Genomic DNA, 72,089 nt, shown 5'->3' with positions numbered 1-72,089 from the left:
AGATGGTGTCCGGGGCAGAGATTGTTCTCAGCAAACCACTCCAGTGGCTAACCCAATATTTCTCTTTTAAAAAAATATAAAAGTGCCCTAGCTGGTATGGCTCAGTGGAGAGAATTCTGGCCTGTGAGCCAGAGGGTCACCAGTTCGATTCCCAATCAGGTCCCATGCCTGGGTTGCAGGCCAGGTCTCCAGTGGGGGATGTGTGAGAGGCAACCACACATTGATGTTTCTTTCCCTCTCTTTCTCCCTCCCCCTCTCTCTAAAGATAAATGAATAAAATATTTTTAAAAATGTAAAAGTAAGTTTATCGATTTTAAAGACAGAGGAAGGTGGGGTGGGGGGAAAGAGAGAGAAACACTGACTGATTGCCTCCCATACACTATGACCAGGGATGGAACCCAAAACCTAGGTATGTTCCCTGACCAGGAATTGAGCCCCCAACCCTTTGATTTATGGAACCACCTCCAACCAACTGAGCCACACCAGGCAGGGCTAAACCAGTATTTCTCTTTTCCCAACCCATCTTCTCTCCCCAGGGGCCAAGTGCAGGCATACTAAGCTCTCAAAGTGAAAGAAGAGGGAAAATACATGGGGATTTAAAGCATGAGATGTTAAAGTAATCCAGTGGGTTGCCACCAGATATATTTTGAATCCATTTGCCTCTCTCCAGGTTCCTCTGTCCTTTTTCATCACAGCCCCATCCCCCCACCCCAGTCTGGAAACCACCACTTCCTGCTGTTCTCCCAGCTTCCACTGAACTAATAAGAGCAACATTTTTATTACGGAAAATTTCCAAAAATATTCAAAAGGAGGGAAAACAGAATATTAACACAATGTTAACAATTCATCAGCTCATGGCACAATTTCACCTACTCCCAGCCTCCTGGAATTTAAAATTTTTTCTCCCCAGGTTTTTTCTTTTATTTTGAATTTTTTTTCAGCCTCAGGGACAGGATAATCCAACTTTTCACCAGTTTACCCAGGAGATGTATTGCCTGTTGTGGCATAAACTTTATTACAAGATTCCTTCAGGAATATGCTTTGGAATAAAACATTTTGGTACTCAAAACCAATGTTTAGAGACCTTAAAAAAAAAAAGCCTTTCCTTTGCAAATCTCCCAATTCAAAAGCCTTGGCTTCCAAGATTATTATTTCTGCCACAAATTTCAAAAGACTGCTTAGAAACTCTTAAAAGCCAACAATTTGGCTCTTTGGTGCTCTTTTTCTTTGAGTTAGTTTGGGTCAGCACTCTAAGGGTTGTATCCAGACACATTCAGGACTCAGCCTCAGTAGTTTTGTGGAGAGAGGGGTCACAAGATTTCTTTTAGAAAGAGAACAAACATAATGTTGCTATATGTGCAAAAAAATATTACTCATTGTTATTTTTATTGTTGTTAAAGTATAATGTTTGTGAATTTAATGATTTCTTAGAATGTTCATAGGTATGATGTTCACTAGCCTGTTTTCCCACATTTTAAGCTCTTCAACTACAATTCCATTCAAACTTTCATATGACCCTAACTCCCAAGTTTGGGATGGTTATTTTTTTATTTAATGTGTCACTTGCCTAGGTGTTTCTTCAAGAGCAGCTTCTCAGGGCTGTGGACCAATTGTGCACACTTGCAAACCAGTGTCCTGGATTTCACTTCAAGTCCCATGGCATTTGACGGTCTGAGGCTTCTGCTTAGCCTTGCATCCTCTGATTTCCTTGGTCACAGGCATTGGCGTTCATGCTGAAGTTAGTCATCTGTTTTTGACAAAGACAGTTCCATTGAAATCTCCCAATATTTCTCAACAGCAAAAGTCTCTCAGACTCAGGACTTAGCCAGATGGGACAATTCAGGCTCAGACATGATACAGACAAACCGAAGGGGAAGGAAGGATGGTTAGTGGTGAGGGTCACTTACTGAGAATAGAAGCACTGGTGTTTATCCTCACCTCAGCCAGCAGCTTCCCTGGTGACCTGACATGCCACAGATGGGCTTGGTTTCCAAATGGGCAGTTTTCCTGGCGACAAAATCAGAATAGCCTCTGTGTCCTTACAGCCAAAGGCAAGAGCCCTTGTGCTTTTTGTAAGGGGCTCAAATGATCACAATGAGGTATACACAGATTGCTTTTGCAATCAACTTTTTATTTTAGAATAATATTTTAGAGTTACAAAAGAGTTGCAAAGACAGTATGTAGAGAGATTTCCTACATACCCACACCCACTTTCCCCTGTGATTTTCTGGTATAATAAACATCTTACCTTATTATTACATTTGTCACATTTAATTAACCAGTATCGATCTATCATTATTAACAGTCTATACTTTGCTCAGATTTCCTTATGTGTTACTGAATATGCACCTTTTCTGTCCCAGGATCCTGTCCAGGATATCACATTAAATTTAGGTGTCACGGCTCTTTAAACTCCTGGTGGTTGTGACGGTTTCTGGGACTTTCCTTTGTTTTTTTTTTTTAAATTTAACTTTATTTCTGCTATCACCTAATGCTAACAAAATTTTTAAAATTTATTGATTTAAGAGAGAGAGAGAAGCAGCAATGTCTTGTCCCATTTATTTATGCCTTCATTGTTTGATTCCTGAATATGCCCCAAGTGGGGGTCCAAGTGAAGCCCTAGTGTATTAGGACACTGCTCTAACCAACTGAGCAACCTGGCCAGGGCAGGTTTTTGTTGTTAAATTGAGATATAATTTACATATCATAATATCTACCATTTTAAAGTGTACACTTCAGTGGATTTTAGTACATTCAAGAATTGTGGTATCTAAATCCATAACATTTTTTTCACTTCTATAAGAAACCACATAGTCATGTAGCAGTCACTCCCCATTCTCCCCTCCCCCCAGCTCCAGGCAACTACTAATCTACTTTCTGTTTTTATGGACTTGTCTATTCTAGACATTTCATGAAATGGAATCACACATCTTGTGGCCTTTTATATCTCACTTCTTTCCCTGAGAATATTGTTCTTGAGCTTCATCCACATTGCAGTATCTGTAAGAACCTCGTTCTTTTTTATGGTTGAATAATAGTCTACTGAGTGAATAGACAATTTCATTTATTCATTCATTAGTTGATGGACATAACCACTTTTGGCTATTAAGACTTTATGGTTTCAAGGAGCATGGGCTTAGGTATTTTGTGGAGAGTCCTTCAACTGAGATCTGTCTGATGTGTTTCTCATGATTAAACTCAGGTTATGGGTTTGGGGAGGAAGACTATGGAGGTAAAATACCCTTCTCATCATTCACACAGAAAGTTTCTCTACTAAAATGATTTCTCTCTCTCCTTTTTTTAATCCTCACTTGAGGACATGCTTATTGACTTTAGAGAGAAGGGAAAGGAAGAAGAAAGAGAGAGAGAGAAGCATTGATCAGTTACCTTTTATACACGCATCCACTGGAGACTGAACCTGGAACCAAGGCTTGCACCCTGACCAGGAATCCAATGCTTGACCGACCTTTCGGTTTTCTGGACAACACCCAGTTGGGAGCTACACTGGTGAGGGCAAATTCTCACCATTGCTGTGAAATTTGATCACCTGGCAGAGGTAGCGTCTGTCAGGTTTCTCCGCTGTTAAATTACCCTGATTTCAATAGACAGTCACATCAATTTCCTCTTTCCTTTGACTGTATGGTTATAACTCTAATATTAATTTTTCTGCATAGATCTATTTAAAGGGGAGCTTAGTTTGAACTTATTTGATTTAGATTCATACTTTTTTTAAAAAAAGATTTTATTTGTTTACTTTCAGGCAGAGGGGAAGGAAGAGAGAAAGAGAGGGAGAGAAACGTTGATGTGAGAGAGATATATGGATCTCCCACAACCCAAGCATGTGCCTTGACTGAAAATCGAACCAGTGAACTTTTGGTTCACAGGCCAGTGCTCAGTCCACTGAGCCATACCACCCAGGACTGGACTCATACTTTAAATAAAGACCTTTTATTTTCTCAGATAAAATAACATTTAATTACATAAAAAGTGTCACAGTGCAGTGATTTGCAGAGATTTTTAAACAAATATTTAGTATCCAGTGTTGGTGAGGACATAGACAAACAGATGTTTCCCAGGCTGTCTGGGGTAAGGGTGAAGATGGAAGGAAATTTTGCAGTTCACACCCAAAGCCCTGAAATGTGCCACCCAATTCCATCAATTCTACATTTAGAACTTCATATGAAGTAAATAAATATGTACAAAAAGATTTGGCCCCCAAAATCCATTTTATTATAGAATTATTTATAGAAAATAAAAATTGAAAATAACCTAAAAGTCCAAATAAGAATTAGCTTCAAAACTGACACAATCCATTGCTAAACAACCATTTAAAAGCATATAAAGACAGGAAAAGAGTATCACAATTTATGAAGCAGAGAAATATGATTAAAAATGTATACAAGAATTCATAAATCTTTTGTTTTTTCAATTCAAATTTTTTAGAGCAATCAGATATATATGTATTTGCATAGAAGAAATAGTGGAAGGATATTTATGAAAATGTTACATTTGTTTTTCAGGTGAGAGGCCAATAGTTTGATTGCTTCTTTCTATTTATTTATATTTCCTTACAATTAATGTGTTTTGATTTTGTGATAAGAAAAATTATTGTCAATTTTAAAAGTTATTTTTATTTACTATATTATAGGAAGTGATTTCTGTGTGTTTAGCCATTAACATGAACTTTAGAAAGAAATCTAACAAATAATTGTCTCATTATATTAGGCCAAGCCCAGCTCTAATCTTTATTATTTGTAACAGCCATCGTCCCTACACCAAAGAAATGGACACTCAAATTGGGTACTTCACAGAGAGTGCAGTGCAAGGGGTCATGTTGTACACTGAGGTCGATGGTCTCTGAGTTACCACTCCTGTATTGGGAAGGGTGAGGACAGAGGGTGTGGTCAGTAGATCTCAGAAAGGGTAGCCTTATAAAGGGAGGGCTTAACTTAGACCCTGACACAGACCAATCTGCTGCAACCCCACAGGTAAGGAGCTGGGGCAATAAATACCCTAGCTTATGTCCCTTCTTCCCCTTGTTCTCCTTCTTGGGCTACCCATTGTCTGAAGCTACCAGAAATGACAGTGCATCACAGTCTGTTGATATGGGCTGTACTGGTCAGCTTCCTGGGGCTGACAGCAGAGAGGGGACGATGCAGAGTGGGTCTGGAGGAATGGTCAGAAGACCGCCAGCACATGACCTTGGATGAGTTGTTTAACCTCTGTAGTATAGTAGTCCCTACTCATCCCTGGGGGATACTTTCCAAGACCTCCAGTGGATGCCTAAAACCACGGATAGTACTGAACCCTATATATACTGTTTTTTTTTCTGTACATGCATCCCTATAATAAAGCTTAATTTATAAATTAGGCACAGTAAGAGATTTACAACAATAATAATAAAATATAAAAGTAATAAAAATATACTGTAATAAAAGTTATGTGAATATGCTCTTTCTCAAAATATGTTGTATTGTACTCACCCTTCTTGTGATGATATGAGATGAAGAGAGGTACCCAGAATCGTGTGCAATTTAAAATTTATGAATTGCTTATTTCTGAAATTTTCCTTTTCATATTTTTGGACTGCAGTTGACAGCAAGTAACTGAAACCAAAGAAAGTGAAACCATGGAAAAAGGGCACTACTGTATAATAAGAAATATATTTAATCTTTATCCTTGGTTTTTGGTACAGACCTCCAAAAACCTTTGGAATTTCCTGAGTGAAGGAGGGTTTTCCGTCTTTCATAACAATTACACCTGAGTTTATACTAGTGAGATAACTTGGGATAGGGCCCCTAGATAGCTTCAAGATGGAACTGGTCACCATGAAGACCAAATGGTTAGAACTTTTAGCCCCAAGCATAGACCTCTGGGGAGCAGGAGAGGGGGCTGGGGATTAAGTTCTATACTATAGAATGGATAGCAACTCTTGAAGAACATTTAATGAGCTTCTGGGTTAGTCAACACACGGAAGTGCTGGGAAGGTGCACCACGCCTGGCTAGGCAAGCTTGGAGCCCACCCTCCTCTGTACCATATCCTATGCATCTCTTCCATCCAGCTGTTCCTGCATGGTTTCCTTTGTAATAAAATGGTAACAGTAGGTAAATTGTTTCCTGAGTTCTTTGAGCCCAGTGCAACATGAGGAAGGGGGCATGGGAGCCCCTGATTTATAGCTGGTCAGTCAGAAGTACAGGAGGCCTGGACTTGGAATTGGCATCTGAAGTGGGAGTAGTCTTGTGGGGCTGAGCTTTTAACCTGTGGGGTCTGAATTGAATTGCTGTTGGTGTCCAGTGAGTTGGGGAATTGGTTGGTATGGAAAAAACCTTCACACATTTGGTGTCAGAAGTGTTCTGTGGGTAGAAACAGACGTTAGGAAACTCTTTGTGTCTCAAATTTTCATCTTTAAAATAAGAATTAAAATACTGACCTTACTGGGGAATTGTCAGGATCAAATGAATCAATACACACAAAGGATTTACCATAAACATTAAAACATATGGAATTGTATATGTGGCAGGGGGACCTTTTATTAAAATGTTATTAATTTTGAGGAGCTTGGCTCTGCAACATTAACATGTAGGTAAAGATGCTTAACTCCTAATATAACTCCTCCTTGCCATATGTAATCAAGATTCATACTTTCCTTTAATGTCTAGTTCTCTTTTTCCTCTTGGCTATGTGGAGATGCTCATTTGAATACTCTTGAGTTAGGCAGGGTCTTATGATTAGCTCTGGCCAATGGAATGTGATCAGAAGGGATGGTCGCTTCCTTTCTGATGCAGCAAAAAGCCTCTGCAGGGTTCCCTGGCCTCATCTTCCCTTTTGTGGAGGAGGCCTGGTATAGAGAGAGTTGAGTCACAAGACAGAAGCTGAATGGATCCCTGAGTCACCATGCATCATCCTGTGGTAGACAGCTGCCCTGGAGGGTCACCTAGACTCAGAGCTGGCTTTGCCTGAGCAAGAAAGAAACTTCTGTGTGTTTAGCCAGTTAGATGTGTCTGTTACCGTTTTCATTGCTTGCTCATTCACAGCAGCATAGACCTATCCTGACAAGTACAACATATTGATGAATGTTTCGATAAAATAACCAGACGGTTTATTCTGAGGATCTAGGGCTCCACCTCTCACATCTTTCATCCCAGGCTCTTTTATAACAAGCTGCTGCTGCAGCTGCTGGGGGAAAAAACCATAGAAGCACCCTCTGCCAACTGCATCAGCATCACCAGTTCTTATGGCCTCTGCAGAGGAAGCAATGGTGCTAATTTTTTCAATAAGAAAAGTAAATGGCCTTATAAAATGGTTCTGATCTGCTAGGCACGGTTCATGTGCCCTGTTTTGGCCAGAGCGGTAGAAACAGCATGTATTTGCATTCCCATCATGTTTGTGTCCTTTAAATGCAGTGGGCAGCCTCAAAGGGGGTCCCTGAAATCCACGTCTCTTCTTATTCACGTCTTTGTGCGTGAGCTGGATTTGCTGACTTACCTCAAATGAACAGAATTCAGCAAAGGATGGACCCCACATCCCAGAGTAAGTTAAAAAAAACAGTGGCTTCTGTCTTGGGTGCCCTCTTTTTCTCTCTCCCTCTGCTGAAAGAAGCCAGCTGCCAGGTTGTGAACTACCCCAGGGAGAATTAATTAACATAACTATTACCCAAACTGTTTCCTTTCCCAAAGGGGATTACAACAGCCAGCCCCCCTTATAATTCCCACTCTCCCCCTCACCCCAGGCAACATTTGATCTATTTTCTGTGACTATAGATTAGTTTGCATTTTCTATCATTTTAGGTAAAGGGAATGAATTAGAAAGTACTTTTTTTGGGGGGTGGGGTCTGGCTTCTTTCACTCAACATAATTATATTGAGATTCACCCATCCATGCTCTGTTGTGTACCACTAGTCCATCTGACTGTCTTATTGATGTACAACAAGCTGTCTGTTCACCTGTGTTCAGGTTGCTTCCAGTTTTGGACCACTACAGGTAGAGCTGATATGAACATTCATGCATAAGTATGGCTTTCTTTTCTCTTTGGTAATTACATGGGAATGAAATGCCTGTGTCTTAACCTAAGTGTATGTGGAATTTTAACTTCTGGGTGTTTATCCCCAGAACACTAATTCAAAAGATATATGCAGGACTTGCACGAAGATGGAGGCGTGGGTGGAAGCACTGTGCCTTCTCACACAACCAAGTTTAAAAACAACAAAGTTTTAGCAACAAAAATGCAGCCAAACCACAGAAAATTGAAACATATGGAAGTCTGACAACAATGTACCCTTCAGCCAAACCGGTAAGAGGGGCAGAGCCAGCAGCAGAGTGGGGTCGGGCAGGAAAGATCCACCAGACTGACCCGGGCGCTTGATCCAGGCACGCAGGCAGCCGTGAGCTGATCCCAGGTGTGAAGTAGCAATGGGTGGACCCACTGAGGGTGCAAGGTGGTGGACCCACTGAGGGCTGACAGCGGTTACACATTCACGCGCAGATAAACTGGTGAAGGAGCTAGCAGTGAGACGAACAGTGCAGGCCCCAGTGGCGGGAAGTGGCAGAGGGGACTGCTATCATCCCTCTCTAACCATGCTGCCACATATCGCGTCACAAACCAGCGACCTGGGTGGTCCCGCCTTGGTGAACACCTAAGGCTCCGCTCCTCATACATAACAGGCACAAACAGATCAAAACATGGCTCAAGAACAACTCAGAGCCCCAAAGCCAATAAATCTAAGCAAAGAAGAAATAGCCAAACTTTCAGATGCACAGTTCAGAGCACTGGTGATCAGGATCCTCACAGAACTGGTTGATTTTAGTCACAAATTAGAGGAACATATGAAGGCTAAACTAATTGAAATGAAGGGAAATGCACAGGAAACCAATAGTAATGGAAAGGAAACTGGGACTCAAATCAAAGGAGTGGACCAGAAGGAGGAAAAAAATGACCAAACAGAAAAAGATGAAGAAACAAGAATTCAAGAAAAGGAGGAGAGGCTGAGGAACCTCCAGGACATCTTTAAACTTTCCAACATCCAAATTATAGGGGTACCAGAAGGGGAAGAGGAAGAGCCACAAGTGGAAAACTTATTTGAACAAATAATAAAGAAGAACTTCCCCAAGCTGGCAAAGGAAATAGACTTCCAGGAAATCCAGGAAGCTCAGAGAGTCCCAAAGAAGTTGGACCCAAGAAGGAACACACCAAGGCACATCGTAATTACATTAGCCAAGATTAAAATGAAGAAAAAAATCCTAGAAGCAGCAAGAGATAAGGGGACAGTCACCTACAAAGGAGTTCCCATCAGACTGTCAGTGGATTTCTCAAAAGAGACCTTACAGACAAGAAGGGGCTGGAAAGAAGTATTCCAAGTCATGAAATCCAAAGACCTACATCCAAGATTGCTCTATCCAGCAAAGCTTTCATTTAGAATGAAAGGACAGATAAAGTGCTTCTCAGATAAGATCAAATTCAAGGAGTTCATCATCACCAAGCCCTTATTATATGAAATGTTAAAGGGACTTACCTAAGAAAAAGAAGATAAACAATATGAACAGTGAAAGGACAGCAAACTCACAGTTATTAAGAACTACACCTAAAACAAAAGCAAACTAAGAGGACAGCTAGATGAGGAGTGGAACCATAGAAATGAAGATCACATGGAGGGTTAGCAATAGGGGAGTGGGAGGAGGAGAAGGGGGGAGAAGATACAGAAAATAAGTAGCATAGATGGTAGGTAGAAAATAGATAGGGGGAGGGCAAGAATAGAATAGGAAATATAGAATCTAAAGACCTTGAGACACGTGGTCATAAACTAAAAGGGAGAATGGTGGGGGAGGGGGTGTGCAGGGTAGAGGGGAATAAAGGGGGGAATAGAACAACTGTAATGGCATAATCAATAAAATATATTAAAAAAGAATATATGTATTTGTACGATCATTGCAGTATTATTAACAACAGCCATAGTATGAAAGCAACCTAAGTGTCCATCAGTGGGTGAATGGGTAAAGATGGACAGGTGAATGAATGGGTGTTATATGTATTAATATACAATGAAATAATACCTAGCTACAAAAAAAATGAAATCGTATCATTACTGACAGCATGAATGGACCATGAGGGTATTTTGCTATGTGAAATAAGTGAAGTGGAGAAAGATAATGCCATGTGATTTCATTCATATGGGAAATATAAACAAAACAAATAAAAAACAAAACAAAAACAAATTTGCAGATACAGAGAACAAATTGGTGGTTACCACAGGGAAACAACAGTTGGGGGCAGTGGGCCAAAGGGGTTCAGGGAGACAATTGTGTTGTGACTGATGGTAACTAGACTTTAGGGGGTGACTACTTTGAAATGTATACAGAGGTCAAATTATCATATTGTATAGCTGAAACTTATATTACATTATATATCAATTTTACCTTAATAAAAAGAAAAAGCTCTTGCGTTATTTTTCAAAGTGAGTGTACCATTTTAAATTCCCACAAGCATCCTATAGGACATTTTAGAACCCTGGCAGTGACCCACTAAATAAATACCAGTTACTGTGACAACTTAGCCCCCAACTCCCTCTACAAAGCCCCAGGGATGGAGTGGTGCTGCCACAGTTGAGAACCACTAGATCAGAAGCTCTTTTGTTCCAGTGGTAGGCAAAGATAAGCCCCTATTTAGGAACCAAGGAAGAGAAACGTGTGAACCCATATCTGTGAATGAAATTTATGGTAACCTGAAGTACAAGATGGTTGTGAGAACCAGAGGTAACTGCCAGTGGTACATCTTGGCTGCACCATGGATTTTGTGGTTCTTCAGTCTCTGAAAAGACAAAAATGTTCTTATTTAAAGAACTGAAGTCTATGTGCAATGGTGGTTAGAGCCTGGAGTCAGATGATCCATTTACTTTCTATTTTTAACTTTGTCTCTGGCCCTCTAGCCTCCCAGAGTGTCCCTGGGGTAAAAATAAGTGGTGTTTGGTAATCCTGAGCTGAAAGGTGGCACTTAAGTCAAAAGTACACCTGAACTCAGCTAATTTGCACTAATCACCTACCCCAGTCATGGTTCAGCCAGAGGGGAAAACATCACTATGGTGCAACCACAAGTAGGCATTGCAGGATGCCACCCACACTCAGACACTTTTTTGATTTCTGAAACCTTTATCCCCAGCTCCCTATTAAACTGGAGTTTGTCTCAGAATGCCCTGGATGGCTTGTTAAAACACAGATTGCCTGGTACCACTCCTAGAGATTCTGATTTCATGTAGCTGGAGAGGTGCCTGAAAATTTTCATTTCCAACAAGTTTCCAGGTGGTACTGATGCTGCTGGTCCAGGGGCCACATGCTGAAGCCCACTTCCCAACTGGAAGCCTCAATTTAAAGTCCAACCATGGCAGTGATCTTCAACCAGTGTGACTTTGTACCCCTCCCCAACGAGGGGACAAACCTTGGGACATTTTGGTTGTCATAACTGGTGTGTGTGGTGGGGAACTGCAATTAGCATCTAGTGTGTAAGAAGCCAGGGATGTTCTACAATACACAGAACAGCCCCCACCAAAAAATTTTTGACCCCTAATGTCAATTGTGCCAAGGTTGAGAAACCCTGAGTAATAGGGGAATTCTTAAAGAAATTAGAATAATATTCTCATAGAGAATAAATATTATGCAGCCATTAAAAAGAACACTCGACCTTTGTAAACTTGGGGAGTTGTTTCTGATATGATATGAAAAAAACAAAAAGGATAAAAGGAGTATTTTCAACCTATCAGCTCTTTCATTTAATTTTCTTCATACTTTATCACATACTTTATTTTGTTTACATCTATGTTTACTTACATATCATCTGTTTTCATCTCCTAGGATTTGAGCTCCCAGTGTACGTTAGGAGAGCATTAAATAGTTGGTGGGCATGCAAATGGATGAACCTGATGTCTTGGAAGTAAAGTCAATGCTGTACTGGTAAATGTTTAACAACTGACTCTCTGAAAAGAAAATCCCTCATTCGTAGCAATTGCTGATTTCCATAGTGTAAAGACTTCCCATTATGGCTGATTTCAAGTTCATGATGTCACTGAAGGAGGAGTTGGGTAAGTGTACTCAGCTGGATAGCAGAGTCCTTAAGAGCCGGCCGCAGCACACCACTGGAAAGAATTATGTTAATTAAAAAAAGGGGCTAGAAGGTGTGGTTTAGTGGGCTGAGTGCTGGCCTGTGAATCTAAAGGTCACTGGTTCAATTTCCAACCAGGGTACATGTCTGGGTTGTGGGCCAGGTCCCCAGTTGTGGATGTGCGAGAGGCAACCAATCTATGTTTCTCTCACACATCGATGCTTCTCTCCCTTTCTAACTCCCTTCCTTCCACCCTCTCTAAAAAGTTAAATGAAATCTCAAAAAAAACCAACAAAACCCCAGCGGGTGTGTCTCAGTGGATTGAGTGCCAGCCTGTGAAACAAAGGGTCACTGGTTTTATTCCCAGTCAGGGCATATACCTAGGTTATGGGCCAGGTCTCCAGTTGGGTGTGTGTGAGAGGCAACTGCACATTGATGTTTCTCTTTCCCTCTTTCTCCCTAATTTCCCGTCTCTCTAAAGATAAATAAATAAAAAATATCTTTTAAAGATTTTATTTATTTATCTTTACAGGGGAAGCGAAGGAGAGAGGGAGAGAAGCATCAATGTATGGTTGCCTTTCGTGCGTCCCCTGCTGGGAACTGGCCTGCAGGGAACTGGCCTGCAACCCCGGTATGTGCCCTGACTGGGAATCAAACCGCGAACATCTGGTTCGCAGGCCTGCGCTCAATCTACTGAGCTATACCAGCCAGGGATAAATAAAATATTTTTAAAAAATCTAAAAAAACTGGAAGAAAAAATACTAGAAAATGTTAATGGTAAAGCAGTGGGATCATGCGTATATTAGAAACCATTAAGCTCCAGCTGAATAACAAATGAATTTGAAGGGATGGCTCCTTGTCTAGTTTATGTCCTCTAAGAAAGAATGGAAAAACATGGCTATTAATATGATGTGGCTCATTGGTCTCTCTCCAAATTCTGAATTCCTGACTGAGAGAATCAGCTGACACAATCTATGACAACCAAGTCATAGATTTGTCCAGTGATGGGAGTGGGGGAATGACTCACATAAATATTCAGGGCTTGCAGGGCATATAGTGCAGACATTTGCATTCTGAACTGCATGAAAGCAGCAGATCTGGGGGTGCCCATTTACACTACAGAGACATGTGAACTTGCATAAAGAATGTAGCTGGGTTGGGAGGTTTGAGGCTTCTGAGTCCTGAGGCAGTGAGGGAATAGCCTCTATTATAAGAGGTTGATGGTTATGGGCTGACGGTTATATACACACTCCAGAGAGCACACGGACACATGGTCCTGTTATATACACACAGGAGCTCTTCATTTCTCAGTGCTGAAATGAGCCCCCTCAACCCCAGTGCTGAAACTGACATGATTGTTTCACCTGGAGGAGAGGGCACTGGGGTATTGAGAATACTGGTGAGACATATAGACCGGAGGATGCCTTCAAGTATGGCAAAGTGAGGCTATGCTTGACCCTCAGCCAAAGCTGCTGCTCATGTGGCCACAGTAAGGTACTTAGAACAGTTTTAAGAAATCATTTGAGATACTCAAGAGAATTAAAAACATTCGCTCACACAAAAACTTGTACACAAATACTCAGAGCAGCCTTATTTATCAGAGTCTCCAAATAGGAAACAACCCAAATATCCATGGACAGATGAATGGATAAGCAAAGAATGGTTTTTAATAATGGAATATTATTCAGCCATAAAAAATGAAGTACTGATGCATGCTACAACATATATAAACTTCAAAAGCATTATGATCAATGAAAGAAGTCAGACACAAAAGGCTACATGCTGTATGATTTTATTTCTATGAAATATCCAGAACAGCAGATCCACAGGCAGAAAGCAGGTTAGTGGTTTCTAGAGGGTTGGGGTACGGGGAATGGGTAGTGACTGCTAACGGGCATGGGGCTTCTTATAAGGGTCATGAAAATGTTGTGGATTTAGATAGTGGTAATAGTTGCACAACGTAGTGAATATACTAAGACCACTGACCTGTACACTTTAAAACAGTGGATTTAATAGTGTGTGTATTGTATTTCAATAATAAAAATAATTTGAGGAAGGTATACTTTGTTCTAGTTTGCACACAGGCTGGAAACATGTGGGTTGACGGTGGTCCCCAAAACAAGGGTTCTAGGAGTTCATCTTGGTGACCTAGACATGGGGTGGTGGCAGGAGGTCCCAGAGAGAGAGTAAGCTTCTCTTCTGGATAGACGCTGTGATGCTGTGTGGCAGACCCCATTGACACCTGCTGGTATCTCCTTAGCATTCACCAAGCACCTATGAAGCTTGGCTGAGGCTTTGCTCTGGGTGCAGAAATGTGCTCAACCTGCCCATGGGGTGGCTGGAAATGCTGGGAAAATGCCACCAACCACCCAATCTCAACCAGTGATGGACAGGATCTCAGCTTCCTCACTCTTGGAGGGACTGAACCCCAGCTGTCCATAGTAGTAACCTGCCCATAAATGTACCCTGAATTGGCTCCTCTCCTTCCCTGCTTCCCTTCTCTGTCCTGGGATCACCTCCCAAATTAACTACCTGCTCTCTGATCCTTGTTTCAGGTTCTTCTTCTGGAAGAACCCAACTTAAGTATTGTTAAAATTTTTTTCATAGTAGACATAGTACTTTATTTCATCAGAAAATAAACATTTTTTCCAAGTCTTGAGATATCTAAGAGCAATCATCTAATCTCTGGAAGAATATTCTGGCCGAAGAAGAGGTTGAAGGTATTTATCAATTGCCCACTACATGGCAGGGTCTGTTGTAGGTACTGGAGATGTAGAGATAAACAGGGCAGCAGGCAGACATGTCCTTTGCCCTCATGGAACACTCTAGCAAAGAGATTTGGACAAGCAAGTAAAAGATGGATATGCCTTTTTCATCCCAAGATTGAAAAGCACCATGAAGAGAAATCTGGGTAACAGTGATGAGGGTCTGATTGGCCTGGCTGGTCAGGGAGAGCTGCTGGAAGAAAGTGACACTGAAACAGAAACCTGGATGACAAGGACCTGACAGAGGGTAGGACCTGGGTTATGAGAACATCCAGAAAGTACCTTTATTCAAGATGCAGTCTGTGGACCAGCAGCCTGGGTGTTGCTGGGAGCTTGTTAGAAATGCAGACTCAGGTCCCAGAGCAGACCCACAGAACCAGACTGTGTTTGAACATGACTCCCAGGTGATTTGTGGGAGAATCACAGAGTAGTGTGTAGAGTGCAAGGGCCTGCATCACTACTGTTTCAGGATGCAGGCTGCAGTCAGTGGTTTGACTCTATAGTGTGGACATTTTGCCTCAATGAGAAGTTGGTTCTCTTGCGACACCTGTGTTAGCAAACAGACCTGAGCCTTGTTGTTTTCAGAGCTGTGCCACTTTTGAACAGTTTTTAAGAGAATTAAGGAATCATTTAGCAGTCAGAAGGAGGGGACCTGAGAAACACAGTCTGTTTTGAGGTGCCTTTCATGGTGGCATCACTATTCTGCTGAAGTTGAGTACCACTGACAAAGTCACATCATGTTGGGAAGGCCACAAAAAGTGTTTCTGAAAATGCATTTAATTGCCTGTGATTCACCCCTTAGATGACAGTCAGAATGGGAGATCACATTTTTAATCTGAGTACTAGCTGATAACCCACAGCGACTTGCAGCTATAGTTCCAGGCTTAGGATTAGCTATGGAGGAAACACGCTGTTCTTTGGGGAAAAGTTACATAAACCATGGGTAAAAGCAAAGTGAAAGCATGAATGAAAAAGAAAAAACCCTCAAATCTCCCCAAACTACAGAGTATTACATTTACTTAGCACTGTGCAAATTACCATAAACATTACATTATATAATGACTAATGAATTGTGTTCAGCAGTTGGTATAGAGACCTGACAATAGTTGCTTACATAAACTAGAGGCTTTTTTCTCTACTTCAAAAAAAAAAAAAAAGTGTAGAGGTAGCCCAGGGATGTCCACAAATTCATCAGAAACTTCCTCCTTTTTGCTCCACCATCCTTAGCATATGGCTTCCTTCCTCAAGGTTACTTCATGGTCAAAGATGGCTGCTACAACCCTTGCTATTTTGTTTGTGTTCCAGGCAACAGGAAGAAGGAAGTAGCAAGAGCTGGAGGGCAAGCCAAGTCAGTTCCCTTTAAATAGCTTTCCTGGAAGCCCCACCCAATGACTTCCTCTTACTATTTCATCATCTTCCCTCAGTTGCAAAGTGGGCTGGGAAATGTAGTCTTTAAGCTGGGTTCATTGCCCACTTAAATACAATTTAGGCTCTGTTAGTAAAGAATACTTGTGGATGGATTGAGGGTGGATGGAGGTGGAAGAGGGTATGGGGGAATAAATGGTAATGGAAAAAACATAATTAAAAATAGTGATAGAGGACACATGGACAAAGCCAAAGGGGGTTAGGATCTAAGGTGGGAGGTAGGGATGGGTGGGGTAGGGGAGGAGTAGTGGGGGGAATGGAGACAAGTGTGCTTGAACAACAATAAATTTTTTTAATGTAAAAAATTTAAAAAAATAATACTTCTTGAATGGATATGGGGACAGGATCTAGCCAACTCTGTTATGTGTACAATATTCTATTATATGCTCAGTTTTGAGAAACTCCCAGGAAAATTTCTCCCATGAGATCTTAAATTCTTTGACCCTTCTGGACAAAAGTCTTTTCTGTCTCATAGATAACAGCTAGCAACATTGTCTATTGTTTTTTAAGGCAGGTAGAATATACTTGTCCAAGGCAAGCTGTATTTTATAACAAGGGTAGAAGAACATATAAACCATCCAATTTCTGCTACAAGGTTAAAATTTAACTTTGTTTTCTGTGCTTTTATTTAAATAGAGTTTAGAGAGAAACATGTCCTTTATTTTATCAAATGAGGTACAAGAGTTTTGACTGGGTTCAATCATGAGCTTGCCATTTCTGCCCCAGGAAAGGAAGTAAAAAGAGGTAAGGATTCATCTCTTTCCTCACTTGCTCCCACACTTATCAGAACAGTCGCCTAGTTATCACTGTACAAGATGGCTGTGGAATGTGAGTGATGTGCCCTCTGAGTCTACCCTCATCTCCAGGGAAGCCATGACACCTTTAAAGTCTAGGGCTGTATGAACAGTCCAAGAATTTTGCCTTCAGTAGAGAGCTGAATGCAGCATGGGTAAGATCTAGATGTGGTGGTTTTAAAATATGTCCCCAAATTCTATGACATTCCTCCCTTCAAAAGATGGGGCCTAATTCCCCTCCCTTTGAATATGGCTCAGACTTAGTGCCTTGCTTCTGAGGAATAGAATGTGTTCGAATGATGCTATATGACTTCTGAGGCTAGGTCATATAAAGGACCTAATAGCTTCTGCCTACTGTTGGCTTTCAGCTCACTCACTTTGAATAAAGCCAGCTGCCATGTCTTGAGGATGCTCAAGTAGCCTGTGGAGGACCTGAGAACTCTGGTCAACAGCCAGCATTAACTTGCCAGCCATGTGATGGTGCTGTCTTGGAAGTGGATCCTTCAGCCTGTCAAGACTGCAGATGCCTGCAGGCCTGGTCAACAATCTGATTGCAACTTCATGAGAGACTCCCTATGTCAGAACACCCAACTGAGCTGCTCCTGAATTTTTGTTGCTTATTATTGTTTTATACTACTAAGTTTGGTTTGTTATTCAGATAACTAATACACTGAACATTAAATATTATGAGAGAAAATAAATGGAGGGAGAGCTATTCCTTGGCTGGTTTCTGCCTCTAGGTTTCCTGAAGCTTCTTGTTTGTGATTAAAATAATTAAGTGGGCCCTGGCTGGTGTGACTCAGTTGGTTGGAGCATCAGCCCATAAACTGATAGGTTTCAGGTTTGATTCCTGGTCAGGGTGAATGCCTTGGTTGTGGGTTCAAACCTTGGTCCAGGCATGTGGGAGAAAAAACAATTGATGTTCTCTCTCACATTGACATTTCTTTCTTTCTCTCCTTCCCTCCCTCCCTTCCCCTCTCTTTGAAATCAATAAGCATGTCCTCAGGTGAGGATAAAAATCATCATCATCATCATCATCATCATCAAGTGGATGGTCCAGGCTAGGGGAAAAAAAAATCATACTTGATACCAGAACATCCGAAAATAGTCTTAGCCACCCCATGATGTGGTGATTACATGAGTATTGCACTTGAGAAAACAGAGGACTTTTGAAAATACAGATTCCAGAGGCACACTCCTGGGGACTAGATTCCATAGATTCCATAGCTTTGATTGGGTTTCAAGGACCAATATTTCTAAAAAGCCCCAGTCATTCTGAGGAGCAACAATTCACATATTCTAGAACCATATCTAGGCTATTTTGAAGCCCATTCTCCTGTCTTTGGGAGAATTTTCCAGAGGAGAGCCTCCTGCTCAGCTTTAGGTTAGCTACACCTCATTGTTCATTCTACCATCCCGGTTCACTGAAAGATCAGACTGTGGCCTAGGAATATACGACTTCTCAGTGATAATGTCTGGATGTTTTCCTCTTCAAGAGACCTCCTCACAAAGTTATCTCCTTCCTCCTGTCCTTGCTTCAGCAAGGGGTCGGGATTCTGGGGACCAACTGCCAGAGCTTCCATCCTGGTTGTCTCACCTACAGGCCATGTGCTTTTACATGAGTTTTTTAACCTCTCTAAGCCTTGGTCTCCTCATCTTAAAATTGATGGATATGGATAGGGTTTCTCCACCTCAGCACTAGTGATTGAGGTTGGGTCAGATAATCCTTTGTTTTGGAGTTGTCCTATGCATTGCAGGATGTTTAGCACCATCCCTGGTCTCCACTCACTAGATTCCAGTAGCACTGCCTTCCCCCTCAGTTATGATGACCAAATATGTCCAGACATTATCAATGTCCTCTGTGGGGTAAAATTGTCCCCAGCTAGGAACCACTGATATAAGTGACTTAACTTTGTGCATAGTACTTACTAAATGATAATCATGATTATTTTCTATTTTCAGATTGCAACACTAGTATTAAGTAATGTTTTTACCCTGTGTTTTTTTTTAAAGATGCTCCTTACATTTTTGTGACAAAATTTCTTTTTAAAATTTAGGCAAAATGATGAATCAAATGTTATGTGAATTTTAGCTCACTTAAAAAAGGTATGTGATCATCAGCAGCAAAAGAAAAAATAGATAAATTGTACTATAGCAAAGTTTCTACCTTTTGTACTTCCAAGAATGCCATTAATAAAGTGAAAAAACAACTCACAGAATGGGAGAACATATTTGCAAATCATATATCTGATTATGGACTGGTATCTAGAATTTACAAAGAAAATCGACAACTCAACAATACAAAGACAATCCAATTAGAAAATGGGTACAGGAATTGAGTAGCTAGAAACAAAATAAATGACCAATAAGCGCATAAAAAATGTGGGCTGTCAAAGATAAAGCAGTGTGTAACTTCTGACTCTGTGCCTGAAGGCAGCAAAATGGATGTTGTGTTCTTTCTTCTGCTATAACCTATATGCAGAACTGGTCTAATTGTATTCCAATGCAACACAAGTGAAATGCAGGACTCGACTCAAGGGTGCACTTAATATATCAACATTGGTACTAAATTTAGACAGGAAATGTATTAAAATACAAAACAAAAATGAAACCATTGCTCTTATTTCAACATGCTTGCTGACTGGTATTCTGGTGAATCTTAAAAGATGTTTTATTTTGTGTTGTTCTTTGTATTGCCTTTTTGTACTTACAATATTATTTTACTTTCCATATTTTCTTGACTCATGTCCTTGAGTCTAACTTTGACCTTTCCTGGCAGTAATTAATCTTTGAGTCCATTTTGCTGCCTCTATGATGAATGTATGCATATCACAAAAAGGCTATTGGTAGCATGTATTCCCTTGACATTTCAGTTTGGTAGTCAAATAGATGAGGAAAAAGATTATTTTAATTCAATTGTGTTAACAAATAATCTCGGAGTGTGGAAAGCCTTTCTAAGCCTGATGTAAAACTCAGAAGCTAGAAAGTAAAACACTTGCATACTTAAAAAATTTTTGCAAGACAAGAAAATGAAAAACCACAAAACACACACACACACACACACAACATATGACAACCTGGGAAGCTGGACTAATCAAAGTACAACCACAAGGAGACATCCTTTTTTTTTTCACTTATTTCATCAGCAAAGTGTAAAGCATTTTATTCTTGAGTATATTTTAATGATTATGCTATTATAGTAATCCTATGTTTTTTTCCCCTTTATCCCCCTCTGATCTGCACCCCTTCCTACTAGCATTCCCCACCCCTAGTTCATGTCCCAGTCATACATACATACAGGTTCTTTGGCTTCTCCATTCCCTATTCTTAACCTCCATCTGTCTATTTTGTACCTACCATTTATGCTTCATATTGCCTGTACCTTTTCCCCCACTCTCCCTCTGCCCCCTCCCTGCTGATAACCCTCCATGAGATCTCCATTTCTGTGATTCTGTTCCTGTTCTAGTTGTTCACTTAGTTTGTTTTTGCTTTTGCTTTTTTAGGTTCAGTTGTTGATAGTGAGTTTGTTGTCATTTTATTGATCATAGTTTTGATCTTTTTCTTAGACAAGTCCCTTTAACATTTTATATAATAAGGACTCGGTAAGGATGAACTCCCTTAACTGGACCTTATCTGGGAAGCGCTTTAGCTACCCTTCTATTCTAAATGATAGCTTTGCTGAGTAGGGTAATCTAGGTTGTACGTTCTTGCTTTTTATGAAAAAGTAGGTTCTTGCTTTTCATGAAAACTAAGTTCTTTCTTTTCTTTATAGCCCCTTCTTGTCTGTAGGATTTTTTTTTGAGAAATCAGGTGATAGTTTTATGGGAACTCCTTTGCAGATAACTGTCTTCTTTTCTCTTTTTTGCTTTTAAGATTCTCCCCTTATCTTTAATATTGGGTAATGTAATTATGATGTGCCTTGGTGTGTTCCTCCTTGGGTCCAACTTCTTTGGGACTCTCTGAGCTTCCAGGACTTGCATATCTAGTTCCTTCACCAGATTGGGGAAGTTTTCCTTCACTATTTTTTCAAAAAAGTTTTCAATTTATTGATCTTCCTCTTCTCCTTCTGGCACCCCTATGATTCAGATAATGGAATGTTTAAAGCTGTCCCACAGGTTCCTAAGCCTCTCTCATTTTTTTGAAATTTTGTTTCTTCATTCTGTTCTGGTTGAATGTTTATTTCTTCCTTCTGTTCTAAATCTTTGATTTGAGTTTCAGTTTCCTTCTGTTCATTGTTGGTTCCCTGTACATTTTCCTTTGTTTCACTTTGCATAACCTTCACTTCTTCCTCTATTTTGCATTTATACTCAATCATTTCTGTGAGTCTCCTTATTACCAATGTTTTGAACTCTTCATCTGATAGGTTGGCTAACACCTTGTTGCTTAGTTCTTTTTCTGGAAGTTTTTTTTTTTTTAGATTTTATTTGTTTATTTTTAGAGAGAGGGAAAGGGAGGGAGAAGGAGAGAAACATCAATGTGTGGTTGCCTCTTATGTGCCCCTCCCCATTGGAGACCTGGTTCCACAACCAAGGCATGTGCCCTGACTGGGAATCAAACCAGTGATCCTTTGGTTCGCAAGCCAGCACTCAGTCCACTGAGCCACACCAGCCAGGGCTTTTTCTGGAGTTTTGATCTGTTTTTCATTTGGGTTGTATTTCTTTGTCTCCGATCACCTGTTACGTTGTTAGGGGCAGAGACTTAGGTATTTGCCAGGGCAGGGCAACTTGCTTTACTGTGTTATGGTGCTATATGTGGAGGAGGGGTCAAAGAGTGAACAGTGCTGCTTGCTCAGCTCTTGCCTCAGGTTCAGTCAGTTCCCTCACTTCCCAAAGCAGATTGTGCTCTTTTGGGTACTGATTCTCAGATGGTTGGGCTTGTGTATATTCTAGGACCCTGTGGGCCCCTTTAACAGGCTCTTCTGTGAGACTAGGATTTTATTCTCCCGTTGTAATGCCCAGAGGTTTTTATAGCCAGAGGTTTTGAGTTTTTAAGTTTCCCATGCTGAAACCCTTGGTTTTGTGGTCTGTCTCGCTCCCCAGTTGGTCCTCCCTGCTTTTCCCCAGGTGGATGTTGGAAATCCTGTCTATCAGCCTCTGCCTTACTTGCCTGGTGCATCACCTTGCTGTACATCCTCATCCCCTGGCTTCCTGTCTCCCCCACCTCTTTCTAGTCTGGATGAATGCTTTTTAAGTCCTTGGTTGTCAGACTTCCAAACAGTTCAATTTTCAGGCAGTTATGGTTAAATTTTGTTTTTAAATTGGTTGTCCTTCATTTGGTTGTGCAAGAAAGCAAAGCATATCTACCTACACCTCCATCTTGGCCAGAAGTTGTGCAAAGTATTTTATAATAACTCACTACTAACAAGTCTGTGAAAATGGCATACTCATTTATTGGAGGCAGCATCCATTGCTTTCCTTTTCTGAAGGGTGTTTTAGAAGTCTCATAAAATATTTGAATTATCTACCTTTGACCCCAAAATGCTATTTCTGAAGATATATATTTGCACACATATACATGTGTACATACGCAAGGATGATCATTACAGCATTGTTTATAGTAGTCAAAGACTGGTATAACTTAAATTCCATCAATAGGAAATCTGTTTATAATCAACCCATACAGTAAAGTATTTCAAAATATTTTAAAATAATTTATATCCTAATGTGAAAGGATGTTCAAATTATGTTAAGGAAAACAAAGTTGTATAATAGTATAAATAAAATGATCACCTTTTTATTCCCTAAATGGGGGGACCTATATGTATGTTATACATGTGACACATATGACCTACACACATCAACACAGCTTCCAAAAATTACGTGCTAGTTTTTTAAAGATTTTATTTATTTATTTTTAAACAGCAGGGAAAGGAGTGAAAAAGAGAGGGAGAGAAGCATCCATGTGTGGTTGCTTCTTGCACGCTCTGCACTGGGGAACCTGGCCTGCAACCCCAGGCACATGATTGGGAATCGAACCAGCAACCCCTGGGTTCTCAGGCTGGCGCTCAAGCCACTGAGCTACATCAGCCATGGCACACATGCTATTTTTGGAAACAGGATTGAGCAAGATCTGGAATGAGGGAAGTAGAACAGTTTTTACTTTTCCCTTTATATTGTTCTGTAAAATTAGAATTCTTCAGTTGAAACATTGGAGTACTTTCGCTGTAATAATAACAAAACCAGTGAGTACAGAAAAATGTAGTAGTACTCTCAACAAGTGATTCTACTTTGTAAAATTCATACAAAGGAAGTGATTGAACAAGTATGCAAAGATGAGTGTACAAGGGTGATGAATGTATGATGTAGTACTAAAACATAGAATACAACCCAAATACCTTTTAGTAAAGAACTGTTAAATGTATTATGATGTACCCATACCCTGGGATGCTATGAAACTAATAATGTGGAGGACTGAGGCCACTATATTGTTGACATGGAAAACATGTCCTAAATATATTACAAGATGTCCTAAATATATTTCTATTTTCCAAATGGAAAATAGCCCTGGATGGTGTAGCTCAGTGGATTGAGCACGGGCCTGTGAACCAAACGATTGAGGTTCGATTCCCACCCAGTCAGGGCACATGCCTGGATTGCAGGCCAGTTCCCAGCAGGGGACACAGGAGAGGCAACCGTACATTGATGTTTCTCTTCCTCTCTCCTTCCCTTCCCCTCTAAAGATAAATAAATAAAAATAAATAGATATTTTTTAAAAAAGGAAAATAAAAGGTAAGCTGTGTAATAGATTTTTTGTATTGAAGTATTTACATATACTTGTTGAAGAGTGTTAAAAAATGAAAGGATATATTAATCCATTTTTCTTGCACCATCAGGCTCTAGTGATGTTAAATGGATGTAAAGTTTCCAGATCTTAGCTGAAAATGTCATATGTGTATTCTTTCATACGGGCCTTCTAATTCCAAGGTTGGAGGTTAAGCAAGTAACATTTTCCCCTTTCCCTCTTGCGTCAATCTTTTGTTACAGAATTATGGCTCCTTCATTGTAAATATAATATATATTTGCCAATTGGATTCAGGAATACTAAGAAATCTATAAATTAAATGGAATGATGTAGCCCAAGTTATATATTTTTTTGTAATAAAAAAGAAAAGATTCATTTTATTTCATTCTTTTCTGCAAACTGTCTGATAAAATTTATAACTTTTGAGTTTTAGATTTTTGAGAGTAACTCTTTGGCAATGCCTTTTCCTAACAAAGTCAACTAAGACTGCATGTACTATATTGTAGCCTAAAATATACTTTTGCACAGATTAACTAAATTGATTGTTATAACAAACTCCTGAGAGAAGTAGATATCATTGTCACTACATTCCAGATGATGAGCTTAAAGCTAAGAGAAATTAAACTGGCTGAATTAAAAAATAAGAGTAATTAGTCAGAGTTCCAAACCATTCCTGCTTTCTCAATGACAAATTCTTTCCAATGTTCATAACACCAAGTGTATATAATAGAAAATTGTTATGATTTTGTTTTGCTCCTTTTAAAAAATATAGTTGATATACAATATTGTATTAGTTTCAAATGTACAACATAATGATTCTAGCCATTTGTGACAACATGGATGGACCTGGAGTAAGTTAGGCTGAGAGAGAAATGGTCAGAGCAAGACAAATACTATATGATCTCATTTATATGTGGAACAACAACAACAACAATAACCAAAAACAAACAAAAAAGCCTAATGAACAAACAAAACAAGACAAGAGAGTCTTACAGATCCAGAGAACCAACGGATAGGTACCGGAGGGTAGTGTTGCAGGGGGTGGTTGAAAATGTGAAGGAGAACCAGGCATACAAACTTCCACCTATAAACTAACATAAGTCATGAGGATGCAATGTCCTTCATAGGGAATACAGTTGTATCATAACAACTTTTTATGGTGACAACTGCTATGATTTTTGAAATATAGGCCAACATATGTGGGGTTTTTTTGTTTTGTTTTTTAAAGGGTGAGCACTTTCTCAGGTGCTTTGTGTGCTAGTCTTTATCCAGTGATTTTATGTACTGGTATGATACTCAGTTCTTTCCTTATTTACTCTTTTTTAATCCTGAGAGCAAACACTATGAGTTTCTGTCATCAACTCCATTTATGATGCTTAGGGAACCTTAGTAATTTGCTCAGGTTTACTCATTTAGCAAGCACCTGTACAATTATTTAGAAAGACAAATGAGATGGCACCATCTCATCACCAGAAAGAAAGTGTATCAAACCAGATAATTCTGAGGTCTTTAAGTCTTTTCCACTTCTGAGCCTTTGAGTGTATGTGGTCCCTTAGCCCCTTCCTTCCAGGAATCTTGTACTTCAAGGCCCAGTGGGAAAAAATGCTTTCTCCCCTGGAAAGCCCTCCCAGATTCCTATCAAGGGGAAGTACTCTTTTATCCTCCCCACTAACCTGACTTTATGCCCTCATGGTGTTTAGCATATGCTGCTTCTCACGGTGGCCTCCTGTGAGCCTCATCCTACAGCCTTTGCCGGTTGGCCATGAGCTCCTGCCAAGTGTAGATAATGTAAAAACGTTTTTTAGGTTATATAAAGTGCAGTTTAGAATGAAAAAAGGGTCAGCTGCCAGTAGCCTGGTCTCATGTGTGCATGTATGACATACACACATACACATTTAAAATCGTGGCAGGTCTCAGAAAAATCTTTTATCACAGAAAATGTATTAATATGCATGCAGATTAATCTGTTTTGCTATAAATATAACTGAAGATTTTCAGATTTCTTTTATTGTAATCATTGGGAAAAATTTTCATAGTTTTTGTAGTGCCTGTACAAAGAGGTAGACCTTAGGCTGTGTGCCTCTAATACTGGGTGGATGAAGTTCCCCACCTGCTGTGCCCTCCCACTTTGGTAGGCCTGATGAACTTAGGCTTCCCTATATACCCTACTTCAGTGGTGTCAAACTCTTTTTCACTGGAGGCCACATCAGCCTTGTGGTCACCTTCAAAGGACCTAATTTAATTTTAGGACTGTATAAATGTAACTTACTCCTTAACTACAGGTGAGGAACTCAGCGCTTCCACCAGTTAAAATAAGGTGGAGGGCTGGATTCGGCTGGTGGGCCTTGTGTTTGCCACCTGTGCCCTACTTCTACCTGGCACGTTCTTTTTACTATGGCTTCCATTCCCCCAACCCTTTTTTTTTAAGAGTTTATTTATTTACTTTAGAGACACAGGAAGGGAGGGAGAAAGAGAGGGAGTTTGAAACATGAATGTGTGAGAGACACCCCACCCCCACCCCAACCAGGGTCCCCGGCCTAGGTTACCTCTTGGTCTACAGCCTGGCGCTGAATCCACTGAGCCACACCAGCCAGGGCTCTCAGCCTTTCTTTCTAAATCCTACTTGTTTTCAGATTCAACCAGGAACAAGACTGCCAAGACTCCTGCTCTAATAACTTACTTTTGGGTGAAAGGAGCATAAGTAAATAAACATATCAATAGCAGATCTTTAGGAGTGATACAGGGTATGAGAAAATAAAAACGGGCAATAGCAGAGAATGGGGAGGGCACTACTTTAAAGAGATTGATTGGTCTGGCAACAGCTCAGTGCTCAGAGGCCATTTGAAGAGAGACCTGAGGATGGAGGAGGAGGAGGAAGAGAAGGTGAGGGAGGGGGAGGAAGAAGAGATTCCAGATAGAGGGAACTGCTAGTAGGAAGAGGAGGATGGGTAGGGGTAGGGGAGGGTAGGTGAGAGTAGGGGAGGGATTTTTGGGAGAGGGAACTGCTAGGAGGACAGGGAGAGGGAGGAGGGGGAGGAGGAGGAGCAGGAAGAGATTTCAGAGAGGGAACTGCTAGGGCAAAGGACCTGAAGCAGAAAAGAGCCCAGTGTCCCAGAGAACAGAAAGCAGGCCTGTGACTGAGTAGCAGAAGCTGACGACAGAAAAACAGGAGGTGGGGGCCGAGTTCTGCAGGGACTTGGCGTTTTTTGTGTGGTCAGATTTTATTCCAGACGTGGGGGCATTAAAGCTGAATTTGGAGGAACGTAATCTGGCAGTTAGTGGGAGTTGGTGCTTTAGGCTGACTTTTGGAAGCCCCCAGTGGTTCTCTGCCCCACTGCCAGTGTGTAATCTAGAGGGGCAGTTTCGCCTCTGTGCGATCAACGCCCATTTACTCGGCTGCTTCCTCTCCAAAACTTAAATTCCAGGGAAAGCCTCTGTTCGGTGAGGCCGGCGCGCAGCCTTGCCCGTGTCCGCTGAGAACGCACAGACCCTATCTGCTGCAGGGGTGACAGGGCGGTGGCACACGACGGGTTAAAAGAAAGGCCAGCACAGAATTTTCCCCCTGGAAGCGGGGCCTCCCACTTGGCTTGGCCAAGCAAGTTCCGGCACCAGGAGGCCGAGGCTGGCGCGTGACGCCGATGGCCGCACGTGGCCCAGGAGTGTGCATCTAGGGACAGGTGCGGGGGGCTGCAGAGCTCCCAAAGGCGCAGATTTGCCCGGTCCTCAGCACCCTCTCGTTCCAATTTATTCTCGGTTTCGCAGGTCGGCTGGGCGGCAGCTGCGGTCTAGCCCAGCGACAGTGTCCTCAAGGGGAGGCATAGAGAACCGCCCCCCCCCCCCACATGAGAAGCTCTGTGCGTTCGGGCAGCCCGGCAGGCCACAGGAAGGGCTCGCTTCCTGTGGAAGGGCTAAAAGTTTTTGTTTTGGCTCTGAGGCTCAATTTGCCGCAGAGATGCAATCTAAGAAATGGAACACTGAAATAAACAGACGCACTTTGCACACTTGGACTCTTTAGTTCAATTCAATCTGTCCACTTTCCTCCTCCTTTTGGAAGCCCAAGAGTCCGGATTAGGCAGGCGATCAACCGCAACATCTCTCCATCCCGCGGCGCAGTGGCACGAATTGATTTTGCGCCTCCTGGAGCCCGGAAGCTCCGGAAGGGTCCGAGCCTGCAGAAGACGACCGCACTAGGCCGGGAGTCACGTGACTCCTGGGGCCGAGCAGGGGCGGAGGGGGCAACGGAGAAGTGCGCTTGCGCACTTATTTTCGCGACGGAAGAGGGGGAGGGGGTTGGTTGGCTGGCTGCAACCACTGTCAGCCCCTCCCCCTTTTTCTACGATTTCATCCTTCCTGACATTCACTCTCTTCAGTCCCCCGCCCATTAGTTATGTCAAAGAGACAAGCTGAGGAACCAATTACCGCGCAAAATTTAGACGCTGGTACGCGGAACCGGTCAGGATGGACCAATGAGATCTCTTGGAGCACAAGCACCCCAATCAGACAGGAGAACCAGCCTGAGTGGGCGGTGTTTCCTCAGTCAGCCAGTGGGCGGGGGAGGGCGGGGACCAGCAGCCGCAGAGGCGTCGACGGCCGCGACGGCGACGTTTTTCAGTCTTCGGTGTGGGCTCGGTGGCGCTGGCAGGGGTGTGGGGCGGTCTCGGTAGTCGGCGGCAGCGGCGGCCCTAGGTGGGGAGGGCCCCTGCGCGATGGGGCGGCGGTAGACGCGCTCCTACATTAGAGGCTAGAGGCGGCCGCGGTCATCAGGCCCGCCGCGAACTTAGGCGGGGCTCAGGGTTGGGGAGGCCCGGGGCGGGGGTCGTCCCGGGCTGCGTGGGGCTGCGGGGCGGGGCTCGGAGGCAGTCGGGCAGTAGGAGGCCTGGGCAGCCGCGAGGAGCGCCGCTGGCCGCTGGGCCCCGCCACCAGGCCGCTCGACGACGACGCTCCCGTGGGAGACTAGCCTGAGGAGGACGCGGCGGCGGCGGCGAGGCCGCGGGAGGCCGCGGAGGATGGAGGAGCGGAAGGAAGAGGGCGAGGCGGAGATCCAGGAGCACGGGCCCGAGCACTGGTTCTCCAAGTGGGAGCGGCAGTGCTTGGCCGAGGCCGAGCAGGACGAGCAGCTGCCCCCGGAGCTGCAGGAGGAAGCGGGGGCCGCAGCGCAGCCCGAGCACAAGCAGCAGAAGCTGTGGCACCTTTTCCAGAATTCGGCCACCGCCGTGGCCCAGCTCTACAAAGGTGAGGGCCGCTGCCGCCATCTTGCGGCCTCCGCCTGGGGCCTGACCCTCGGCCGAGAGCCCCGGGGCGGCTTGCGGAGCTCCGGCCGCCGCCCCGCCGCCCTCTCTTCACAAGATGGCGGCGCGGCAGGCGGGGCCTCTGAGGAGGCCCGGGGTTGACTCGGGGGATGTCGTCTTTGGGGGCCGGCCCGGAGGAGTTCGTTCGCTCCTAAGGCCGGGCTGCCGGACGCCCCCAGGCCGAAGAGGGCAGGGGAGGAGCCCCTAGTCACAAAATGGCGAAGGGAAGCAGGAGGGCCGTCCCTATTGTGCCTGAAGCCGGCCTCGGGGCGGGGACTGAGGGGGCACCTCCCTGTGCCGCAGCTCGCTCTGGTTACTTGCCTCCGAGCCCCGCGGCAGCCCCTCACCCCGCCGCAACCCCTTTCTTGCCTTCTTCCTAGTCACTGGGATCCCGAAACTCTTGAACAAAATGGCGAAACCTAATATGGCCGTTCTGGAGTGATTGACGCGCAAATAAAATTTTTTTCTACCACTGTTTTCAGACCGAGTGTGTCAGCAGCCAGGACTTTCTCTCTGGGTCCCTTTCCAAAATGCAGCCACCGCCGTCACCAACCTCTACAAAGGTAAAGATAACCTTGCTACATTGCGGATAAAGGGGAAGGGCACCCTGCGTCAGGGTTTAAGTCCTGCGTTCCGATTGTATTGGTCACCTTTACCTGGTCCCAGGTAAAGGAATGTTTTCTGTTCCTGAATCTAACCAATAATTCTGAGCATTTTGCAATTTGGAAACTCCGGTGGTGTTCTGTCAACCTAGACCAGTAATTTTCAGCTGGGAGGTGATTTTGACCTCCTGAAGCCCCCAGGTACATTTGGCAATATCTAGGGGGCGTTTTTGAGTGTCATTACTGAGAAGGGGCTCTGCTTATGTTGTACCGCGCAAGATGGTTCTCTCACCTCTACGCCCCAAATGTCAATAGTGCCGAGGTCTAGGAGCCCTGAAGTGAACTGGGTAAGAGGAGCTTCCTTTTGGAAAAGGCACCCAAGGGAAGAGAGTTTATGATTTTGTGTCACAGCGAGGTAGGGGGGCGGGAAGACTTGTATGCACTTTGTGGAAAAGAATCTTGAGAGGCAGTTTCGAGCATGATAATTCAGAGCATGAAAGTGCATTGAAAAGTAGCTAATTGGAGTAATCTGTGCCCGCGTTAATGTGCTGCTCTTCCCTAGCAACTACAAGTATTTGTTTTAAAAACTACTTTATATCTGCTTGCACATTGTTGGTAGGATATCTGTGATCTAAGCGGGAATTACAGAGTTGTGTTTTATGTTAGTGCCTTTCTGGAGTTAATTTCTCTAAGATGGCATGAAAATATGTTGAGGAAACATTTGTCCATTGTGCTTCTTAGTGACAGTGGGTTGAGATTTTGTTAAGTAGTGATTTTAAAGATTTGGAAATTTGGGTTTGACTTTTGGTGTGGGCAAGGTTTCTGTGGGAAAAAGGATTTGGATTTGAATTTGTTAATCTTAGTAAATACAAAGTCAGATGCTTCCGAAGTTGTTAGAAGCTGCTGCTAACAGTAATAGAACTTGGTGCATTTCAAAATTATTAAATAGGCTGTTGAGTGACTTGATTTTTAGAGTCTTTTGTGTAAGAATGTAAAATTGATGATAGCATTCTATAAGAAAAATATCCTTACTGTGAAATTTCTTGGTTAGAATTTGCATTTTGGGGGGAAAGTAATTTCATACTGAACGTAAACTGGAACTGGTGAGTAGAGCATGAATTTTAAGGAATGAGGAACTTGGTCCAGGCTTACCAAGAAAAGGGAAACATAATTGAATGGTGTCCCAGTGGCCAGCTTTGATTTTCTGTGGCTGAGTTCCTTAAATTTTGACTCGTGAGTAGTTTGCTTTAACATCCATCAGGGCTTTTGAGAGTCTTGTGCATTCTTACAATGGCTCTTGGTTTCATCCAGACAGGGAATTTTGAAATGCAACACAGAACTCTTTTTCTACTCAGATTTCTGAGTGTAATATATTCATATCTTGGAGTATAATTTACATGCATTAAAATCGCCCTTTTAAGATGGGGGCTTGAGTTTGACAGACATGTGCTGTTAAGAAGTAAACCATACCTTCCCACCCTAACCCTTAGCAATCACTGATATGATTGCTGTATAAGAAGATGGGCTCAAAAGCTGAACTTTGAAATCTTAAATTTGTTTACTTGATTTGAAAATGTTGCTTAAAATTCACTAATTTGTTCAGGAAATGTAAGGTGAGACATTCTGGTTCTTTTAAAACATCACATGAGCCCTGGCTGGTGTAGCTCAGTGGATTGAGTGCGGGCCTATGAACTAAAGAATCGAAGTTCGATTCCCAGTCAGGGCACATGCCTGGGTTGCAGGCCAGTTTCCAGCAGGGGACACAGGAAGGCAACCATGCATTGATGTTTCTCTCCCTCTCTCCTTCCCTTCCCCTCTAAAGATAAATAAGTAAGATCTTAAAAAAAAATAAAACATCACATGAGGTTCTTACATTATTGCAAGTGCTGGATTATTAGTTTGAACTACTCTTATTTTGTATTTTTTTGTTGTTGTTGTTAAAAGTATTTTTACGTGGTAGAAAAGGCAGGTTGTGCCTTGTGGAATTTGGTAGTGTAGCAACATTATTATTATTTTTTTGCCTGATTCAGGGAGAGTATCCATAGTGCTCTGCAGTTAATTTCCTCCTTTTCATGGTGTGGTCTTCAGAGAACACAATTCAACTACAGGAATAATTGGGTATCTTAAACAGAACCAATAAAAGTGGCAAGGCAGTGTCACAAGTGTCTGCAGCATTAAGTGGTGATAAGTTTCAATCAGAATGTTCACAGTTCTGATTAATATTTAAATGCAGTTTACAGTGGGAATATTTGGGAGAATCCCTTTAAATGGGCAGTGCTCTTATATTTTGCATAATTAAGCATTTAACATAGCAAGCTAAAAATGGCTCATTTTGCAGCCTGGGGATAGCTTGGCACATTCACCCAACCTCTTCATAATCTCTAAAATGAGCACATTGGAAGGTTAGAATTGAGGTACAAGCTTAGAAGGGCCCCTTTTGATTGCCTGTGGCCTTCTGAAAAATTGAACATTGATTCAGTTTGGGTAGGAATGTAGCTGGAAGGATTTGGAGGAGAGTTCTTTGGGGTGTCCCGTCAGTGTGGACAGAACTCAACAAAATGGAGTGAGTGGTTCTTAGTACCTCACAAAGTAGAGCTAGATTTTGATATCTGTTTTGGAAAGGGGAAGAAAAATCCTGATTGCTGGTTCTTGTTTCTGTGTATTTAGTCATGTTGTGTCTCCCTTGCGTAGTCTAGTACATTTTTTGATGTCTGCAACTAAAGGGGGTGAAAAGTTACTGAGGTCATTTTAATCTAGCCCAGGTTGATGCTTACCTGGGAAATATTTGGCCAAGCCTGTATTGCTTCTTAAATCTACCACCCACCTGTCACATTTCCTTGGGTGACAGGTTTCCAGTCTGTTTCTTGACTCTTCGTTGGGAAAATATATATTCTCCTTACCTAGTTCAAATTCTTCCTGCTTGGGGCTACTTGCTCAGTAGAGAGGTTGGACTGGTTGTCCTCTAGGACAAGGCCACCCTAGGGAGCCTCACAGGGTCAGACCGAGGCGGGTGCCCTAGCTCTTCAGCCCCTGTGAGCCAGTGTTTGAGCCCACCCTGTAGATCCATTTTTAAAATTGTTTCTCTCAGCTCATTACTGTTTTTTCTTTTAAGTCCTTTTTTAAAATGATATGCCTCATTTGTTCCTTCACATTTTAAAACTGCTTCTGAAACTTTCAATTGAATGCTGAGTTCTATCACATATTAAGAGTTTTCTCTTGGTATTGTTTGCTGATAAAGGTTTGTATTAAAGATGTTTTGGTCTCTTCAGTGAACAGCATTTGCCCCAGGGCACGTTTGTGTTCCAGTAGTGCTTATAGAAAGTCAGCATCGTTATGGAGTCTACTGCTGGCTTATCTGAGTTTAGAATTTATTTAGATTGGAACTGCAACACAGCTTAAAGATCCTGGAGACAGATAATGGAGCAAGATTTCTTTTTTCCAACCACTGTCCTTTATTTTCTTAACTATAAGTGGGGGTTAGTACCCATAACTTAGTATAAGCTCTTTATTTTAGTGCTTGCATATATTGAGTATTCGAGTGTTAGGGTTGACTGTTGGTGGTCAAGTTTTATTTTTCACAGATTTATACCTGTAGGCAGTACTGAAAAGTAAAGAAACATAATTCTAGTTTTTTGGTCTACACTTTCTCTTTTTGTGTTGGAATAAGCTTTGGTATGTACCTTCCTTCCTCATTTTGGAATGTACCTTCCTTCCCCCCTAAAAGGGTCAAATGTGAATAAAATCTTCACATGCAAAAAATAGTATGATGCATTTAAGTCCTTATTTTTGAGATATCTTGGTGCCAAATTCTGTTTATAATAATCTCACTTCATCGGGCCATTTTGGACTTTATATAAGCTGAAAGTAAACTGAACATACTGAAAATTTGTGGGCCAAATGGTGAGTGAGACAGAGAGACAGCTATTGGGATTTCAGCTCCTTGAAATGTCTGGGGTTTGTTTATGACTCCTCTTGCTGCAAAAAACTAGTTGAACTTTGAGACTTTGTATGCCCTAGTATGGATCACGGTTAGAAACCCTGTCTTTAATTGTATTAAACTCATAAGGAATGCTAGTATCTTCAGTTATTCCTGATATTGTTTTAAGATTTTGTCTCTTAAGTTTTTATAGAAGACAATTATTTTCCAATGTGTAACTTCTCTGTAAAAAGGATGTTCTGGCTACAAATACCAGAAAATTACAAATTAGTCTCGCTTTGGTGGTGTGGACATGGATTGACTCAAACTTGCGGGTGAGGGTGAGGTTAACTGAAATTGGTGGCTCAGGCTCCCTGGCTCTACAGCTCTCCACCCTTAATCTGCTCACACAGGCAAGTTTGAGGTTTGTCTTAGGCTAATTTCATTATGTTGGCAGTTTACGTCACTTAATGAAATTTAGAAGAGATGGGAAAGTCTTTTTTCCCCAGAAGCTACTAGCAAATGACTACTATAGTTTCTTGGCCAGAATTTGGTCACATAATAATAACTTAGAACCAGTATCATAGTCATGGTTTTGGGTTGTGTAGATTAATTTTAGGACTAAGCCATATGTTCTACCCCTTGACGAAATGTGCAACAGAAGCTCCCCCCAGAGCTGTCCAAACAAAAACTTTGGAGGGTCTTTAGGAAAGGAAGCAGGATTGGATGCCACACAACTGTGGCTGCAATGATTCTTCCTTGGTTCCTGTCCTTTGTTTTTTTGTGGAAGGTGAAGATTAAGTAAATATCTAAGTAGCTAGAAGTTAATGCCTAGTAGAGACTACCTTATTAAGGGAAATACATAGTTATTTTCTCAAAACAATTGAAGAGCCATTATGGCAGACTGGTTGGTTAGTACAGGCTCAATTCTTAAGTTCAAATATTTTGTAGTCATTAGTGTTTCTTAGAAGTTACTTTGATACAGTGGTGTGCTCTTCTGGTTTGTAGATCCTCTAGGAGAATGGGAATTGACTTTACCTTTTATAGAAGGTATTTCTTATCCACTTACATCTATTTCTGCCACTTACTCCAACTTTAAGCAAGGCCCTTTGAACCTCATTTTCAGTTCCTTGTTTATGAAATTGGGGTATCTGCCCTGGCTGGTTTATACAGGGTTTGTGAGTATCTGAAAAACTATAGGTAATAAAATCTAATTAATTTTGTCTGTATCAAGATCAAATTTTGCATTTGGTCTTGACCTCAGAAGTGATGATTATTTGCCAAGTACCCCCCGCCAGTGGTGGGATGATTAGACTTCTAAAAATATTGTGAATTAAATTTCAGCTATTTACGTAAAACATTTTTAAAAAATATAAAACATGGGATATCTACTGTGACTGACATGAACCATTGTTTCTTGAGTGAGGAAATGAATGTTATTAAAGGTTAGATTGACATTTTGTGATGTTTTGGGGGTTTGCCTAACCTTTAAGCTTATGGCCCTTTCCCACAGTGACTTTGGTGTTAATAAGATAGTGTTGGGCCCAAGACTGTCCCCTACTGTTTTTGTATTGCACTTCTAGATTTGTGTGTCTATTGTTAGGGTTCAGATGTCTTCAAAGTGTTAAAAGTCCTAAAAATAGGACTGTATTTTAAAGGCAACATGAGATTTTTCTCTTCACTGGAATAACTGAGATCGAATTAATCTGGGTGGTAAAGTAATTGATTGCATTTGGCTTTCAGGATATGCTGTTAATGGTATAAAACCAAATTATGCCCAGGCAGTGCAAAAGCATGTACTTGAAGACCTTAAGTGTTATATCTGCTTTTCTTCTCCTATACTTTCTAGTATGTAAAAGTCAGTGTTTACAAAATGCCTACATTTTAGTGTGCCTTTGGTTGGTGTTGGTACTGAGACTTCTGCTGTGCGGAATTTTTGAGGTGAAATGATTTGTCAGTGGCATACAATGTAAACTTATGTAACTCTTTGATTTAAACCAGTGAATATTGGGTTTTCCAAGTTTGTTCAAATCTGTGGTTAAATCGTCAGCCTCTTGGGAATCTAACTTTTGCAACTTCCTTGTGTCCTCAATAAGAACAAACCTAAATTTTGTTAAGGTCTTTTTTCTGTGGCTTGTCAGTTTCCTTAACTCACCACCTTATGGAGCCTCTTACCTTTGACTCTGGTGGTTTGTATCAGGTTTAGCTTCTCTCTTTTTGCTGTCTGGTTTGCCAGGTGTACATTTCCAAGTCTGCTTTGGGCTTATTTCTTCTATCCCCTTCATGCTTCCAACTTTTTTCCCTCTATAGTGTATTTCCAGTTCTGGGCCTATCTCAATTTGCTTCTTGAATAATGAAATTTTATTAGTCATTCTTACTGGAAAGAGAATGACTTACTCTCCAGTTATGATCTTGATAACAACAGTTCTTATAAGGTGTAGGGCAGGTTTGTAGAAACCTGGTTGCTTCTAGGTTCATACATTTTACTTTTCTCCTCCCTTCCATGGTCAGTCCCACAGGATGGGCTTAGTTAGTTTTCTTGATGACTTGATTTCTTTTATCATGTTCCCAGTTCTTCAGACCACTTAAGGTCTAGCTATAGCTTGACAAAGTCACCTTAGAGTTTATCTCTGCCACTCAGGCTAGCTTCATCTAAGCCTTTAAAACTAAGAGGTGGAAAAGTGCTGTATTGCCCTCTTCATGCCATGTGTCTTTAAAATGGAATTCATGCTTCCTTTGTTTATGTGAAATGAGAAATCAGAAGTCATTGATTCACATAACTTGGCTATTTATTCTGGTGGTGAGGTACTGGAGAAATTACTATATTCTTGAGCTGCTTATTTTATCTGTAAAATCAGAGTAACCTATGTTGTTAACATTGTGATGGAGTGTAATATTTTTAAGAGTGCTTCCATGTACAACTTCCATTTTTAAAAAAAATTTATTTTTTAGTAATAAGGTCTGATCATCTGCTAAGGAATACCTCTTGTAATAATGTTCTGCTTGTGTTGTCCTCTGCCATATTTTTAATAATACAAATTTATACAGCTTGGGAGCCAATGATGTCTGGATTCTTGTTTTTCTTTCTGGGACACAACTTGTCATTGATCATGGCTCCTTCTTTCAGAGTCTTACCTTTGTAGCAGACAAAGAATTTTTTAAAAATTCAAGGCCAGAAAAAGTAATAGGTGATTCTTTGTTACACAAGAATTAAGAGCTTTTGCAAAAGGTTCAGGGATAAAGGAACTATCTTTAATTCTGTTAAAGATATACTGGTGATTTTCTTCTGGTTTAGCAGCTCAACTAAAAAATAATTTGCAGCTCTGATCGTGTGGCTCAGTTGGTTGGGTGCCGTCAGGCAAAGTGAAAGGTCCGCTATTGATTTTCATGGGCACATATCTTGGTTGCAGGTTCAGTCCACAGCAGTAGCATGGGCAGGAGGCAACCAGTAGATGTTTCTCTCCCTCCCTGTCTAAAAACAAATAAAGTCTTTAAAAATTGCAGTGATTTAAATTTCAACTGTATAAAACTACTAAGGGCAGGAATTGTTTTACTGAAAACTTGGGGTCATTATATATGGAGGAGTATCTACGTGTAGACTGGGAGGCTAGAGATTTTTAAGGCTAAGTCTTTTGGTGTTGGAATGGTTATGAGTTATGGAAAACTGTTGGGAACTGGAAGCAGAGTGAAAATATACCTAGGGAAATGAGTGAAGCTTTTTTTGTTTCTGCTGTGTTGCTAGATTTTGTTGAGTAGTTAATCAGAAAGAAATTTCCCTTATTTCTAAAATGTTTGCTACTTTAATTTGTTCCCCCAGTCCAGGGCTAAACCTTTCAGTAGAAGTGCATTTCCAAAATTCATGTGGTGAATGCTGTTGGTTAGTGTGGCCTGAGTGAAATGCAGTATTTAGTCATCTGTTGAATGGTGTGATGTTCCTATTTAGGATTTATGAGAATTCGTTGTTTTCTGAAGGAGATCACTATAGCTTTAGTGGGTAAGAATCACAGACTCAAGCAAAAACTCTTAGCCCTTGTATATAATTTGTGGCCCTAGTGAAGTTATTACTCAGTGTTCAATACCTGCTTCTTCATATGTAATAAGGGCATAGTAGTACTGCTCTCAAGATGATTGTATTACTTTTTCTCCAGTGAAGCTGAGTATGCATAGTAATAATAAACACTTAATTTACCCATTGTTAGCATTATTAAACAAGTTCGTTTTAATCAAATTATTATAGCAAACCTTTTAAGGGAATAGCATTTGAAAAATGGAAATTTGGCTAAGCATTAGTCTCTCTTTATCTGTTTAAATTTAAGAACAAAGTAGAAGCTCTAGGATTTTGTGATGTGTTAACTGAATTTAAATTCTTTTTTTAAAAAAAATTTTTAATTAATTTTATTTAGTTATTTTTCAAGTACAGTTTTTTGTCTATTTCTCCCATCCCAGCCTCCCCCGCCCCTTGCTCCCACCTCCCTCCCATTTCCACCCCCCTTAGTTCTCGTCCCTGTGTCCTTCCTATTTGTTCCTCCAAATCCCTCCCCCTTTTTCCCCTTAACTTCCCTTCCTTCTCCCCTCTGGTCACTGTCTGAATTTAAATTCTTATTAAATGTTAAGTGTAACATTCGAAATACAAATAAAATACCCAGTTTAATAGATTACTTATCGATTTAGAAAATCTCATACTTACCCTGGCTGGTGTGGCTCAGTGGATTAAGTGCTGGCCTGTGAACCAAAGGTTCGATTCCCAGTCAAGGCACATGCCTGGGTTGTGAGCCAGGTCCTCAGTAGGGGGTGTGTGAGAGGCAACCACACATTGATGTTTATCTCCCTCTCTTTCTTCCTCCCTTCCCCTCTCTCTGTTCAATAGATAAATAAGTCTTTTTTTAAAAAGCCCCATACTTCGTGATACTCATTGGTTACCTAGTAAAATGATTTTCTTTAGAAGAAAATGCAGCATGGCTCTATTGATCATTATGTATCTTTTTTTTCCCCCCCCCTAACAGAAAGCGTGGATACCCATCAACGAAGTTTTGATATTGGAATTCAGATTGGCTATCAGCGACGCAATAAGGATGTGTTGGCTTGGGTTAAAAAGCGCAGAAGAACTATTCGTAGAGAAGATTTGATCAGCTTTCTGTGTGGGAAAGTTCCTCCACCACGAAACTCTAGAGCTCCCCCAAGACTGACTGTAGTGTCCCCTAACCGAGCTACTTCAACGGAAACTAGCTCATCTGTAGAGACTGATTTGCAACCCTTCCGGGAAGCCATAGCTCTGCATGGTAAAGCCGTTTAAACATATTTCTTTGGAACATGGTTAAGAGTGTGCCTGTGGATCCATTTTCACATTTAGGTTTAGTTCCAGATATATTGTCTGTTTTTTGTCTATTCTAGCAACTATTTGCTCTAGAAATGTTTAAATAGAATGTAAGCTAAGAACATATATGGACAATTTATGAATGTTAGATAGCCCATTCTAAAAAAATGTTTTCAAGAAAGTTAGTTTGAGCTTACTGATTTTACAGTAACAGTCTTTTGCAGCATTGATTAGAATTTATTGCTTTACTCATATTGTACATGTTCTCTTACTCTTCTGAGTCAAAGAGGAAGTTCTTGTGTTTTTAAGACTTCTACCACATTAATGATTGCCTGGAGGAGCCTGGTGAGTGACAGGCAAGTAAGGCAGGTAATTGTTGGGCTAGCTCTCATGGGAACTCCCTTTGACACCCTAAGTTATTGCATGTGCCTGTAGAGGGTGAGAATTGATGACCCAGTGGGAGTGGACTGATGGAATTGACTTTCCTTTGTCCCTTAGGTCCTTGCTTTGATAGTCAGGACTGTCAAAGAATAGGTCTGTCACCATCCCCCTAGGCAAGACCTGCCATAAAAAGGCATTCTTGGCTGAAGGGTGTAAGTATTATTGGAGAAGCCTGGAGTGTGTAGTCAATGAGTCTGTTGTTGCTTGTTGTTCTCTAATACAGACTTTCAAATACAACTGGGAGAAATACTTCTTATAGGACACCATTTTATACTGCTATAAAAATAAAACAACAAAATAATAAGACTTGGTTGAAGCCAAGGTGGAAATATGGATTGTGCCAGTGACTTAAGTATATAGCAGTGATTAGTGAGTTAGGTCATGAGTCCTGTTAAAAGTTAACATTTGGGCCATAGTGTTAGGTTATCTAAAGCAAAGTAACCTGGTAATAAAAATAGTGGAAAAATATAGAAGGTCTTCTGTATCCTGCATCCTTAATGCTTATATAGGTTCTTGTTCTCTTTGGCAAACCTTGATTCTTTACCTTCAAACCAGAATATGGGGTTTAAAAACATGTTGGTTTTCTTCCCTCTTCATTGTGACTTTGTAAGTTAAAAATACAGAAACATTTATTGCAAGAAACTCCGTAATGTATGGATGCAGTACTTAAGACTGCTTGCTGTTTTCTCATAATAGTGGAATAGTTATGCTATCAGAACTTTTGGAACTCAGGCAAAATGACAGATTGATCTGTTCCTGTTGAATTAAAGAGTTTCACATCTTTTACCTTTAAATTTGGAAAATTTACTGGAAGTCCACATAGATTGTCAGATTAATTTTAATGCATGGTAATATTTGATATAGTTTTTTTCTAAGTATTCTTCTTTTCTTTTATCAAGTGGATTTATGACTCATTCCACACTTCTCTTGTTACAGTGTCTTTTTCTGTATTATACTATGCTGTGCTTTTAGAAGATAGTTTTAAAAAACAAATGCCATTCTTGTTTTAAAATTTAATGCAGTTGTATACGTGGGTGGGCAAAGTAGGTTTACAGTTGTTCATGTGGAAAATAATACAATAAATAATAATACAAGAATAAACTGTTTCATGTACTCACGACTGTAAACCTACTTTTTGCCCCATTGTACAAAGGGCAAGCCAGCCCCTTCCCTGGACAACTACTATATCCTCTACCTTCCCATACATTTTCCAAAATTGAATTTGTTCAACTTGTGATTATATATTTTCCTGAACTTTGGGAGTTTCAATAATGATGTAATTTTAGGAAGGGTGTCTCTATAATTTTATTTATGTTTAATTTGTGAGGGTTTAAATAAGTTTACTTACAAAGCTGTGTAGAAAAATAATCTTTCCCTTTAATAAATTTACCAAGTAGTGGCTAATCCAGAATACATTGGAGACTCTGTGTACTCTTATTCCTAGGGTTCATATACCAAATTCATGTAGTTAAACTTACATGCTTTGTGGTGAAGTAATAAGGGCCCCTTGAAAGAGTATACAGAAACATAAATTATACTGAGTTTTGTGCTCTAGTGGTTATAGAGAACATCAGTGTATTGGGAATGCTTGATTTGAGTGTTTAAGGTAATTGGAGTGATTTTTAATGGCAGGGCATTGTTAACTAAATTGTAATGCAGCTTAATGATTGATTAACTTTGTAACAAGGTGTCCTCATGATCTGTTTTATTGAATAGTAAATTGAAGTGAAAATTGTTCAGATCTTTAAAAATGTTTTTCAAAACATCTTAATTAGGGCACATACTTACAAGAATTTGGTTTGGTATATAATTGGCTTAGCCAACTATGTGAAATGTGAGGTCAAAATGAAGTTCTTTGAGTTCTACATTGGAGGAGGAGTTTAAATTCATGAAGTTTAGGAGTGTAAGAGGGGATATAGGAAAAGAATTGGTATATTGAGGCAGACTTCTTGAGTTTCATAGACGAAGTAAACTTGAGTGTAGGAGGTCACATTGATTTATTCTTCCCCACACATTACATGTTATGTCCATTTTATAAGAGGACAATTATCTTTATAGTTTTTTCTTTGTCAGCTCCTAAATTCTCACCTGCACCAAATGTGCCCGTATATGCCTAAAATACGTCCTTTATGTATAAGATAAAAATGACAGATGTAAGATACTTGTAGAGTAGTTCATATTGGCGATGCGGATGTGACAGTGTCAAGTTTACAGAGTGCTGAATTGATAACCGGTCACCTCATTTTTATGTAAACACATTCACACTAAAATCATCTGGACCTCCTTTTGTGGTTCTCTGTTTTTCTCATAATTCCCTTTTTAGTTATACTTTCTCTTGTAGAGATTTTCTTTTTGTTCTCACGCTGACTTGAAAACACTCCAGAGGCCATTATTAATTTTCAAAATTTGTACTTCTAGTTTAGACCTCTTTGCTGACTCAAATATGTGTGGTCCCATTGTCTTTGGTGGACTCTCTACTGGGTGTCCCATAGGCCTTTATCTCACAAAGATGTCAAACTGGACTCCCTTTAGACCCAGCTACAGCAAGGACGTGTTTTTTTCCTCTTTAACCATATGGCAAATGTGTACATGGCAGATTTTGTGCAGTCTCTGGGAATGTATAAATGAATGCTTTCTTTTCTGTTGAGTCCAACACATACTTTGGATAATAATTTAATGTCTTGAACATCATATGTTTAAGATATTCTGGGTACAGAAAGGGACATCTCATAGTGCTGCCTGGCTATGTATTTAGAGAAGGCTCTTTGGAGGAGTTGAGTCCTGGGCTCTAGGAATAATCTTGCTGCTCTTGTTTCCCAACCCTTAGTTGACCCATTTGCCAGTCCACATTTCCTGGGGCTGTCGGAGTGGTCTTTTTGATCTCTTCTCTTCACTGAAAAAATAACTGGTTTCCCTGCGGCCTATAGGGTAAGGTCAGAACTCAGCTTGGCATTGCAAGGCCTTTATGACTTGGTCTCAGCCTTAGGTCGCATATCTTAGCCATACTGTTTAATCTATTGAATGTCTAACTCTCTTTTTTCTAAGGTTTTTCACTCTGCCCGTTTCTTCTTTCAGATTGATTAAAAGTCTCTTCTGTGACAGAGATTTCCAAATGGTGGTTTCCATTTTCTTTGTCCTTCCTGAACTACACATCTTTTTTTTTCCCCCAATTTGAATTGTTTCTGTGGCTAGGGCTTCATTAGGGCAGGGGCCTTGTCTTACAGGTTCTGGCTTTAATGAATCTGGTGTAGATTATTCTGAGCTTTAACACTGGTTCAGCAGTCTGTTAAGTGACTGGATGCACACAGTTTGGGCAGAGAACCTTTAGAAAGAGTTGAGGATACAGATCTCTAGATGACTACTATAAGGGTACACTGTAATGAGTGTACCTTAGGAATGCTACAAAGTAAACCTAAATTAGAACAACCGAAACTTGGAGTAGGGCCTGAGGATGAATCACAATAACTAATTTAGTGTTTACTTGGTGTTGGCACCAAGGACAGTCTACTTTAATCCTGAGGCTTACCTTGGGTTGTTGCCATTTTTATCAATGAAGAAAGGCTTATTTGGCTAAAATGGAAGAGATCAGTAAATAGTAGAATAGATACTCCAGATTTGTCTGGCTTCTAGATGCATGCTGTTAACCACTGTGTCTCTATGTTTGTACATTTGTGGTTTCTCTACCACCTTCTGTTGATAGGGCCGGGGGGTGGGATGGTATAGGTCTCTAGGCTTATTTTTCTTCTCTGTCAGAAAATACATGAGTTTTGTATCTTTCTGGTGTTCTCCCCATAAAGGAATGTGGATAAGTAGGCTTGCAGATGAATGTCTTGTGGTTTGCTGTGTTTCTATCTTAACTTTAGTAGGAAGAGTATTTAAGCTTTGTATATAGGCTGCTTTCCTAGTATGACCTTAGGCAATATGGTTAGCCTCGCCAAGGCAGTCTCCTCCTCTGTGAAAGGCGATACACTTTGTATATAAGGTGGTATAGTAAATGAGAAACTACCCAAAGTATCTACTCTTAGGGTTAGTTCTAAGTCCCATGAGTGTTCTCTTTGCCCCTGGATACAAAAGAGACCTGGGGCTACAGTGGCCTTTGAGGATACTTTCCCCCCTCCTTTTTTGGTAAGGGTAGCTTTTTAATATTGTGGAAATCACTCCAGAGGGGGAGAGGGTTAACTTAAAATTTACGGTTAACTACTTATTTTACTTCCTCAGATCTTGAGCTTGTTTCCTGTTGATAAAAACCAGTGAGGCTGGTGATGTTCTCTTTCTGTTGCATGGAGAGAGATTCTTAGGAGCCCAAATTAGTGCTGCTGTGTTTGGAAATGTCTTAGTTTGAAATCTGGTGTCTTCATTCTCAGTTCTGTTTGTCATCATGGAGATTTTGGTGAAAGGGTCCAGAGTAAGAATGGGACATGCCATCCTGAAGGGGAAGATAAGAGACCTGGATGGAAAAGGAAAAAGCAGGATGCCAAGTCAGACTTCACTCATTTGATAAATTGTTTGAAAGCCTTGCTCTTACTCTTACTCAGATCATCTCATTAGGTGGTCTTTGTAGGTTTCTGGACCTGGTTCAAACAGTTCCAGAAAAATCAGTCTGTTTTAGTTCCAAAAGTCATTTTGACAACATTCTTAACTGCTGTGCTAGGAGCTAACCCTACTGGGTCTGGATTGAGCCTCTGTAAAATTCATTAGTTCAAACTCAAAGGCTTCTAGCAACTAGGGTCTAGTGTCTGGTGGGAACCATTGCTGTTACTGACATTTGGTTTTAGGGTGTCACCTTGCTTAATTTTAGTTTCATGGTTAAAACAAGTTTAAAAAGACAGTGGGGCTACTGCATTTGCCAGTGTGAGTTCTAAAAGGGACTTAGGCAAACATTAAGTAGTCCAGCCTTTACTGTGATGGCGGAAAATTTGTAAAAGGAAATTTGTTTTATTAAAGAAAGAATTTTGTCAGTTAAAACGGCTGCGGAGTGAAGTCTAAAGCCTTGTTTTTTGTTTGAGAGCTCTTTTTAAAACATTTTTAATGGATGTAGTATTATTAACCCTGACTTTTGCACCTAAAATCCTTCTGCTGAAGGTATAGTCGCTTAAAAATAAAGCCTATATTATTCTGTAGCTTTGCCTGTTCTCCAACATTTCCTGAACACAGTAAACACCAAGCACTCAGTTAGAGGGTAGTGGTAGGAAGCAGGTGATAGAAAGGTGAATCAGCCCTGGCTGGTGTGGCTCAGTGGATTGAATGCCTGCCTTTGAACCCAAGGGTCCTGGGTCAGTTCCCAGTCTGGGCACATGCCTGTGTTGCAAGCCAGGTCTCCAGTAGGGACACATGAGAAGCAACAACACATTGATGTTTCTGTCCTCCTATTTCTCCCTTCCTTTCCCTTTCTCTAAATAACTAAAATCTTTTAAAAAAATAAATAAAGGGCCAGAGGCCACCTTAAAAAAAAAACCCCAAAACAAAGGTGAATCAGATAGTGTCAAGGGAGTTTATAGCTTAATAGAATTACATTAGACAGTTTGAAGTTTTATAAACCCAGGCAGTTGGATTGAGGGACAGTGCCATTGCCTTAGGAATTGCTAGGTTCCATTTCTGCCACCCCCCCCCCCCCTTTGTTTTTTTTTTTTTGTTTTTTTTTTTTTTGGCCTAGCAGAGTCTTTTTCTGGGCTGTGTGAAGATCCTTATCTTAAATTGCTAAGTTGCTTGACAACTTTTAGGATCTGGGTGAAACTGGGTGTAGAGCCTTATAATAAAAATGGAATCATTTGAAGTCATCTTCAAGGGTATAAGGTCAGACAGAACTTTTACTTAGAAAAAATGTAAGGCAAATTCTTAATTTGTCATACTCAACACACAGAATTGATAACCTCCTTCCCTTAGAGTTTATGGAGAACTACTGTGATTCTTGGCAGCCTGAGCTACAATAGGATTTTCTTTCCTTGAGCACAAGTTTTTTGCTGCTCTTGTTATTTTGTCATTTTGTTATTCTTTGGCCTAGTGCTCTAGAGTGATAGTAGAAGGTAATAAATTTTGGTGAGAACAAATCTTCCTGGTAAAATTTCTTACAGACAGTTGAAGTCCTAGTATATTTAAGAAGAAATTTAAGTAGTTGCGCTTGGTTCTTTGTCTCTGCTCCTTTCCTGTTTTCATTTATAAAGCTAAATATTTAGACACAAGTTTTGATAATTTAACACAAAAAATAGGTTAAGTGTTCTTAAACTGATGGTATGTTAGAAAAGAAACTCCTTTAAATTTTCTGTTCCTGAGGACTAATTGGAACTGACCTGTGGGACATTTCTTTCCATCCACCTTCCAAAATCTTTCTCTTTTTGCCCACACACCTGGCACAGTGTGTGGAACGAGTAGATTCTTGATAAATATTTGAGTGTTGTGGTCTGCATCTTACCGAATAATAACAGAACTATCAAAGAGTTATTTAACAGTAAAATGTTTTAAAAACTTGGACATAAAGATATAAGAGATTAGTACACCAAAGCAGTCTCATTTCTTGATTGATTGAAGTGATTATTTCACAGGATGCTCTTGAATCAAAAGTCCTCTGAAGGCTAGAATTTTAAAATTAGGCCCTTTGTGCAGACTAGCTTCTGAGAACAAGAACAATTAAGGCAATTTAAAATAGCATTAAAATTTTTGATGAAAAAATTTTGAGGTTGTATGTCAGCTGCTGAACTTTCTGGGGGATGTAGGACTTAAGCTTTAAACATTAACGATATGAAATTGTTTTGAACTTGCAATAAAAGTTGTTGGGTTTTTTTTGTCATTGAAGTGATAAAGGAGTCCATGTAGCATAGCCATGCCTCAAAGCCAGTTTACTCACCTGGTACTTATTTAAAAATCTATTGGTAGTTATGATAAGTTTAATGTTTGAGTTTGATTTTTTTTACTAGTTTTCTGATTTATGAATACTAATTTCTTGGAAAATTTGAAAATTTCCTAAAAGTAAAAATTTAGATCCTGTTATCCAACTATACTATACAAAGATAACTGCAGTTCAATGTTTGGTGAATTTTCTTCCAGACTCTTTTTTTCCAAATGTATAATAAATATTAAAGTTATTTTATAGTGGAGATTATGCTGCATTATATGGTACTGTGTCTTGCTTTTTTCATTTTAACGTGAGCATTTTCCCCATGGCATTAAAACTGTCTTTGAAAAATTGAAAGCATTTTGGGCTGTGAGCATAACTGAAAATGTTTTCTTGGTTTGACACATGTATCTTTGTAATTGGTTTGATTTAGTGTGCTTTGCTTCAATAAAAGTTCAGTATTACAATTTACAGATTGGGGTGGGGAGTGGTATCTACTTCAACTTAATGGAAATCTTCCTAGTAGAATTTCTTTTTCAATGATTGAACCTCCCCCTGGTGCATTTAAAACACCACATTTACACACAAGTGCTTCTTGATTAAAACCTCAGAACACAACTTGGTGAAAAGGGAGGGCTACCCATTTGAATAGTACAATTCATTTCAAATGCAAGCATACCAGTTTCTTAGGGTTCAGGCAGGATGTTAATCACTTGGTTCGAGTTGTGTGGATGTCAAATTCCGCCTTTCCACTGGAGATGAGAAAACTGGTGGAGCAGATCTGCAGGGGGTCCTGAACCTGTGCTTATCAGGTCAACAGTACTAACAATCTGCCTTCTGAAGAGATGGCCCTCTGTTCTCATAAGTCTGGGGGATTTGGGGTGGGGTGGTGGGTGGAGTGGGGTGCAGAGGTGGAAAGCAAGTAGAGAGTGTAGACGTGGCTTCCAGGCCAGGGGCTGCTGTGTGGAGGAGGAAGGAGGTGGATTGGTTCTACATTTGCTCTTTCTCTGCCTATATGTGACATGACTATGTGTTGGTAAGCTGGAATCACATATAATATTCAAAACAGGATTTTCTTACTGTACTAAGCCTGAACTTGGTATGAGAATAATAGTTTTGTGCTACTTTTAACAATTTACCATGTAACTTAGATTCTTATAACCTGGACTTGTAACTTTGTTTTAGCTCCAGTGGGGGCTTTCTTTTTCCTCCAAAGTATGATTACATTCTCCTGACCTTTTTTCCTCACTCTTTTACTAATCATTTAAAATAAATGCAGAAGCTTTACTGATAAAATTTATCTTGTATTAAGGAATTGAGACTTTTCTGTCTAATCATACTACTTGTTCTATTGCTTTTGTCAATTGATATTCCCATAGCCCTTTTGAAAAAGTGTTTTTTGGGTAGAAATTGAGTTATATGCCCATGGGCTGTACAACTTCATTTTTAGTTCTGAAGCATGTGTTAGATTCTCTGTACTTGTATAGGCCTGATTGTTCATTGGCTTAGTAAGGTTTCCTAAAGCATCTTCTCGTAGCTGTCATTGGTTTATTAAATAAAATTTGGGCTGTTTAAAATGCACATATTTTTGGTTGTTAATCTTGATTTTTTTACACCTGAAAAGTCTTTTTGGGGAAGATTAGATAGTTTAAACTTTGAAAAGAAACTTCACTGTTGAGAATAGTAAGTAGGAAATGTTGCACATTGTGATTTTACTTTAGCTGTCAAACTAAACCCCATGTCATATATCCAACAAAAAAAAGATTGTGATTTTACAGAAGTTACTGGGGAATTTTCAAATTCGAATTGATGTTTACTCTCATCTTATTAATGGAGAATGGCAGTTGGTATGTCTGTTCACTTCTGCTGGAGTGACTTTCGAGTCTTGGGTGTTTGTCACTAAGTGTTAAAACTTACTGCCATGGAACCTTTTACCTTACAAAGGGCATTGGTTTGGGGTTTCATGAGGTGTGTTTTCTCTCTCTCTTTTCTTTTTTTTTTTTTTTTTGTGGTTTCATATGATAAAGGGTATCCTGAGTTTAATTACTGAAGTAGCCCAGTTTTTTGCTGAAGGTCCAAATTATGAAACCTGCCTTATGAAACAAGTATGAAATGCTTATTATTTAGAGTTATGTGGACACCTTTTAGTATGTCGCGAGCTTTGAGATTAGAAAGGAAGGCACAGCTCTCAAGTTTACGGGCTTGGTGAAGAACTTAAAAAATTGCCAGCTTGGGATTCACTGCGTTAACTTGATGGCAAAGCTTTAAGTGAAGGGAGCTACTTGAGTTTATTTTTTGGTGTTAAGTAAATAAACAGCTTTGTACTTAAGTGGGTTTTAAAATACTGAATAGGACTTTGAAGCATTATTTTTTCACAATTCAGTGAATGCTATGTGCCAGATACCTTGTTAAATTCATTAGGTAGAGATGAAAAGACTGTTGAAGAGTCTAATGATTGTACTGTGCTATTACAGAAAAGTGAGCCCGAAGTGCTCCTTTTCCTTTTTTAAAATTTATTTTTAATAAACCTGTTCGGGCCAAGGAAGAAGGAGTGAAGTTCTTTATGCAAATGTTAAGTTCGAGATGTCCGGGCAGTTAGAAAAATGGATAGGACTTTGAGCTCAGGAGAAATACCTGCTTTTGTGGCACGGATTTGGAAGAAGATGGGTAATCAAAGGGGCAGCCTGGGTAATACCAACTTGTGGGGCAGAAACATCTGCAAAGGCCACAAAGCAAGGAGCGGAGAGTTTGAAGCAGGAGGGAAGAGGAGCCAGCAAGAGACTAAAAAGGAGAGGTAGGAAAACCAGGATAGAAGGACTCAGAGGAGGAGGTGCTGGAGGAATCATCGGGGAGCAGATGTTAGAAGGGAGGCACAGGCCCAGCCATTTTAAGGAACTGGAAATTACGTGTTATAGGTAGTTAGGATTCAGTCTTACGGGGGAAGAAGTGAAGAAGGCAGGAAGGGAGAGGAACTTAAAAGAAATGGAGCCTAAGGCATGCCGGGCCCTAGACCCTAAAGCCACTTTCATTAAAAATCATTTAGATTTTGGAGGGGCTATAATTGGCTTGAATTTGAGTCCCAGCTCTTTCTTACTAGCTGCATGATCTTAGGTGGCTTACTTAATCTTGATTTTTCATATACAAAATGGAGGTAATGCAGATATCATAGGATTATTTTGAGGATAACACTGAAAAGTAGTACTTAATGTGCCGGATACAGGAAGTACTCCAATATTAGTGTTTGTATTTAATTTTTTTAATAGGTGCCAGTCTTGGAAAGGCAGTTAGAGCTTAAAAGGGACACGATCAGCTTTCCTCTGGCCATCAGTGGGAAGGGTGATGCATTTTTTACAGGGAAGAGCAGTGAGGGGACCGGTTGGTTAGAGCAATTGAGAAGAGTGGTGTGGGCTGCAGAACATGATCAGCAAATGGATTGAGGCTGTGGGTTTGAGAATGGTCAGTATTTGTAGGGTGAGAACAATGTCGAAGGGAATTATAGATTTGGAATGGTAGGAAGCAGAATACTTTTTCAACTTAATGTTCACATTTAAGTCATATTTGCAGAGCATAAAATTAGAACAGGCCCCTGTGAAACCAACCTCTAAGCTTATTTTAAATCCTATTCTTTGGAAACACTGATTATACTAGATCATGTTATATAAATTTAATCAAGCAATAACAAAATCCCTGTGTGAGGCTAGAAGAGCCTAAGGGAAATTCATGAGAAGGAAAGTCCACTGTCAGTGATACTAGATTTTTTAATTCAGCGCTATGGTTTATGTTTTCTTGCCTCACTCATTCCTTTTACAGATTTATCCTGGACATTTAGGAGTGGGGACACGTTGGCTTCCTTAACTGTTAACATGTGTAAGGAATTGAGTGTTCAAGCCACAAATGCTGGGTCTGTTCTGGATTTAATAACTTATACCGGGCAAGCAAAGAAACAGGATTTTTAATGCCACTCTTGCCCTCGCTTCTGTAAAAGATTATAGGTGATAATGAGTTAGGCAGTTCTAAGGGGGGCATGTCTCCTAAATAGAGTACAGACCTTGTGCGATCAGGTAGCCCAATTTGTGTAGGTCAGGTTTATCTTGTACTTGATCTCCCAGCATAATTTATAGTAGTAGCCTTTTTGGGGGGTTTGGTAATGTACTGTTTTGGATGGTAGATTACAAAGTCACCTTATCTAGAGGGGGTGTTGGAACAAACCCCCTCAGGCCTGGAAATGATTGCCTGCTCCCCCTGTGTTCATGGGAGCACACACCCACACTCAACCTACACCCACAGACACATCAGAGGCTCTGTCAAAATGGGGACTTTTGATAACCAAAATTGTTTAAAACGGGTACCATATATCTTCAGCTGTGAATTGCGTATGTACCTAGCCAAGCAGTAGATCGGAGTATTTCACAGTCTGTTTGTACACCTAGCACGGTACTTGCCCAATATTATAAAAATTGGTAGTATTACCAATAAAGCATCTCATGTATCAAAGCCAGACAGTTCCTCTTTCCAAAATAAAGCTTACCTGCTCCCTGGGGACCCCTTACAAAGAAAAGACATCCTTTGACACTATGAACATTGAAAGTAAAGTGGATTGCTTTCAAAAGGGTTGAATAATTGAGCAACTCTAAAACCTTTTTTCTTCTTCCTAGGTCTTAGTGGTGCAATGGCTAGTATAAGCGTGCGTTCGAGTACCCCAGGCTCTCCTACACATGTAAGCAGTGGATCGAATGCTAGTCGAAGGAGAAATGGACTCCATGATGTCGATTTGAACACTTTCATATCAGAAGAAATGGCACTCCACTTGGACAATGGTGGAACTAGAAAGCGTACCTCAGCCCAGTGTGGCGATGTCATTACAGACTCACCAACCCATAAACGCAACAGAATGATCTAAACTGAAAACATTTTCACACCCACCATGCTGCTTGAAAGCCACTTGATCCTCAACATATACTATTATTGCAAAGGAAACATGAGGCCATCTTCCCTTGTTCAGTTTAAGACAAGTGAATTCTATAGTGGTTGCCATAAATGGAAGTTCTAGGTATTTACAGTAGATGCCTCTTGTAACTATGGCTTTCTTAAAACTATAATCCTAAGCAGAGGACATCAGATATTGTGTAGTCGTTAGCAAGATCATCATAGGCAAACATATATTCGTTCCAAGGCTAAAAGTGACCTTAACTGTATTTATTCTCAAAGGGAAAGGAAATATCGGATGTTTATTTGGTTACAGAGTGCGTTTTTAAAAAAATTTCCTGCTGTGCTGAGTATTTTGCTTCAACAGTATTGCCAGGTTCCTAAAATTGTCTAAAACACACGATTTGGCTTCCTTGTCAAATCTGCAGGCTTCCATTTTTTGCACAGCAGCACTGTATCATGCACCTGGTTTCTATATAGTAACAGTGTGCAACTTCTAATTATCGAACTGTGCTCTGGTTTTAGTTTTCACAGCAGTTGCAAATTCTGGTGATTGTGTGATGTTAAGAGGTGCTATGATGGTCATGCAGTTAATACTTAATATTGAATCAATACAAAGAACTATTGGATTCACTTTGTGTGTGTTAGTGCTCTAAAAGTAGCAATAATATTAAATTGCCCCCAGATTAACCCTGTAGGCTTAAACTCCAGTTTTAAGACAAGTACTGCTTCCCATGCAGGGTACTATACTTAAAGTAAATGTAAACATGTAGACTACTCAAGGTGGCCTCAAGTAGAGAGGTTATGAACTTTGAGAGTGGGCTTCCTCTTTGGTTTGGTATTCATGAGAGGGAGATGGATGGTGGGAGGGTAGGTATTCCAGACTTTCTGTTATGCTTTACATTTCTCATGAGTACCCTACTTTGTGCAGTTTCCATAGGAATGGGTGGCAGGTAAGAAAAGGTCTTTTATCTGCTTATAATGTGATTACAACTTAAATAGCAAAACCCAACTCTCCAGTCCTTCTCTTAAAAAGTGCTGTTTGGATTCTCATTCTGGAAAAGATGGAATCGCATGGAGGTTCTCTAGATGTTAGGTAGAGCTAAATAAAAATTCCACTATATTTCTCTTTTGGGTAAATATAAGACCTCTTGTAGCTACTATGTTTTAGAGCATGTTTCATCTTCATTTTTAGTACCTTCAACTGAATGATAGTCTTTTTTAGATGAAGAACTGATGTCAGCCTGCCAGGTACTGTAATTTATTCTATCCTATTATTATATAATATATATCAAGTAGGACAGTGACAAATGTTTCCTTGCAAATTTGTAGTCCAATATCAGTTACTTTCTATTTTTATCCTTAAAAGACCATTGCAAATCCAATGTAAGGATTTTTCCAGTAATTTACTCACAGCACTTTGTTAAAGTTTGCAATTTCTCCAGCCATTTAATAATACCTTTATGTGAAGAAACTTTGCTAAGTTAGCCATAATATTCATGGACTGGGTGGGATGAGAATAGAATGTTAGAAATGTGTGAACCGAAGTTCTGCAATCATATATATAAAACCTTTATTTAAAGTCAATTTCATACTATAGGAATGAAAGGAAAGGTATTTCTAAATTTTTGCAAAAATGGATCATTTTTATTTGAATATTATAGCAGGAGGAATTACAGCAATCATTTTACCTGAAACGGACAAGCCTCCTCTGTATTAGGAATACTTGCAAGCTGCACTTTGGACTGTAGTAAGAAATGCAGTTGGAGTTATCTGTGTTTTTCTGTCATTGTAAATTTAGATGCTGGGACTGGGGTTTGATGGTGATGCGTTGCTCACAATTGGCCAGAACTCCTCCTAGAGGATTTTTTGAGATCGAGGAACACATATTCAATCTCCCCTTTATACCTTGGTTCTAGTTCCTCTTTTCAAATTGAGTGGCAATTTTGGGGGGGCTTGTTTTAGTTGCTGCTCTGATGCTTAATCTCAGTACCCTTTACTCTCAATTGTCAAATTTTGGTAAAACATGTGCCATTTTCTTTGGTAAGAGAAAGCAGGTGTTACTGTCTGCCAGAACACAATTTATATGCCTTATTGGCTGCATTAAACTTTTTGAAAACTTTAGCATTCGTTAATTTTTTCCATTGCATTTAATCACTTGTAACTCCCTTCTTCCTTTCCATCCCATTGTTCTTTCTCCCTTGTGCCACCTGAGTGCCGATTAACCCTGAAACCTAAGAATAGAAAGGGAAATGATTTCTTTTAGGGAAAGTTAGTCTGCTAGATTTTTGAACCTTTTCTTTGTACCATTTTAGGTGCAAAACAAATCATGGAAGATTGCATATTTGTGTGGTACTTTTTTAAAATAAATTTTTCCGGTCTTTTGAGAATATTATTGGCTGAATTTTAGAACTTAACACTTTGCTTTTGGGGAAACAGAACCTGTTTTCATCATAAGGTAGATTCTCTGATTCTTTGAGACTTCATAGCTCATTACTTCTGTTGTCCTAACTTGGTATGAATGGATTGAAGTCATCCTTAAACTGCGGTTGTTCTGAGCATGGCTGAAGCATTTAAAACTTAATTATAATGTCTGGTATTTTACAGAGCAAAAATAATGGAAAGTATTTGGCTGAACCTAAAGTCCTACAGTCAAATTCTTCAATGTGGTTTACCCAACTGGAGTAGTGGTACACACCGTAAATCATTCGATGAATAAATAATTATAAAAAACAAAAACCTATGGGGCTTGTCTGCAGTTTTGTTTTGGTCATCACATCTGAATAACTCTTTGTTGTAATCAAATGAAGTCCAGGCTTTTAAAAAAGAACCAGCCTTCTACATTTTTTCCTCTAAGGGCTATTGGAACTCATTAGATTTGAGTAACTGTGGCTTTGGGCCTTAGCGGTTTCCCTACAGCAGTGAAAGTTGGCTTGCTTCCTGTATAGTAGGGGGTGGCCAAGATCTGACCATGAGGTGAGCCATCTCAGTGCACTGAGGACGCGTGATGCCAAGAGATGGTTGGAAATACGGTCATTAGTTGGGGACAGGGACAGCACAGTTAATTTTAGAATGTTATGAACAAATCATTAAATTTTTCATATGATTACTGCCAGGGTTTTTTGAGAGGTGTAGTGACTATGTTAGTAAGTTAATCTCATTGCATTTTTATTTCATTTTATTTCATACAGCTGTGTCTTTGTCTACTAGGTTGATTACTAGGTGTCTAGTGATGAGGTTGGACATCTTCAGAAAGATACTCTATCTTCTTGGAATGGACTGACTTGGAAGGTTCCTCCAAACAAGATCCGAAAAAGCCTTATTTATTAAAGTTAAAAGAAATTAAGATTTGTTAGATTGTTCTGATCAGATGTTTATAGTGCCTGCCCACCTCCCAGCCTCCACCCCCCCCCCCATCCTCTTTGAGAGCTGTTACAACTTTGATTAGTTCAGATGACCTTACCACCTAAGGCTAGCTTGTAGACTCCTCACTGGAATGTTTCTGGGGTGTGTGGTGTTTTAGTGGGGAAAGTATTATGGCTGTTATTCTGTATGTTAGACTACATTTGATGTAGTGAGATCCAGGGTTTTAGTTCCTGTGATGGGACATGCATGTTCTCTGTCAAGTTCAGTAGGTAGCAGCTCATGACATGAGAGGGTTTTGCAGGTTAAACGCAAATTTGTAGCTTTCAGCCGAACTGGGAAGTTTCATTGATACTATTCCAAGTTTCCAGTGGCCCCTTATTTTATTTGTATGGAATCAGTTCTCTAAAGAACACCTAAAACTGCAAAAATTAAGCACGTAACAGCTTACAGTGTATATAGATCTTCGTACATCAGAGTATATATATGGTGGTGTTTTATGACCAAGTAATATGCTATTATATGGGTGGGCCTTCATGGGAGTCACAGCTTTTGGTAATTATTAGTACAGTGGTGAATATTTTAGTTTCTTTAGGTTTCTGTAGGGTAAATTTCTTCAGGTAAAATTGCTGGTTCAAAGGAATTCATATTTACAATTATAAGCCAAGTATACAGTTAAACTTTTTAAAAAGCTGTTTATTGATTTTAGAGAGGGAGAAAACCATCCATGTGAGAGAGAAACAACAATTGGTTGCCTCCCACGTGGATTAGAATCAAACTGCCAACCTTGTGGTGTATGGGATGGTGCTCCCACCAGCTGAGCTGCACTGGCAAGGGCCAAGGGAATTCATATTTAAAACACTGGATGGTCCTTCTGCAAGAAATAGTTAACGCTGTGAACATGGTGGGTGACCAGAGTGCCTTTTCCCTAATGCCTTAGCCACTGTTGGCTAGCTATACTACTTGCAGGCAGAGATGAGCTTACCATTTTCATTTACTTTTTGCCCTGTCATAAGGAGAAAGAATCCTTGAAATTATGTAGATTTGACTGCTGATCCCACTACTTACTATGTATTGGAACCTGGGCCTCTTTGGGCTCAGTTTTTGTCATCTGGGAAATACAGAAAAAAAGCGACATGAAGCTTAGTGACTTGAATTGTATGGATAATTTATATCTACCTTTGTAATCTGCCTCCCATTTGTAGAGCCCCTGAGGGCTCTGGAATGGCTGATAGTTTTAAAAAATGTTCCACTGAAAAAATTAACACACCATTTCTGTGAAGTGTGAGACAATTAGTATGAAGGCCCTTTTGACTTGTCCTCTGCCTTCACCCTCTCTGCAAAGGTAAAAATAGTTTTGGAGAGTAATTGTCCAAATTGTTTTTTTATGTTTATCAGTCATGTATGTAGCCATTAAAATATGCTGGTTGATTGGTGGTAATTTAGGAGTTAGTGCTAGCCAATATTCTTCAGTGATGAAAGTCATTTTGGGCGATGGGAACTTTGATTTCATCTTGTTCTGGTCCTGTTTGAAACCTGGGGGTGTTAGGTACCAGACATGATGTTTCTGTGCTGTGAAGGCTTGTCTGCACAGGAATGAGATCCTATTTTTCAGACAGGCTGAATTGACTGCCTACCAAGGAGATGCCACAGACCACCAAGTACAGGTAGCCTAACTTCATTGGTACTTAATCCTCAGATCAGGGAACCATGCTTTTTGGACCCAACTTGTGTTTTAGCCGTGTGCCGCCACAGCTTTGATGCAGCCCTCTCTCACAGCACAACTGCACTCGGTAGTAAGGGCTGTAGCATTCCTTCCTTTTGGGTGTGGTAGGTGTGTCCTCTGAGCTTACAGAAGTGTTCAGGGGTTGTCCTACTGTTTATCCAGCTTTAACAGTAGGCATGGCTCAGCAGGCTGATAAAAGTGTTTTGTAGCCTGACTGAGAAAGGAGGATTGGGGGGCCTTAGGTCAGCCTTGGGTCAGCCTGCTACCCCTGGATTCCCTGGGTTGCTTTCAACACCCAAGGGCCAAGTGGATTTGTACTCCAGATGACTTTCTCAATAAATGCACTAGGGTATGTGCCACTGCCATTGCAACTTTGAGGTGGGAGGAAATGTTTTCAGGCCATTGATATTCCTCAGGAGTGGCATTGCTAGAGCTGGAATGCCTGTGGGGAGAGGGAACATTTTCCCAAATTGTCCCTTGAGTGCCATGAAAGGAGGTGGATGGCTTTCCCATCTTATCTTTGAAGGTGACTGTCATAACCACAATGTTAGTGTTGATTTCAAGGTGCATCTAGAAATTGGTAACTGCCAAGTAGTTCTGATTTGCTGTTTGAGGCTTCTTAGGTTAACATAAATACATAGACCTGTTTGCTAACACAATTACATTCTGTATATTAAGGTTTGTCTCTTGCCCATCTCAGTGTTTCTCAAATGGTTTGGACTGTGGTCTACAGAGATAACCTCCTGTCAAGACCTCATGTGGAAAGACCCATCCACCATATAAGTAAGACAAGCTGTAAGGAGCTGTTCTTACTGTGTCTGGTGCACTGCTTTTGATAGTTTCTTGCCGTTTTCATTGAACAGTATGCTGTGTATTAACTACCGCATCTATTCCACAACTGGTTTGTAAACCTGGCACTTTGGAGGCCGCACCCAGCACTGAGTAGGTACCCGGACATTTCTTGAATGAATGAGTAGAGAAAAGGTGGCTTGAAGAAATTTCTTCAGTTTTCATGAAAAGTCCCTATTTTTCCTCATGGGACCTCACAGTCTGTCAAAGAAGCACCGGGGTACGGTGGGTGAGAGCAGGACTAATGGGGGTGGGTGGGGTGTAGTGGAGCCCTGCCTCAGGTCTGCTGAGATGAAGATGCCTGGGATGATGGCTGGCACGTGGTGAGCACTAACGTCAGTCATTAAATGTCACCCTCATTGGCTGGATAAGATTTCCTTCTGAGTGAGGAGCTCTCCTGGGTCCTACACTAGCTAGTTCCCTCCATTTCCTTGTCCCTACAGTGTTCTCAAACTTGTATGCACAGAATCAGAAATGAGCCCAGACAAACTGGGACTTAATGGGGTGGGACCAGGCACCAGTTCTTTCCCAGCTCCTCCAGTAGAGACCCAGTGTCCAAGGACCTGTGTGGTGCATTCTGCAGAGCAATCTGAGGGGAATGTTGCTTTGGCTCTTTTTCAGGTTTTTCCTGGGCAGATGGCCAGTGGCTCTGGCCTTCCTTGGTTGTCCCTGAGGCTGAGGGCAGTTGGTGTTGCTGGAGGCCTACGTCCCTCCCCTTGGGCTGCCTGCCCATCTGCTTTAGTTCCTCAGGCTTTGAGGAAATCGATGTGACCAGGACACGGGGAAGTGTGTGTTCAGGCTCGTGATCAGGGCATGGGGCAGTGGGCAGCATGTTTTTAGGATTGGCAGGGGGAAGCATACCCACGAAGCCTCAGAGCATGGTGAATGAATCCTGGCTCACCAGAAGAGTCTCCGGCATTTGGTGGTGCTGGTCACTGTGGCAAAGGTTTAAAATACAGTTTCTTGGACCCTCTTACACACACTAAATCCAAAGGTCTGGGGTTGGGGACAGGGTTATCTTTCTTTTTAAAGGCCAATTAAAGAGTTAAAAAAATGGATCTAAGTCCTATCATTTTGTTACCTCTGTTTACATTTTGAAACCTACATTGATAATAAATACATGCACTTTAGGGAAGATTGTTAAGAAGGGTTCAAGGTGAAAGTGTTCCTGAGCAGTCTCTCCTGGTGGATGTCATCATGTATGCAGGTGAGCCTGGGATGTGTGGCTGGCCACTACAGGGGAAGTGGGGGGGGGGGCAAAGGTTGAGTTTGAGGACACAACAGAGAATGGGAAGATCCTTGATTCTGGACAGTATTGGTCCCTGCGTTAACTGCACCTGAAATCCTGTTAGAAGGAGGAGCAGTTCCAAAAGGTGGGGTGCACCCACCCACATCCCCACAGAGCCCACTTCTCCATACCTTGTCAGGAATTACTGGGTGTGCTTTGAAACTACTTATACCGACCTACATGTGTATTCCTGGAAATCCACAAAAGCAGTTACATACACTCTGAAGTGCACTTTCTTCAGTTAAAGTAGTCAGTGAGCATTCTTTCCCTGATCAGCCTATGCGGATCTGCAACTTTTATTATGTAATGAATATTGTCATTAATAAGGTCTGAAGATTCTTCAAGCTCACACTCCTGTGAGGTAGGTACTGTTGTCTTCATTTACCAGAGGACTATGTTTCATTGCCTGGCTGCTGCTCTGCGGGGCTGGGTGTGTCATGGGCTCTTGTGGCTCCCTCATTGCTGCTGTACCTGGAGGTCGTAGAGCCTCATCATTAGGATGTCACTAACCCATCCTGGGAGGTTCTTCAGCCACTGCCTCAGTACCCTCATCTGTAAAGAGGGTTGTTTGTGAGGACAGAATGAGGTAATACCTAAGGGCACCTGGCTCAAGGTGAGCACTACATTCTTAATTACTATTTTTTTTATTCCTCACCTGAGGACTTTCCTTGTTTTATGAAAGAGAAGCATGGATTGGTTTCCTTCTGTACACTCCCAGACTGGAGTTGAAACCTGCAACCTTTGAGTTTCAGGATGACGCTCCCAACCAATTGAGCCACACTGGTCAGGGTGAGCACTAAATGCTTAATCCCAGCTACGAGAAAGTGGCTTCAAGAGTATTCTCTCCATTTTTCCAAGGTGTACTTTGTACTTTTGTCCCCAAAGCTGGTAAGTGGTGACTCAAGTTGGAGGTCGTCCCCAGACGCAAGGAGGGTGCTCTGGGGGAGGAGTGTGCCGAGGTGTGGGAAATGTCACCAGAAATGGCCTTGGTAACATCCCCTGCGCTGGAAAGGTGTGTTTCAGGCAGCTCACAGTCACATGCAACATGAGAACAACAAGTGGGATCCTGTAAGGTGCTTGGGACCTGGCGTCTGGGTAGAGAGTAGCCTGGTGATAATCCTGTTTTAAATGCCCTGGTTGGTGTGGCTCAGTGAATTGAGTGCTGTGGGCCTGAGGACCAAAAGGTCTCCAGTTCATTTCCAAGTCATGGTATATGCCTAGGTTGCAGGACCAGGTCCCCAGGATGGGGCATGTGAATCTTAATTAATAAATTGACTCCTGACTCAGCTGTTGAGTCCATGATGCAGTGGACTTGGTACCACTGTGTACACCAGAGCAGTGACATCCCTGGGCATGGGTAGCTGTCAGTAGAGTCACCAGCCAGACAGTTGTTTACATCCTTACAGAGGCTCACAGCCTAGCAGTGGGGGAAGGCCCCTTGAAGGCAGAGAGAAGGTTATCTCCAGCACCTGAGTGTGGAGCTGGTGCTGTCTGAGGCAGGGGAGGATCAGGGCCTGGGCCATGTCTGCTGTCACCCCAGCTGGCATTCTTAGTGGGTGCCAGAAACGAGGGTTTCCCTTCCAGGACATGACTGCAGGATCTGGGGGCCACCCCACTGAAACCTTCAGAGGCTTCTCCTTGTTAACATTTACTCCAGCTGCAAGGTTTAGAAATTCTGTGGAATTCTTTTGGTTTATGAACCCCCGGGTGGTCTTCTGCCCATTTTTTGAAAAGGCTGTTCACTACTTTTTTAACCCTCACCTGAGGATGTATGTATTAATTTTGGAGAGAAAGAGGGAGAGAGAAATCTTGATCGATTGTCTCCTGTATGCGCCCTGACTGGGGATCGAACCCAACACCTTTGGGTGTTTGGAACAATGATCCAACCAACTGAGCCACCTGGCCAGGGCCACTTTTTGGTTTGTCTTCCATGTCATCTCCTTGGACCATCCCCTCCTGCATTTTTCTCTCTGCTGTTTGTTTTTTATTATGTCTTGTGATTTTATTGACTGGTGTACTTTTGTTTTGGTCAGCCTTTCTTGGAGTCTATGTGTGTTGTTCACTCTTGAACATGGTTTTCTGCCTGTCACCAAGTAGACATCCAGTAAATAGGTTTTGAAGAGGTGAGGGGGCCTTATTTTACAAATGAGAAGGAAGAAGCACCAAAAGATTAAGTGGGTGGCCAAACCAGGATCTGTGGCTTCTAATTCAAGAGGATTGGGGAGTGTGGGTGGTGGACTGGGGGCAATTTACCCTAACCTGAGCCTCAGTTTGCTCATCGGAAAAGTAAGGATGACAAAAGTAACTGCCACAGGGTTGTGAGCACATAAATCATTTAGTTGGCTGAGTGTGTTCAATAACCTCCTGTTTGGGGGCCTGGCCAGTGACCCAGGGATGTCCATATGACCTGCCTGACCTGGTCAACTCAGATGATCTTAGATTGAGTTTGAGACTTTCTCTAGTTGCACACCAGTCAGTGATGTAAGTGGATGCTGAAAATGCTCAAGTCAATCGAGCAACCCACACAGGCCTGATGCCCACGGGGGTTGGGGGGGTGGGCCCCTATGTTTGGCCTTGAGAGCCTGTCTAAGTCTGGGAGCCATGCATTCTCCTGTGGTGACTCACTTCCTGTTTGGGCCTGGCATTGGGAAGACAGAAATGTGTCAGAGTCAGTGCTGTGGAAATGGCTGGATCTGCCCACCAAAACCTTAAAGGGGCAGTTTTCCCAGGTCAGGGCTTGTCATATGGGGGTTCCTGGTAAGGACTGGGGTATAGAAATCCAGAGTCGAGGTCTGAACCTAGGGAGTGCTGCCAGACTTTGCAGTCCTTTTCCTCTAAGGAATACCTTCCGCCCGCGCCCAATCCAGTTGCTAGGCCATTTTGGAACCACACTGCTGGGCCTCATTCTCTAATGTTGAATTCTCTGCCTAGCCTGGGCCTTAGCTGCTTCTCCTATCCAATTGGATAACAATACCTCAGGCTGACTATGAAAACTCCCTGTGAGGGGTGGGGTTGGGGTCAGATACATGACTGAAACTAGCAGCTCTGAGATGACAGTGAATTGCAAAATGCACATCCACTTATGGACACCTAATTTCATCTGTTCAAAGAGACCCTGTTGGCCCAACCAGCACATTCTATATTTGGGGCTGGCTTTCTCATTTCTTGAATCAGAATGCCTAGAATAATGGGTGGCTGCATTTCCAGGCTCCTTCAGAACCAGTGATGCAGCTTTCTGGGCCTCAACTTACCCACCTCTAAAATGGGCCCTTTCCAATCCTGGATTTGGGGTCTCCTCGGTTGGGTACCCAGAAATCAGTGAACTATAACTTACAGATACTTATAGTGAGTGTTTAGATCCTGCTATCCCACCCCCCAACTTCCTCCATTCCCAAACTATCAGATGGAGTTCTTGTGGTGCCTTGGGCCTGCCCAACAGAGCTTTGCCTCAGAAGTCCCTTTTTAGCCCTGTCTGGTGTAGCTGAGTGGATTGAACACCGGCCTGGGAATCAAAGAGTCACTGGTTTGATTCCCAGTCAGGGCACATGTCTGGGTTGCAGGCCAGGTCCCCAGTGGGAGGTGTGCCAGAAACCACACATTGATGTTTCCCTCTCTCTCTCCCTCCCTCCCTTCCCCTCTGGCTAAACATAAATAATAAAAATCGTTTTTAAAAAGTCCTTTCTTAGGTCCTTATGACTATAACCCTTTCCTTAGCCCTTGGTAGGAGGGGAAACCACAGCTGTGGGCAAAGCAGTCTCTGGCCTCTCTAGGAGACAAACAGGAAGTCCTCCGATTGTGCAGGAATTTATGTAATGTCCATTTCTCAACTGGCTCTTGAATGCTTTGCATGCAAATCCCATTGCATGGTCACAGCAAACCCTGAGGCATAGTGTACACATGTGCCTGTTTTGCTAGTGGAGAAGCTGTTGGCTTAGAGAGGTTGGCCGACGTGTCTGGAGATGCCCAGCTGGGACTCAGACTTGGGATTTTTGTCTGTTTAAAAGCTGGACTCTCTCCTGTGTAACTTGATTTCCTGATCAAGGCACCATGCTTATTTCCCTAGAACTTTTAACCCACTGGGAAGTGTGATATTTGGCATCATTTATGTGTTTAACTTTGCTTTTTATTCATTTCAGTTAAATGGTGGTGTTTTGTGGTCTCAGCATAAAGGGAAAATGGCTTCTTTTTCCACTCATGCTTTTTCTTTAGTATAAAAGTGGAATTTTTTATTAAAGTGGTGGGTTTAGAATATTAGCATACTATTAAAAAAAAAACCTGACACAGCAGGACTAAAATCATGCTGATGTGCAGTCTTTGCACACAGGCTGCTGGCTTTTCATCCTGGCTGCACCACTGACGAGAGTTCTGTGACCTGGAGCAAACCCACTGAGCCTATCTATGCTTCAGTTTCCTTATCTTGAAGATGTGGATGATGATAGTTTATATTTTGAGTTGTTATAAGGCTCAAATGAATTTAATTACTTAATGTTTATAAAGTTAGAAGACTATTTGCCATATAATAGGCATTATGTAAGTGTTTATTCCATGATCATGTGGATAAATACCATATGGAAGCATCATCATCTATAACAGAACTGGTAGCCCTCTCTGTCCCCCAAATCCTAATTCTGGTTCTTTCACAGAGGCAACCTCTGATAAAATTTTGGTAATTTTCTTTCTGGATGAGAGAGTTAGCAAACTATAGCCTGAGGGCCAAATTCAGCCTACTGCCTGGTCTTGTCAATAAAGTTTTATTTACTCTTATTTGTTTACATATTGACAGTGGCAGAGACCTTATGGTGCACGAAGCCCCAAATTTTATTATCTAGTTTTTAACAGAAAGCATTTGTTGACCATTTTCTTTATTTCTTGTTGTTTTAAATCCTCACCTGAGAGTATGTTTATTGATTTTAGAGAGAGAGGAAGGGTAGAGAGGGTGAGAGAGAAACATCAATCAGTTGCCTGCTATATGTGTCTGGACCAGGGATCAAACCTGCAGCCTAGGCATGTACCCTGACCAGGAATTGAACTCACAGTCTTTTGGTGTACAGGACAATACTCCAACCAGCTGAACCACCTGCCCAAGGCTAGATCACTTTCTATAATAAAAAAAAAATAGATGGAATCATACTTGGTATTTGTTTAGCAGTTTGCTTTTCTTCATTAACATTAAATTGGGCATCTCCTCCATACCTGCAGACCAGCCTGCTGCCAGGATTTCAGATTTGGTTATGCCATAATTTATTAGCTGATCTCTGTGATGTTATTTCTATGTTATCTATTGTAAAAAGCCATGGAGGGAACATCTTTTTTTGTATTGGGTTGGCCAAAACGTATGTTTGTTTCTTTTCTATAAGATGGCTCTGGGCGAACTTAGTTGTCTTAAACTTCATTCTGATCAATTTTGTTCGATTGTATGGTGACAGCTGTCATATCAGCCTGCATTAAAAAAAGCATCAAAAATGGGTGAATTTTTGTGTAGCCATTTTAATATTGAAGATGGAAGAAAATACACAATATTTTCAGCATATTTATTATTTCAAGAAAGGTAAAAATGCAACTGAAATGCAAAAAGAAAAAGATTTATGCAGTGTTATGGAGAAGGTGCTGTGACTGATAGAATGTGTCAAAAGGGGTTTGCGAAGTTTTGTGCTGGTGATTTCTCACTGGACAATGCTCCACGGTCAGGTAGACCAGATGAAGTTGATTGCAATCAAATCCAGTCATTAATTGAGAATAATCAATGTTATACCCCACAGGAGATAGCCAACATACTCAAAATATCTAAACTAATAAAGTGGTTGGTGGAAATGAATGATGTGTCTTTTATTTAGTGGGGAAAAAAACCACACAAACTTTTTTGCCAATCCGATATATGTGTGAGACTTCTAGATACCAAGAAGTGGAAATTCTGGGTCACAGCATACATGTATTTAAAACTTTGATAGAGACTATCCACTTACCTTCCTAAAAGCCAGTTTATGTAGCCTCCAGTGATGTCTGCAAGCACCCTTTTTTCTCTCCATGCTTGAGTGTTGTTTCTTTTAAAGTTAGCCTCTAGCTGAAATTGTAGTTCTAATAAAAGTCCAAAGGAATTTTTGGAAACAAATCAGAAGTATTTAGGTTCAGCTGAAAGAATTCATTGAGACTAGATAAGGAAATTTTGAAATAAAAGTTAGAAATTAAAACATTATAAAATAGAAATAATTAAAAGTTAGGCATTAGCACCGATAGTAAAACAGGATATCCCACCAGGGAATAGCACAAAATAGCAGGGAAGGGATGGACTAGTCAAAAAGTGGTTTCAGGAAAATTGACTACTTGGGGTAAAAAAATAGTTCCCAGATTATGGAGTTAAATGCAAAACAAATTATTAAAAATTGGAGGAAAGTATATGTGAATATTTAACTATATATAAGGATAAAGGTAATGGACACTATTTTTATTTCTATTCATTTACTTATTTTAAGATTTTATTTATCTTTAGAAGGGAAGGGAAGGAGAGAGGGAGAGAAACGTCAATGTGTGGTTGCCTCTTGTGCATCCCCTGCTGGGAACTGGCCTGCAACCCAGGCATGTGCCCTGACTGGGAATTGAACCGCAATTCTTTGGTTTGTAGGCCTGCTTTCAATCCACTGAGCCACACCAGCCAGGGCAATATCTTTAAATAAAAGCTTGATTATGGGTATAAATTTAAACTTGACCAATATAAATAAAATTGAAAGAAAAAAGGGAGTATGACAAATTTATTATTTACATACACATGGGGAAGAAAGTCATATGTATGTATATATGAAAGTAATATGCCAAAAGGATAAATAAAAGATATGAACAGGGAGATTTCATAAGCAGAAATACAAATGACCAATATGTGAATAAAAGTTTCAACCTTGCTTTGTGATTTTCAGAGCAGATACTGTATTTTGTTTTTCTTTTTAAAAAAATTTATTGATTATTTTAGGGAGAGAGAAACATTAATGTGATGTTCCACTCATGCATTCATTGGTTGGTTCTTATATGTGCCCTGACAAAGGACTGAACCACAGCCTTGGTTTATTGGGAGAAATACTATGTTTTGAGTATAATTTTGAAAAGAGAACTGGATACCATTGTATCAGGAAGTCTGAGATGATGTATCTTTGTATATGCTGCTCCTGAGAGGGCAAACTGTTTTCAGTGAATAAGTTAGCTGTGTATATCAAGATCTTTAAAAACGGTCCCAGCTTTTGATTGTCGAGTCCACTTCTAAACATTAACACCATGAAGAGAATAATCAGAGTTTGGGGAAGCTGATTCTTATGTAACCACATGAAATATAGTATTTGGAGTAGAAGACAAATAATATAAAACCCCACAATAAGGGATTGGTTAAAAATGTAATTTTCAGGCCTGGCTGGTGTAGCTCAGTGGATTGAGTGCGGGCCTGCAAACCAAAGGGTGCAGTTCGATTCCCAGTCAGGGCACATGCTGGGTTGCAGGCCACGTCTCATCAGGGGATGCACGAGAGGCAACCATACATTGATATTTCTCTCCCTCTCTCCTTCCCTTCCCCTCTAAAGATAAATCAGTAAAATCTTTAAAAAATTTTTAAAAAGCCCCATAAATTTAATTATGTGGAAAACTGAAGCCTTTACAAAGCTTACTTTTGAAGAAAATTTCAAGAAATGAGAAAATGCTCAGAGTATGAGAAACATACAGCGTGATCCTAATTTGGCTAGAATAGTGTCAAGCAGGAAGTTTTCAATAAATGTTAGCTACTATCATTATTGAGAATTTCAAACCTTCCAATGATCATTTGTTCGTTGTCGGTGCACGCATCACTCAGTGACCTGTGTCTTGAATGTTCCACCTGTGTGAGACAGTGGGGCAGGTTAGGGGGTTGGAGGCTCCCGTCCCCTTCTTCCCTGGGCCTTCAGCAGGCCCTGTCTCTGGCTGGGCAGTGCCATCTAGAGGCTTCTAGCCCACAGGGCAGCCGTCCTTGCAGCCTCTGAAACAGGGCTCCAGCTCTGGGGAGGGATGCTTGTTTTCTGGAAACCCCTGAGAACATCAACACCAGAAATACCCTTCAACAAGCCTTATGTCAAGAAACCTGTGGGGCAACATTTCTTAAAATGTGGTATTTCTCAAAATCACTGTTGGCTTGTGGGAGACTTAATATAATGAAGATCCAGAGCACACTCTCCCTCCAGGGAGTACGTCCACCATGTCTCTCCTTTTCCCTTCTTTCTTCCCTGCAGGCCTGCATCTCCTAAACTCTGAGGGTCCCCAGGAGACTTCCAGCCAGAAGAGCAGCAGCAGCAGCAGCAGCAGCAGCTTGTCCTGGGATAACCCTTGAACCTGTCTCCAAGGCCCCATATTCTCTGACTCTCCAGTGAGCTGAGAGCAGGCCCACCTTGGCTGTCTGTTACTGCTTCCTCTATTCTGTCTTTCCTTGCTTCACTGTTCCCACTTCTAATACATGTATTCTCAATTAAAAAACATAAAAGACCCAGGAACCATCTCAAGCCCCATGAATCAGACCTTGCAGGGGGGAGCAGGGTTGCTGAGCATCTAGAATTTCCATGTTCCCCACATGATTCTGATACATGTTGCATTTGAGAGCTTCCACCTAGACCACTGATAGTTATAATTTAATGGGAGTGGGGGGCTTGGTACAGAGCCTTTGACCTTCCTAGGAACATACACGTAAGTAAATTTTAGTAGGATCCTTGACTGAATGTTAAGACTTTTTTTAAAAAAAGATTTTATTTATTTATTTTTAGAGAGGGAGAGAGGGAGAGAAATATCAATGTGTGGTTGCTTCTCGTGCCTCCCTTGCTGGGAACTGGCCCACAACCCAGGCATGTGCCCTGACTGGGAATCGAACCTCGGTTGTTTGGTTTGCAGGCCTGTGCTCAATCCACTGAGCTGCACCAGCCAGGGCTGAATGTTAAGACTTTAAAAAAATTATATATTTTATTGAATATGCTATTACAGTTGTCCCATTTTCCTCCTCCATCCTCCATGTTCCCCCCTCAGCATTCCCCCCTTAGTTCATGTCCATGGGTCATACATATAAGTTTTTTGGCTTCTACATTTCCTAAATTATTCTTAACCTCCCCCTGCCTATTTTATACCTACCAATCATGCTTATTCCCAGTAGCTTTCCCCCATTCTCCTCCCTCTCTGTCCCTGCTGATAACCCTCTACAGATCTCCATTTCTGTGATTCTGTTCCTGTTCTAGTTGTTTGCTTAGTTTTTTTTAAGGTTCAGTTGTTGATAGTTGTGCATTTGTTGTCACTTTACTGTTCATATTTTTGATCATCCTTTTCTTAGATAAATCCCTTTAACATTTTATATAATGAAGGCTTGGTGATGATAAACTTCTTTCACTTTACCTTATTTGGGAAGCTCTTTATCTGCTCTTCCATTCTAAATGATAGCTTTGCTGGAGCAATCTTGGATGTAGGTCCTCACCTTTCATCACTTGGAATACTTCTTTCCAGCCCCTTCTTGCCTACAAGGTTTCTTTTGAGAAATCAGCTGACTATCTTATGGGAACTTCTTTGTAGGTGACTGTCTCCTTTTGTCTTGCTGCTTTTAAGATTCTCTCCTTATCGTTAGTCTTGGGTGATGTAATTATGATGCTCCTTGGTGTGTTCCTCCTTGGGTCCAACTTCTTTGGGACTCTCTGAACTTCATCGATGTCTATTTCCTCTGACAGGTTTCGGAAATTCTCCTTCATTATTTTTTCAAGTAAGTTTTCAATTTCTTGCTCTTCCTCTTCTCCCTGTGGCACCCTTATGATTCAGATGTTGGAAGGTTTAAAGCTGTCCCAGAGATTCCTAAGCCTTTCCTCATTTTTTTTGAATTGTTGTTTCTTCATTTTGTTCTGGTTAAATCTTTCTTTCTTCCTTCCTTCTGCTCCAAACTGTTGATTTGAGTCTCGTTTTCCTCTGTCACTGTTGGTGCACTGTACATTTTCCTTTATTTCAGTTTTCACAGCCTTCACTTTTTCCTCTTTTGCAACTATATTCAGTCATTTCTGTGAGCATCCTGATTACCTGTGTTTTGAACCCCACATCTGATAGGTTGGCTGTCTCTTTGTTATTTAGTTATATTTTTGGAGCTTTGATCTGTTTTTCTTATTTGGGTAATATGTATACATATTTTTTGTCTCTGATGGCCTGTTACATTGTAAGGGGCAGAGCCTTAGCTATTCGCCAGGGCAGGGCAACTCCCCTTGCTATGTTGTGTCACTGTATGTGGGAGAGAGGTCTGAGAGGGAACAATGCCACTTGCTTGGCTCTCAGCCAGCTTTCAGACACCTCCCCCACTACCCACAAGCAAATTAGGCCCTTCTTGTGCTGATTCCTGGGTGGTTGAGTTTGCGTAGGTTAGAGGACCCTGTGGGTCTCTCCAACAGGCTCTTCTGTGAGGCTGGGAGTTTCTTCTTCTGCTGCAGCTCCCACAGATTTTTATAGTCAGAGTTTTTTAGGCTTTAGTTCTCCACAGTGGAACCCTGGGTGGCACACTGTCTCTCTGCCCAGTTGTTTCTCCCAGTTTGCCTGCACACAAATGTGGGACTGCCCAGTTCTCCAGGTTGGCCAGCTGCCACCTTGCTGCACATTCTCTCCACCCTGGCTGCCTGTTTCTGCCCCTTCTACTGGTCTGGATGAATGTTTCTTCTTTAACCCTTTGGTTGCTGGACTTCCATACAGTTTGATTTTCCAGCAATTCTGGTTATTTTTTGTTTTTAAATTTGTTTTTGTCCTTCTTCCGGTTGTGCAAGAAGGTAAAGTGTATCTATCTATGCCTCTATCTTGGCTGGATGAATGTTAAGACTTTTTTAAGAGCAGTTTTAGGATCACAGCAAAATTGTGAGGAGATACAGAGATTGTTCATATACCCCTGCCCCCACATGCCAAGCCTTCCCCATTTTCAGCATCCCTACCACAGTGGTACTTTTGCACAGTGGTGCATTGATGAACCTACACAATACATCATTGTCACCCAAAGTCCATTGTTGACATGATGATTCACTCTTGGTGTTGTACATTCTGTGGGTTTGGACACATGTACCCATCACTGTGGTTTCATACAGAGTATTTTTGTTGCCCTGAAAATCCTCTGTGTTCCACCTTTTCATTTCTTCCTCTGCCATAATTCCTGGAAATCACTGACGTTTCTGTCTCCAAACTTTCACTTTTTCCAGAATGCCTTGGAGTTGGAATCATACAGTATGGAGCCTGTTCAGACTGGTTTCTTTCACTTAGTAATAGATAGTAAGCGTCCTCTGTATCTTTTCATGGCTTAATAGCTCATTTTTAGTGCTGAGTAATATTCCCTTGTTTGAATGTATGGAAGTTTGTGACTAAAGCTGTTGGAATCATCCATGAGCTGGTTTCTGTGGGGACATAGTATTTAGCTCCTTTGAGTAAATACCAAGGAGCCAGATTGCTGGAATATATTTAGTTTCGTAAGAAACTGCCAGACTGTATTCCAAAGTGGCTGTACCATTTTGCACTCCCATCAGCAGTGAGGGAGAGTCTGTTGCACTACATCCCCACCAGCACCTGACGTTGTTAGTGTTCCAGATTTTGGCCATTCTAATCGGTGGTTAGTGGCCCCTCACTATTTTAATTTGCCTTTCCTGATGACATATGCTGTGGAGCATTTTCTCATGTGCTTATTTGCCATCTGTATATCTTCTTTGGTAAGGTGTCTGGTAAGATCATTGGCCCATCTTTTAATCAGGTTGTTTGTTTCTTATTGTTGAGTTTGAGAGTTCTTTGTATGTTTTGGGTAACAGTCCTTTATTGCATGCATCTTCTGCAAATATTTTCCCCCAGTCTGTGCTTATCTTTGAATTCTCTTGACATTGTCTTTCATAGAGCAGAAATTATTAATTATAATGCAGTTCAGCTTATCGCTGACGTCTTTCATGGATTGTGCATTTGGTGTTGTATCTAAAAAGTCATTGTTATACTCCAGGTCATTTGTCTAGGTCTCACCTATGTTATCTTCTGGGAGTTTTATAATTTTACATTTTCAGTGTAGGTCTGCAATCCACTTTGGGCTAATTTCTGTGAAGGGGATAGGTGCTGTGGCCAAAGCCACAGTGAGCCCTGGATGGAGGAGGAAGGCTACCTGTCCTGCTGCCTACAAACCCTCCAGGCATGAGCAGGGCTGGCCCATTTGCCCACATTCTCTGGAGAAGGAGGAAGCCCTATTTTTGTTAGTCTGCACACTAGTCTCTGACACAGAGATGGCTGTAACTTTTAAAAATTTCTATTTTATAAAATAAGCAGTGATTTGAGTGTAAAAGTAAAATTCTACATGTACCATTTTTGTATAATTTCTCTCTTTTGAGCAACATACAGAAGTTAGTAACTAATACCTTACTGATACAAGGTACATGAGAAAAAGTATCAGAAAATAGGGTTTTGTAAGTCTTGGTTCATCACCTATTAATGCTGTGACCTTGGCTGAGTTACTATCTTCTAAGTTTTCTCATCTGTAAGAGAGGATTAACAATAGAGTCTTACCTGTGGCAGAGACTGCTTGTTATCCTCAAAGATCCTTTCTCGCCTGGGCATACGGCCACTGCAAATAATGACTATTTCGCAACGTCCTTTGCAGCTATGTATAGCCAGGTGACCAAGTTCTGGCCAATGGGACATAGGTAAAGGTGGTGTGGGAAACTTCTGGGGGTGTTTCTCTTCTCCTCCCGAGCTGGATTGCAGGTGTCATGGCTGGAGACGGGGCAGCTATGTGCAACATGAGGACTGGAGAATGGAGGGCATACACGATAGAGAAGTAAACAGAACAGAGTTGTTTCCCTGACAATGGGGAGCTGCCACATAAGCCCTGGAACACTTTATATCAGATTTTTATGTCACAGAAAAGAAAACTTCTACCTTATTTAGGTCACTGTCATTTTGGGTCTCTTCTCACTTGTAACTTAACTTACTTATAATACATGCATGACCTCATAGATTTCTTGGGAAAATTACATGAGATACTGAGTACCGCCTGTTTGTCACAATAGCTAGCACATTATAAACACTCAGTAAATGTGAGCTCCATCTTAGTAGCTTTTCTAGCATCTGATTATAATAACTGTCCCTCATCCCCAGTGAGATTTCTAGTGAAGAGTCCTGCAAAGAAGAGTTATCAAGATTGTTTTGACTTTTTTTTTTGGTTCCAAACAGTTACAAAAAAAAAAAAAGAAAACAGTATTATCAAAAATAACTAATTGAACCAGAAACAATTTCATTTGAGCTCTTCTGTTCTCCTGTTTACTTAGTTCTAGTTGACAAAGCTCAGCCTTGCACATTCACATGGTATTTTAACTGGAAAATAAGTCATGCATTCTTTTAAATAGCCACGTTTATAAACACAAGCCTAATTGTTCTACATTTGAAACCCAGCCTTTCAAAACAATTCAGGTGCATTCTTCTCCTTGGCATTTTCCATTTGAAAAAAAACACATTGGAATGTTTTCCAGGAGTCAATGGCCCCAGTCCAACTTAGTGCTTTGTATTGTTTGGATGGTCCATTTATCAAATATTCAATATCCAATTAATGTTTGTTGACACAATAGTTTCTAGACCTCATTTAGCTTTCAAGTTCTCTGATTCTGCAAACCATTGGCAGTCTAAAGAATGCAAACCTGGATTCCTAAGGAATCCTAAGGGAAAAAGAATGAAGACAGTAAAACTGAAGAATGGAAATTGTTACAAGGTTCATTATCA

General features: G+C 41.0%; 1 protein-coding gene across 1 annotated transcript; it reads left to right on the top strand.

The window, feature by feature from the left end:
- The first annotated feature begins 28,408 nt into the window (after positions 1-28,408).
- HAPSTR1 (HUWE1 associated protein modifying stress responses) lies at positions 28,409-53,250 on the top strand. The gene is made up of 4 exons (XM_037134586.2): positions 28,409-29,042; positions 29,581-29,661; positions 38,620-38,895; positions 50,856-53,250. Exons 1-4 carry the CDS (start codon positions 28,817-28,819, stop codon positions 51,098-51,100), a joined length of 828 nt encoding a protein of 275 aa, XP_036990481.1. The 5' UTR covers positions 28,409-28,816; the 3' UTR covers positions 51,101-53,250.
- Positions 53,251-72,089: the final 18,839 nt, after the last annotated feature.

The sequence above is a fragment of the Artibeus jamaicensis genome, unplaced genomic scaffold, assembly GCF_021234435.1.
Source record: "Artibeus jamaicensis isolate MK-2021 breed Jamaican fruit bat unplaced genomic scaffold, CSHL_Jam_final contig_729, whole genome shotgun sequence".
Lineage (NCBI taxonomy): Eukaryota > Metazoa > Chordata > Mammalia > Chiroptera > Phyllostomidae > Artibeus > Artibeus jamaicensis.
This window is presented reverse-complemented; position numbering and strand designations above follow the sequence as displayed.

What these genes read in the sequence shown, in the direction of transcription:
- HAPSTR1 (XM_037134586.2), top strand. Translation starts at nt 28,817, where the DNA reads ATGGAGGAGCGGAAGGAAGAGGGCGAGGCGGAGATCCAGGAGCACGGG. An exon ending in CGTGGCCCAGCTCTACAAAG is followed by an intron (nt 29,043 to 29,580) that starts GTGAGGGCCGCT and finishes CACTGTTTTCAG; the next exon opens with ACCGAGTGTGTCAGCAGCCA. An exon ending in CGTCACCAACCTCTACAAAG is followed by an intron (nt 29,662 to 38,619) that starts GTAAAGATAACC and finishes CCCCCCTAACAG; the next exon opens with AAAGCGTGGATACCCATCAA.